General features: G+C 46.8%; 4 protein-coding genes and 1 long non-coding RNA gene across 5 annotated transcripts; 3 read left to right on the forward strand and 2 right to left on the reverse strand.

Moving 5' to 3' along the window:
- Positions 1-4282: 4282 nt before the first annotated feature.
- On the forward strand, positions 4283-5592 carry LOC118476178 (uncharacterized). Its single transcript, XR_004855641.1, has 2 exons — positions 4283-5048; positions 5145-5592. It is a non-coding gene; the product is annotated as an uncharacterized lncRNA (long non-coding RNA).
- Positions 5593-25991: 20399 nt separating this feature from the next.
- Positions 25992-28035, forward strand: LOC100384002 (uncharacterized). Its single transcript, NM_001176613.1, has 3 exons — positions 25992-26205; positions 26614-26786; positions 26982-28035. Exons 1-3 carry the CDS (start codon positions 26017-26019, stop codon positions 27832-27834), a joined length of 1215 nt encoding a protein of 404 aa, NP_001170084.1. The 5' UTR covers positions 25992-26016; the 3' UTR covers positions 27835-28035.
- Positions 28036-40793: 12758 nt separating this feature from the next.
- Positions 40794-42159, reverse strand: LOC100284288 (uncharacterized). The gene has a single exon (NM_001157183.2). It carries the CDS (start codon positions 42035-42037, stop codon positions 41201-41203), a length of 837 nt encoding a protein of 278 aa, NP_001150655.2. The 5' UTR covers positions 42038-42159; the 3' UTR covers positions 40794-41200.
- A 7160-nt stretch (positions 42160-49319) lies between these two features.
- On the forward strand, positions 49320-50311 carry LOC109943802 (uncharacterized). The gene is made up of 2 exons (XM_020547305.1): positions 49320-49547; positions 49638-50311. Exons 1-2 carry the CDS (start codon positions 49357-49359, stop codon positions 50131-50133), a joined length of 687 nt encoding a protein of 228 aa, XP_020402894.1. The 5' UTR covers positions 49320-49356; the 3' UTR covers positions 50134-50311.
- Positions 49692-50937, reverse strand: LOC103645629 (glutathione S-transferase T1). Its single transcript, XM_020547306.1, has 2 exons — positions 50657-50937; positions 49692-50589 (listed from the first exon to the last, which is right to left on the reverse strand). Exons 1-2 carry the CDS (start codon positions 50849-50851, stop codon positions 50383-50385), a joined length of 402 nt encoding a protein of 133 aa, XP_020402895.1. The 5' UTR covers positions 50852-50937; the 3' UTR covers positions 49692-50382.
- Between the last annotated feature and the right edge of the window lie 20597 nt (positions 50938-71534).

Raw genomic sequence — 71534 nt, forward strand, 5'->3', positions numbered from 1 at the left:
AGATATGTAGCGGAAGTAAAGCTATACACATAACCCTTCTAAGCCGAATCTCGAGGACGAGATTCATTTTAAGTGGGGTAGATTTGTAGCATCCCAAAAATTCAAATCCTGAAATTTTCTCAAACTCGCTCTAAATTCAGAATGAATTTCAAATTTCATTTCAAAATGTTGTTTGCGAGTTGATATCAACAAATAAATTATAGTGGTCTATATTCTCTCCAAAATCCTCCTCAAAGTATCCTACAAATATTTCCCCAGTGATCACCCTCAAATTCTTTTCAGAAATACTGCCCAGATATTTCTCCAGTGATGCCCCTCAAATTCTTCCAGAAATACCGCCCAGATATTTCCCCAGTAATCCACTTCAAGTTCTTTCCAGAAATATTGCCCAAATATTCCACCAATATATCTCCAAGTATTTTTCCTCCTGAGAAATACCTTCCGAATCATTTTTGAAGTCCCCACAAATATTTTCTTCATAACTTTCCTCATGCTCATACGTATACGTATGCCTCCAGTGTCATACGGTGAGCTCTACAAGCAAATCTCACTTATACAAGACAAATACATGCTAATCTCCCACTAATCCTCTCATCCTCCCACTAATCCTCTCATCCCTCCCCCTAATCCCCCCACCATGGCTATAAATAGAGGGGCAAGGGCCTCCTCTCATCCCACCCCAAGCCATTTCATGGCAACTCTCTTCTCCCCCCCACACACACACCCACTCCATGTTCCACACAAGCACACACTAGCACAAGGATCGTTCGATCGTTCTTCGATCGTTCGTCCCCTGTTCTTAGTTTGTTCGTTCGTTCGTCCGATCGTTCGATCGTTCGTCCGATCGTTCATGGTTCGTTCGTCCGTTCGTCCGATCATTCGATCGTTCGTCCGTTCGTTCATAGTTCCTATTCATCGTTCATCGTTCGTTCATAGTCCCTATTCATCGTTCTTCCAGATAATCTTTGTCATGCCGTTATGCTGCCGAAATTCCGATCGTTCGTTCGTACGATCATTCGATCGTTCGTCCAAATAATCTTTTCCTGCCGTTATGCTGCCGAAATTCCGATCGTTCGTTCGTCCGATCATTCGATCGTTCGTCCGTTCGTTCATAGTTCCTATTCATCGTTCATCGTTCGTTCATACGAACTATTCACTATCGCTATTCACCATTACTATTCATCGTTACTATTCACATACACTATTCATCATCGTTACTGTTTATCATTACTATTCATCATCGTTACTATTCATCGATGGTATCTATAATTTCTTTTCCATCGCCACTATTCATCGTTACTATTCATCGGTCATCTAGTCATCCCAAATTTCAACTACTCATCCATCATGCTGTCCAGTCCACCTAAGACCAGCCAGACCCATGTTCCAGTCATACGAACTCCGGTGACTGTGGTTTTCCTTCCAGTGGGAACTTCCCATCTGGTCACCCATCCCAGGTTTCCCCAAGTTGAGCACGCTTGACTTTGAGATTCCTTCGAACCAGGCTTCCAAACTCAGATTCCAATAATTCTTGTTTCTAAATTCTTATCAAACTATTCCCTATCCAACCATGTCATCTCTTAAGCATGGTTCATATTCCAGAAGACTCCCAAAATACTCTTGTCCAATATTCTGCCTATAACTCTCTTGTTCATACTATGTCAGACGATTCATTCATCACTATTCTCACCAACAGTGAACTTCACTGTGCTACACCACATACACCCAGCTATAAATACACCCAACTACCCTCTCCCTCTCCACACACACTCAACACCCTCAACCAAGGCAAACACCCCACCCACTCAGTTACTCCGCTCTGCCGGCTACACGCATAGTGTCGCTTCGCCTCCAGTCCACCCTCCTGGTAAGCACCTCCGCTCCACCACTAGTAGTATCTCAACACCACATGACACATATTCTACTCAAGACTCTACCCATCCATATATCGCTATTCTGACCACTATACTAAATATTTGATGGTATACTTGCTTGTTTGTATGTTTGCTTGTTCATGTTGCATAGTTATCGGAGCGTTCGTGCCATCTTGTGGAGGCCAGATCTGCAAGTCTACGCCAAGCGGTGGAGCCAGAAGCCAGTTCCGCGAGCTCCCCTTCCCCCTTCACCGAATAAGCACGGCAAGCTCACTGGATCCCTTTGATGCATAAATTACCTATGATTTTTCAACCACAACCCTCAGCCTGTTATTTTATGCATGATATGATTTTGAGACAAGTTATTATGGCCACCCAGCCGCTTGCCGCAATCAATCCTTAATATATTTGTTACAAATGATTTGAGAAAGGGTGTGAGTTTTCAAAAGAAAATGCTTTTCAAAATGTGTATGATGAAGGGTTTTCACCCTTATCACCTTGTGAGTGGGATAATCAGGGACTCCCTGGTTTAGGGGAGGGCCTAAGGTGATGGCTCAGCTGGTTTAGGCGTGAGCAGAAGGATTGTCCCCTCGTATAAGGACCGGTTTGTCATCTTCACTACCTGTACTCTTTATTAGTACAACCACTCGAGACTGTGTGGGCAGTCACTCAATCTGAACTCGTACGGTCCAACCCCAGGGTTATGAAGGCTGGGGAGCACCGGGAGGATAAGGAGGGGGAAAGTTTTGTCCGGTTTGGACATGGTGGTGGCCTGACTCCTTCCGGATAACCGTTAAGGTTAGGACGTGCGGGGAAAGAAAGAGAGTTGGATTCGGATCTCACTGATCATGAGATCGCAGAGCCGGACTAGTGGGTAAAGTGTACACCTCTGCGCAGAGTTTGAAAACCTATTCGAATAGTCTGTGTCCACAGGAATGGACGAGTCTGGTATGGTATGGCAATTAATGTTTTGTTTTCAAAAAAAAAGATGCATTTGAGAAAAATGGTTTTTAAAAGGTTCGGCAGTTGAGCCGTGAGCTATGGTGGACGGGAAGTCCAGTAGCTATTTTTGAAAAGGAAAACCAGTGGGAAACTGCTGAGACACCTGGATGGTTTAGTCCAGGGGATTTTGTTATAATACTGAAAAACTTCCTGCTCCTTTTGGAGAGGATGCGCTTTGCAAAAGTACAAAATGTTTTTCAAAACAACCCTGCATAAAATATTGTTGTTTCTGCAAAATATTCTGAGCTCCACATATTCCATGCATTATATCTGATTTCCCCATTCCGCGGGTGAAGGTGGGCTGCTGAGTACGTTTGTACTCACCCTTGCTTATTTGTTGTTTTTCAGAAAAAGGAGATCGGGTAAGAGTTACGACTGTTCCCAACCTTGCCTGTGGCTGTTGGACCGCTGATTTGCTTCACTGCGTATATCGGGCTGCTTCAGCCCCACTCTGATGATATGTCCCGAGTTGTGGACCAACTCTTAAAGTTGATCGCCACCTTTATAGGTTTGTCTCGTTTAAGCAGATCTGGAATCATCTGATGTATAAATGTGTTTACTAGCCTCCTGGGACTAGTAATTGTATCACATTTGAGTCCCAGAGGATTGGGGACGCTTCAACGTCTTAACATGGGTAAAGCCGTGTATGCTTGCAGTCACTTGGCTATCTCATATTCTTTATTACGGACAACGTGGTCAGCATGGGCCTGGGCGCCATCATATGGACTATGCTGACCTGGCCTTCGTAGCCTGGGGCTTAGCACGGCTTGTCGTGTTGCGCCCTGCTAGTGGCCTGTGCGGGCCTAGTCTCAATAGGTCATGAATGCACCGCTGGCTCGGGGACGCGTAGGTCATAAATGTGTCGCAGTCCGAGGGCTCGTAGGTCATGAGTGCTCTGTGACCCGAAGGGTCCGTAGGTCATGTGTGGGATACATACCAACACATCAGCTTTGGCTCGACACCAGGCATAATTAATGTGGCCGATCATTTATGACGGTCGGTCTCGGGCCAGGAGTGGGATCCACTCGAGTGGTTTCCCTTCGGTAGGCCCATGCCCCCTTATCCAGTTCTACCACGCCCGACCCGGGCTTGGTGCCGCGGGGTTCATCCGGGGACGGGTTCTTATAGGATGGACGCTACCTATTTCTTCTAACTGACCACTAGGCCCCAATTGCCTAAAGCATCTTCCCCAACATGCTCGCTAATCGCTGGGCCCTAGGGACCAGGGTTTATATCCCCGATAGTAGCCCTCGAGGGGAGAATGTCTCCCCTCGAGTGCTGATGAAGGGTTAGACGGTGTGTTTTTTTTTTGCCTTTTTCGTCGCTTATGACTAACGTGAGGACGCGCATGGGGTGGCACGGTCACCGTTGCCCCTATCCCGAGGGTCCTCCTATGCACCGTGCCTGGCTTCACCGAGTTTGTAAGCTTCTCGCGCCGTCCCCCTCGTCTCTTATCTTATCTCGCTATCCTTAGGCGCTTATTTCGTTGTTTTTGTAGCCTTTTTTTTATCGAAGAGCCACTGCCCCGAGGTAGTCCGCGGGGCATACCCACGCCATTGGTTCAATTCCAGGCCCAAGACAGTCGTCCCTACGTGGTTCGGTTCTTCGCAGCCCTCCCTAGTTTCGCATCGTCCGCGGGCGGAGTCCGAGTGTCGTCGGAGCCCCTGGTCTCACCCATGCCTCCCCCACGGGCGATCTAGGAGTTTCCTGCAACGGACGAGGTCGGCTATGGGCTTCCTTGGCTGATGCTCTTACCCAAAGGGGATGTATATTTGGCGAATCACTCCCTAGGAGCACCGGCCTCCCACGTCGATTGTCATCTGCGTGGGGTTGCGGTTCCTTCATTGTCGAGCAAGCTCGCATCCTGAGGATGGGGATGGTTTTTTCAGGGCATCCGGGGTGCGTGGCCGTCTTGCGGCGATTGTGAGAGCGTTTTATTATCCTTGAGTCTGGACATGAGTTGTTCGGCAGTGGCCCAGCCTTTTGAGGAGGTGTGAAGCTCGTAACGCTGGGGAGCCATGACAGCGGGGTCCGAGCTTAGTAGGACAGCAGGGACCGAGCATCATGCGACCAAGTCAAGGGAGGTCTCTCTAAGGTCCTAGGCGTACCTTTCCAAAGTGCGACCACTAGGTTTTGATGTGGAGGGACCTTCGTCTGGGTTTCCAACATAAGGTGAGGCTCGTGCTCTTTTATCCTTGACTTATAGCCCTTAGGGCCCCAACATTTGTCTCACAGGGTTTCTTGTTTTTGTCACTAATGGTGCTGAAGGAGGTTTCGCGTGAGGAGGAGCGCCTTCGGGCTCTTAACGCTGAGTGCTCCAGTTTGTCTCCGGCCATCAACCTCATATGTTGTCATCTCAGGGTTTCAAAGTCGGGGGAGATGTCCGCACGATCTCCTCGGATGGCGCTAATCTCTGGCTGCGTTCGTGAACTGGATGCCATCGCGCTACAGCTCGGGGTCCTGATTGCTCCGGTCGCTACTCGGACTCTCGGCGAGGACTTGTTCAAGAAGGATTGAGCTCGCCCGAACGCACCGGTGTTTGGTGGTTTGGCGAGCCCCGAGACCTGAGAGCGTTGGTGGGACCCGTCGTGCGGCGCTCGTCCTACAATTGCCCATTTTTTCGTGTTTCCTCAAGAGAAAAGGCAAATGATTTAAATTCTTTCAGGAAATTTGTACTAGCAGAAATCTGTTTAATAAACGTCGTCAGGGTTTTTCACGTCGCGCTTTGTGTTTCATCTTTGCTAGCTGTCATTTCGTTTTCGCAAGTTTTCGGGTCCCTCGGTTCTACTAACGACCATCACCGTAGCCTTTGAGGCGTAGGTGTTCGCAGTCACAACCAACTTCCCTGGTGTGTCCTTCCTTTCGCGTTATATGTCCTGTTGTTCCGCCTCTAGCAAAGACCGAGGCGGGTCTGCCTCGCCCGATGTTTTTCCCTGGGTTCGATCATGGAGGTCCCTGGTTACATTGTCCTGAGACCCCCTGCCCCGTCGAGGGTGTCCCGTGAAAGAAAAGGACAATATGGCGTTGCGTTTCGCCAAAGACCCCTCCAACGAAAGGCAAGATCAACTCGAAGCACTTCATTTCAGAAGAGAAAAAGAGTGACAGCTGGTTTTGCGATGGGGGTTCCCGCTCGTTAGTTCTTCAATTTTAACGACTAATCTTAGACAAAGTGTAAAATAGTTAGTCACGAACCAAACATGCCCTAAATATAAATAAAACACTGTAGTAAAGGACGGTTTTTACTCCGGTATATAGCATCGTCGTAATGATACGAAATTACAAATTGAAAAGGAAATAAAGTAAGGGCGCCATATCGTTGGTATCGAAAGAACGTCAAGGCCACTTTACAGTGCAAAAAAATCAGGACGGCTGAGAGAAAGAAGCTGAAACAGGACTTTTTGATATATCTCGCTACCAGTGACCCCTCTCTCTCCCTCCTCAAAAAATTGGATCCAAATCGAAACCGGAAGCGCCCTATTTGAGAGATCACGAGCGCTTACGTGCTGGAGTGAGCGACAGAGATTGCAGCGATGGCCACGCACCATCAGCCTGTACGTACGCGCATTATTTGACAGGGATGGCAGCGTTGGGGAGTAGCGGAGTGTACCAACAAGACACCATCGACTGCGTATCTCCGGCGAAAGGATGTCTAGAGACGAAATTCGCCATGGGTTCAGGATAACGTCGTCGTATAATCTTCGAGAGGGCCGTTTCTACAGCGGAGGCGGAGACGGCGACGCCGAAGCCGGAGCGGAGCGGTTGTTGCTAGTCCAAATGCGATGCGCCCCGTATAAATAGGGCTGTAGCAATCCGTGGAGCCACGAAGCAGTCAGGTCGGTCTCATGCGGAGGCTGCATCACGCGAATGCCGACGGAAGTCGAATTTATGAGCTATCCAGTACCCGCCGCTCTCGTGTCTCCATCAAGAAAGGAGCAGGCCGAAATCGACTGCTGTGCCTTCGTTCGATATACCAAGTGCGTCTCTGCTCTAACAGCACGGGCTGCAGGTAATAGCTCTAACCTAATAGATAACATAGAAAAGGATCCACTTAACCAACTGCATGCGTAGCAACCTTGACGCAATGCCAACGCTTCTGATTGCATCGCTTCTCTGTAGCTGGACGCTGGCGCTGCGAGAAACTTTATGAGGTCCTGTTTGGGATTAAAGTATTTTTTGTAGTTTCTAGACAATATTATGGTTTTTATTAATATCATAGTATTTTATGCTATAAGTTGTTTGGTTGCATTTCTGGAAACTATGTTTTTAAAAAAACCATGGTATTCTAGATACTATGGTATTTTTGGAGTATTGTAAACTCCACTATAACCCAAAGTTTTCATGGCATGGCTAGATTTTGTCTAATATCATGGTTTACAATGTGTATCCAAACAATGTTTCTTAAAACTATAGCATTTTTAGAGTTAACAAAAACCATGATATTATCATGACAGTTGTAAAATATAGTATTGTAAAATCATGGTCTTGAAGAACATCGTTGACTAACAGGCCTCCTTTGGTAGCATTCTCGCTGTTTCACGATATGCTTTCTTTCTTTCTTTTAGTGGGGAGAGGGTCCCTCACCTGGACATTCCATTAACCGTCCGCAAAAAATGGAGAGGGAAATCACAAACGTGTTACAAAGCTCAATTAGCAGCAAAGCAAAGTGAAGGACACAGGAGAGCATAGAGGGATTATACGCTGAAGATAGTGCACCACGCCTCCATCAAGTGGCGTTTGTGGGGGCGTATACGTTGCGTTGCGTCCATAACCGGCTGCCCATCTTGCACGCGCACAAGACCTGGTGTGCAGGAAGTTAGGCCACGTTTGGATGAAATATATAGATATTTAAATTTTAGATTTTGTATTATCTAGATTATACATCATATCTATCTAGCTTGTTTGGATGGTAGATATTTGAAGCTGCATATTCAACATATATTCCTTTATTGTCTTTATCTTCTTTGCTACATGTATCCTTTTCAAGGTTATTTTTGTCTTTTCAACATCTGTTGGTCGTAGAATGTTTTACCCAACCGTGGATATAAGATTTTGGACCGGATAATGCACCGTACCCTATATTCCTCTATTGTCTTTATCTTCTCTGCTACATGTATCCTTTTCAAGGTTATTTTTGTCTTTTCAATATCTGTTGGCCGTAGAATGTCTTACCCAACCGTGGATATAAGATTTTGGACCGGTTAATGCACCGTAGAATGTCTTACTCAACTGTGGATATAAGATTCTGGACCGGTTAATGCACCGTACCATCTAAAATCTAGCATGTTTGAATCTCTGAGATATTTTGCGTGGGATTTTCAGAATCCTGTCGGATCCAAACGGTCCCTAGGGTGTTTGGTTTGAGAAATAAGCTAGTTCATTATCTTCTCACTCCTCACTAATTTTTTTGGTTTGTGGAATGGAATGAGTTGATCCATCACCACCTCATTCCTCATAGTTAGTTAGTACTAATATAAGGAATGAGGTCATCCCACCAAATTTGAGGAATGAACATATGATACATCACATCAATTTAAATGTAGTGATTCCTTAAACTAAACACCCCATAAGTTCATCCCTGAAAACTTCAGAGTTCCGGCGTTTTCCCGATACGCTTCCATCAGTGGCCTCGTGCGAGAGAGAATAGTTTCACGATATAATGTCCGTGACTTTGAATGCAAAATGTGAACTGAATTTTGCAGGGAAATGGGCACTTGATAATATACATTTCTCCTAGGAGCATGTCCCAGGATGTAGACCGGCTGTACTCCTACACAATATAATGGCAGTTGGCAGGTATATACGGACGTACTAGTACTAGTAGAACACCCCTTTTTTTCTTAAAATAAATAAATAAATTGGCAAACTACAGCGAAAGGGGAGTGCGATAGCTACATGCAGCAAACGCAATAACATTACGGATGATCAGGTGATCCATCAGGGCAGACACTTTGACAGCTAAAAACAGGTGATTTGAAGCGAGTGAAGTGGTGATTGGTGACAACTGTCATCGCATCATGTGGAGCATTTAACAGCTTGATTAGTTGCCCCACCGTCTTGTCTTTTGCCACTGTATGCATTAACTTTGTTTGAGCATTTGTTTGACGCAGAGTCGCAGACTACATGAGCAAACAAGTTATTTTGAGGCTATTTGTCTGCATCTGCTCATACACCTCAGACAGTCATATTCAGGCACCCAGACTCGCACAAGCCTGGTCACGCACGCATAAAGATGACAATGGGGACCCATTACTCGGCGGGTAATTACTCCTTTAGGTTATGGATTTGGTGGTAATTATATACTTGCGGGTCTGTTAATGGGAGAAAAAGAGGACCCAACGGGCACAAACATTACGGGTACATACACAGTAAACTCGTACCCGTGTACCCATGGGTATTTTATACCCGGAATATAGCCAACAATTCTCTAAAATTTTAGTATAACTCAATGATTTATCTTGGGCTCCTAGCTCCTTAGCACAACTATATACTACGTAGGCCTTAGGACAAATGGCAGCACTATGGAGACAACAACCAAAATAGTAAAGCATGTCCAAGGCTCCAAGCTTGTGCGACGCGAGTATGCGACTCTTTGTTATTGTACAATCGAAGCGACCAAGCCGCACTTAGGCAACGGCACGCCCGCACCTGGAAGATGGAAGGCCAAATGTTGCCGCTCGACACTCACCATTCGCCCTAAACTAAGTTGGGCAGACAGGCATAACTCCACCACTCTAGATGGGTATGGGTACCTGTCGGGTATAGAATAACTGATGTGTCCGGGTATGGGTGTGGAATTGTATCCGCCCATGGGTACATGTATTCAAGCAGAGAGTTTTTAGTTTAACGGGCTGAGTCTGGGTAACAAAAAATCGGCGGGTCTTCACCCATTGCCATCTCTACGCACGCACATCGAGCCAATCAGCCGGTAAGTGAACGGCGAACGACGATATGTTCGGTAAGAATGACTGTGTCACATCATACTGCTCTGACCGTTTAACCACCCCACTGTACTCTGCATCTCCTAAAACCAGGCTGCAACGCGCGCATTGCGCCACATGGCCTCACGCCATCTTCTCGCTGCCCTCGCCATCCGTCTATCCCTCCCTCCCTCGTCGAGAATGATAGACTTTTTATGGTGGCTAGTTTTTTTTTGCGCAGGCGCGCATTACCTCGGTTCATGTAGGGTTGGATATCGAGCCAATTTGGCTCGACTCGTCTGAGTTCGAGCTAGCTTGACTGGTTTACGAGCTCGAGCTAACTCGTTTAGCTCGCGAGCCAGAGCAGAAAAAATAATATATATATAATAATCAATTTGTAGTTAATTTCAAACTAGTTTAACAATAGAAAATAGTAATTATACTCATATTTCGTGGACCACATTAATGTAACACCAAATTAACATAACTCATCAATTCACAATTCACACACATGTTCATCAGTTTAACCCACGGTTATATTCGTATAGACCAATTTAACACATAGACATAGTTCATCAATCATTAGTTTAACTCATAGACCAGAGACAACGCACATACATATAACATGTTTATCAACTATTACGTAAATGATATGCATATAGTTTCGTTTTGCTGAAATATGGTAGCTCGTTTAGCTACGAGCTGGCTTGTTAACAAACCGAGTTGGCTCGTTAACGAATCGAGCTAGGATGTTAGATCAGCTCGTGAAAAAAATTTAAATAAGCTGAGCTAACCACGAACCGAACGAACCGACGAGGCACGGGCATTTCGTCCAGCCTTAGGTTTATGGCCTGTTATGCAGGCTCCATCTTGTGTTGTACCGGAGACAACTTCGGATCTACCAGGGAGAGAACTTGGACATGCAGGCTTTGATTTGCCTATAAAAATATACTGCATTGTAGGCTTTGAGCCTTTTTTTACTAGTGTGCATTGCTGTCAGACAACGTTCTCCTCCGCCTAATCATCGAGGACCATTTGTAAACCATAGAAATCAGAGTGGATAGATTGTCTTTGATATGACATCTCTATATTTGTATACGATAATCATGGTGGTCTTAGACCATATTTGTTTCCTTCTAAAATTATATAACCCCACTTATGGATTATATAAGCACATAATGATATGTTTATAGAGTATCATAATTTAAGTATCCAAATTATGTAATCCATCAAATAAACTGTGTTGTTTGTTTATCTCTTAACTTATTAAAGCTAGATTATATAATCTAGAGAGTAAACAAACAGAGCCTTGGTTTATAAGGTTTACACTTTTCTATCATTATTTAAATTAAATTGAATATATTTCTTATATTTGGAAAGTACAACTAATCCCGCCTATATAGAGAAGACCGAGTGTGATTGAAATTTAAACTATATTGTTTTATAGTCCCCCTCAATCACGATTTTGCTAGATTAAGGTCATGTTCTAAATCTGTAAAACTAATAGTTAGCAGCTAATTAAAATTAGCTGAGGTTTAAAACCAGTCAGCTAATAAACTAGCTAATTGTTAGTTATAACTCTCAGATAGCTATTTAAACCTAGCTAAAAACAATTAATAACTTATTAGCTGACTAATAAATGGGTTTGCAACGGGGCTAAGATTATACTTAAATTTTTCTAGCTTTCTTACACCGAAAGCTTTCGTGAACTCATCAGTTACTTCATCGTCCCTAGGAACAAAATTAGCATTAAGTAATTTTATGGTCACTTATTCTCTGATGAAGTGGTAATCAACTTCAATGCACTTTGTTCTAGCATGGAAGACTAGTATAAATACTAAGTACTTTGCACACCTGTTTTCAACCAATAGCTTTGAAACATAGAGAATTTGAAACATGTAATTCATGCAGTAAGGGTTGTATCCACATCATCTTGGCGATACCATTCACTAATACTTTATGTTCTGCTTTACTAGTGGATCTAGACATTATTGTTTGTTTCTTTGCTTTCTAGGAAACAAGATTATTTCCTAGAAAAATAGCAAAACATCATATAGATCTCTTGTCATCTAGACAAACTGTCCAATCTGCATATTGAAAGGGAATTAGGCTTACACCTAGTTCCTAAATAATTTTGGTGGTTGAATTGCCCAACACAAATATTGGACTGACTAGTCTGCTCTAGTGTATAAGTTATACAGGTGCAAAAGGTTCACATCTAGCCAATAAAAAGACCAAGTGTTGGATTCAACAAAGGAGCAATAAGGAAACCGAGGGCACCTCTGGCTGGAGGCACCGGACTGTCCGGTGTGCACCGGACAGTGTCCGGTGCGCCCGTAGACTTCGTTTTCTACCCTTCGCCAGAGGACTTCGACTTCAACCCTTCGCCCTCGGGAATTCGCGGAGGCCGGCGCGCTATAATTCACCGGACTGTCCGGTGTGCACCGGACATGTACGGTGCGCCAACGAACCGCGGCCTCCGGAACTCGCCAGCCTCGGGTTCGCGCGGCAGCCGCTCCGCTAAAATTCACCGGACTGTCCGGTGTGCACCGGACTGTCCGGTGAACCACGGAGCAACGGCTACTTCCGCGCCAACGGTCACCTACAAGCGCATTAAATGCGCGCTCTGCGCGCGCAGTCGGCAGGCGCGCCCATACCGTTGCACCGGACAATGAACAGTTCATGTCCGGTGTACACCGGACATCCAGGCGGGTCCACATGTCAGAGCTCCAACGGTCAGAATCCAACGGCAACGATGACGTGGCAGGGGGCACCGGACTGTCCGGTGTGCACCGGACTGTCCGGTGCGCCATCGAACAGAGAGCTCCCAGCAACGGCCACATTTGGTGGTTGGGGCTATAAAAACCCCAACCACCCCACATTCATTGCCATCCAAGTTTTCCACTTCTCAACTACTACAAGAGCTCTAGGCATTCAATTCTAGACACATTCAAAGAGATCAAATCCTCTCCAATTCCACACAAAACCCTAGTGACTAGTGAGAGTGATTTGCCGTGTTCATTTGAGCTCTTGCGCTTGGATTGCTTCTTTTCTTTCTCACTTGTTCTTGTGATCAAAACTCCATTGTAATCAAGGCAAGAGGCACCAATTGTGTGGTGGCCCTTGCGGGGAAGTTTTGTTCCCGGCTTTGATTAGAGAAGAGAAGCTCACTCGGTCCGAGGGACCGTTTGAGAGAGGGAAGGGTTGAAAGAGACCCGGCCTTTGTGGCCTCCTCAACGGGGAGTAGGTTTGAGAGAACCGAACCTCGGTAAAACAAATCCGTGTGTCACACTTCATTATTTGCTTGCGATTTGTTTTGCGCCCTCTCCCGCGGACTCGTTTATATTTCTAACGCTAACCCCGGCTTGTAGTTGTGTTTATATTTGTAAATTTCAGTTTCGCCCTATTCACCCCCCTCTAGGCGACTATCAATTGGTATCAGAGCCCGGTGCTTCATTAGAGCCTAACCGCTCGAAGTGATGTCGGGAGATCACGCCAAGAAGGAGATGGAGACCGGCGAAAAGCCCACTACAAGCTACGGGAGCACTTCATCGGAAGAGTCCCGCACCAAAAGGAGGGAGAAGAAGAAGAGCTCCTCCAACAAAGGGAAGGAGAAGAAATCTTCTTCTCACCACAAAGAGAAGAAGGAAAAATCTTCTTCCCACAAGCCGCATCGGAAAGGCGACAAGCACAAGAGGATGAGGAAGGTGGTCTACTACGAGACTGACACTTCATCAACATCGACCTCCGACTCCGATGCGCCCTCCGTCACTTCTAAGCGCCAAGAGCGCAAGAAGTATAGTAAGATCCCCCTACGTTACCCTCGCATTTCCAAACATACACCTTTACTTTCCGTCCCACTAGGCAAACCACCAACATTTGATGGTGAAGATTACGCTAGGTGGAGCGATTTAATGCGATTTCATCTAACCTCGCTCCACAAAAGTATATGGGATGTTGTTGAGTTAGGTGCACAGGTACCGTCGGTAGGGGATGAGAACTATGATGAGGATGAGGTGGCCCAAATCGAGCACTTCAACTCTCAAGCAACGACGATACTCCTCGCCTCTTTAAGCAAAGAGGAGTATAACAAAGTACAAGGGTTGAAGAGCGCCAAGGAGATTTGGGATGTACTCAAAACCGCGCACGAGGGAGACGAGCTCACCAAGATCACCAAGCGGGAAACGATCGAGGGGGAGCTCGGTCGGTTCCGGCTTCACAAAGGAGAGGAGCCGCAACACATGTACAACCGGCTCAAGACTTTGGTGAACCAAGTGCGCAACCTCGGGAGCAAGAAGTGGGACGATCACGAAGTGGTAAATGTTATTTTAAGATCTCTTATTTTTCTTAATCCCACTCAAGTTCAATTGATTCGTGGTAATCCTAGATATACTAAAATGACCCCCGAGGAAGTTATCGGGCATTTTGTAAGTTTTGAGTGCATGATAGAAGGCTCGAGGAAAATCAACGAGCTTGGCGACTCATCCGAAGCCCAACCCGTTGCATTCAAGGCAACGGAGGAGAAGAAGGAGGAGGCTACACCAAGTCGACAACCAATCGACGCCTCCAAGCTCGACAATGAGGAAATGGCGCTCGTCATCAAGAGTTTCCGCCAAATCCTCAAACAAAGGAGGGGGAAAGACTACAAGTCCCGCTCCAAGAAGGTTTGCTACAAGTGTGGTAAGCCCGGTCATTTTATTGCTAAATGTCCTATATCTAGTGACAGTGACCGAGGCGACGACAAGAAGGGGAGAAGAAAGGAAAAGAAAAGATACTACAAGAAGAAGGGCGGCGATGCCCATGTTTGTCGGGAATGGGATTCCGACGAAAGCTCAAGCGACTCCTCCGACGACGAGGACGCCGCCAACATCGCCGTCACCAAGGGACTCCTCTTCCCCAACGTCGGCCACAAGTGCCTCATGGCAAAGGACGGCAAAAAGAAGAAGGTTAAATCCAACTCCTCCACTAAATATGAATCTTCTAGTGATGATAATGCTAGTGATGAGGAGGATAATTTGCGTTCCCTTTTTGCCAACCTTAACATAGCTCAAAAAGAAAAGTTAAATGAATTAGTTAGTGCTATTCATGAAAAGGATGACCTTTTGGACTCCCAAGAGGATTGTCTAATTAAAGAAAACAAGAAACATGTTAAGGTTAAAAAGGCTTATGCTCTTGAGATAGAGAAATGTGAAAAATTATCTAGTGAGCTAAGCACTTGCCGTGAGATGATTGACAACCTTAGACATGAAAATGCTAGTTTAAATGCTAAGGTTGATTCACATGTTTGTAATGTTTCAATTCACAATTCTAGAGATAATAATGATGATTTGCTTGCTAGGATTGAAGAATTAAACATTTCTCTTGCTAGCCTTAGATTAGAGAATGAAAACTTGATTGCTAAGGCTAAAGATTTTGATGTTTGCAATGCTACTATTTCCGACCTTAGAACTAAGAATGAAATATTGCATGCTAAGGTTGTAGAACTTAAATCTTGCAAACCCTCTACATCTAATATTGAGCATGTTTCTATTTGCACTAGATGTAGAGATATTGATGTTAATGCTATTCTTGATCATATGGCTTTAATTAAACAACAAAATGATCATATAGCAAAATTAGATGCTAAAATTGCCGAGCACAACCTAGAAAATGAGAAATTTAAATTTGCTCGGAGCATGCTTTATAATGGGAGACGCCCTGGCATTAAGGATGGCATTGGCTTCCAAAGGGGAGACAATGTCAAACTTAATGCTCCTCCAAAGAACTTATCTAACTTTGTTAAGGGTAAGGCTCCCATGCCTCAGGATAACGAGGGTTACATTTTGTACCCTGCCGGCTATCCTGAGAGCAAAATTAGAAAGATTCATTCTAGGAAGTCTCACTCTGGCCCTAACCATGCTTTTATGTATAAGGGTGAGACATCTAGCTCTAGGCAACCAACCCGTGCCAAGTTGCCTAGAAAGAAAACTCCTAGTGCATCAAATGATCATACTATTTCATTTAAAACTTTTGATGCTTCTTATGTTTTGACTAACAAATCCGGCAAGGTCGTTGCCAAGTTTGTTGGGGGCAAGCACAAGGGTTCCAAGACTTGTGTTTGGGTACCCAAAGTTCTTGTGTCTAATGCCAAAGGACCCAAAACCGTTTGGGTACCTAAAATCAAGAACTAAAATTGTTTTGTAGGTTTATGCATCCGGGGGCTCAAGTTGGATACTCGACAGCGGGTGCACAAACCACATGACCGGGGAGAAAAGGATGTTCTCCTCATATGAGAAAAACCAAGATCCCCAACGAGCTATCACATTCGGGGATGGAAATCAAGGTTTGGTCAAAGGTCTTGGTAAAATTGCTATATCTCCTGACCATTCCATTTCCAATGTTTTTCTTGTTGATTCATTAGATTACAACTTGCTTTCTGTTTCCCAATTATGTCAAATGGGCTACAACTGTCTTTTTACTGATATAGGTGTCACTGTCTTTAGAAGAAGTGATGATTCAATAGCATTTAAGGGAGTGTTAGAGGGTCAGCTATACTTGGTAGATTTTGATAGAGCTGAACTCGACACTTGCTTAATTGCTAAGACTAACATGGGTTGGCTCTGGCATCGTCGACTAGCCCATGTTGGGATGAAGAATCTTCATAAGCTTCTAAAGGGAGAGCACATCTTAGGATTAACAAATGTTCATTTTGAGAAAGACAGGATTTGTAGCGCATGCCAGGCAGGGAAGCAAGTTGGAGTCCATCATCCACACAAGAACATCATGACGACCGACGGGCCGCTCGAGCTACTCCACATGGATCTATTCGGCCCGATTGCTTACATAAGCATCGGCGGGAGTAAGTATTGTCTTGTAATAGTGGATGATTATTCTCGCTTCACTTGGGTATTCTTTTTACAGGAAAAATCTCAAACCCAAGAGACCTTAAAGGGATTCTTGAGACGAGCTCAAAATGAGTTCGGCTTAAGGATCAAGAAAATAAGAAGCGACAACGGGACGGAGTTCAAGAACTCTCAAATTGAAGGCTTCCTTGAGGAGGAGGGCATCAAGCATGAGTTCTCCTCTCCCTACACGCCACAACAAAATGGTGTAGTAGAGAGGAAGAATCGAACTCTATTGGACATGGCAAGAACCATGCTTGATGAGTACAAGACACCGGACCGGTTTTGGGCCGAAGCGGTCAACACCGCCTGCTACGCCATCAACCGGTTATATCTTCACCGAATCCTCAAAAAGACATCATATGAACTCCTAACCGGTAAAAAGCCCAACATTTCATATTTTAGAGTTTTTGGTAGCAAATGCTTCATTCTTATTAAAAGAGGTAGAAAATCTAAATTTGCTCCTAAAACTGTAGAAGGTTTTTTACTTGGTTATGACTCAAACACAAGGGCATATAGGGTCTTTAACAAGTCCACTGGACTAGTTGAAGTCTCTTGTGACGTTGTGTTTGATGAAACTAACGGCTCTCAAGTAGAGCAAGTTGATCTTGATGAGATAGGTGAAGAACAGGCTCCATGCATCGCGCTAAGGAACATGTCCATCGGGGATGTGTGTCCTAAGGAATCCGAAGAGCCTCCAAGTACACAAGATCAACCATCCTCCTCCATGCAAGCATCTCCACCAACTCAAAATGAGGATGAGGCTCAAAATGATGAAGAGCAAAATCAAGAAGACGAGCCACCTCAAGATGATAGAAATGATCAAGGGGGAGATACAAATGATCAAGAAAAGGAGGATGAGGAAGAACCAAGACCGCCACACCCAAGAGTCCACCAAGCAATCCAACGAGATCACCCCGTCGACACCATCCTCGGCGACATTCATAAGGGGGTAACTACTCGATCTCGGGTTGCTCATTTTTGTGAACATTACTCTTTTGTTTCCTCTATTGAGCCACACAGGGTAGAGGAAGCTCTCCAAGATTCGGATTGGGTGGTGGCGATGCAAGAGGAGCTCAACAATTTCACGAGGAATGAGGTCTGGCATTTAGTTCCTCGTCCCAACCAAAATGTTGTAGGAACCAAATGGGTCTTCCGCAACAAGCAAGATGAGCATGGTGTGGTGACAAGGAACAAAGCTCGACTCGTAGCCAAAGGGTATTCACAAGTCGAAGGTTTGGATTTCGGTGAAACCTATGCACCCGTAGCTAGGCTTGAGTCAATTCGCATATTATTGGCCTATGCTACTTACCATGGCTTTAAGCTCTATCAAATGGACGTGAAAAGTGCCTTCCTCAATGGACCGATCAAGGAAAAGGTCTATGTTGAGCAACCTCCCGGCTTTGAAGACAGTGAGTATCCTAGTCATGTCTATAGGCTCTCTAAGGCGCTTTATGGGCTCAAGCAAGCCCCAAGAGCATGGTATGAATGCCTTAGAGATTTCCTTATTGCTAATGGCTTCAAAGTCGGCAAGGCCGATCCTACACTCTTTACTAAAACTCTTGAAAATGACTTGTTTGTATGCCAAATTTATGTTGACGATATTATATTTGGGTCTACTAACGAGTCTACATGTGAAGAGTTTAGTAGGATCATGACACAGAAATTCGAGATGTCGATGATGGGGGAGTTGAAGTATTTTCTAGGATTCCAAGTCAAGCAACTCCAAGAGGGCACTTTCATTTGCCAAACGAAGTACACTCAAGACATTCTTGCTAAGTTTGGGATGAAGGATGCCAAACCCATCAAGACACCCATGGGAACTAATGGGCATCTCGACCTCGACACGGGAGGTAAGTCCGTGGATCAAAAGGTATACCGGTCGATGATTGGTTCATTGCTTTATTTATGTGCATCTCGACCGGACATTATGCTTTCCGTTTGCATGTGTGAAAGATTCCAATCCGACCCTAAGGAATCCCACCTTACGGCCGTAAAACGAATCTTGAGATATTTGGCTTATACACCTAAGTTTGGGCTTTGGTACCCTCGGGGATCCACATTTGATTTACTTGGTTATTCGGATGCCGATTGGGCGGGGTGCAAAATCAATAGGAAGAGCACATCGGGGACTTGCCAGTTCTTGGGAAGATCCTTGGTGTCTTGGGCTTCAAAGAAGCAAAATTCGGTCGCTCTTTCCACCGCCGAAGCCGAGTACATTGCCGCAGGACATTGTTGCGCGCAATTGCTTTGGATGAGGCAAACCCTGCGGGACTACGGTTACAAATTAACCAAAGTCCCTTTGCTATGTGATAATGAGAGTGCAATTAAAATGGCCGACAATCCCGTCGAGCATAGCCGCACTAAGCACATAGCCATTCGGTATCATTTTCTTAGGGATCACCAACAAAAGGGGGATATCGAGATTTCTTACATTAATACTAAAGATCAATTAGCCGATATCTTTACCAAGCCACTTGATGAACAATCTTTTACCAGACTTAGGCATGAGCTCAATATTCTTGATTCTAGAAATTTCTTTTGCTAGCTTGCACACATAGCTCATTTAAATACCCTTGATCATATCTCTTTTATATGCTATGACTAATGTGTTTTCAAGTCTATTTCAAACCAAGTCATAGGTATATTGAAAGGGAATTGGAGTCTTCGGCGAAGACAAAGGCTTCCACTCCGTAACTCATGCTTCGCCATCACTCCGAGCAACTCTCTATTCCTTGGGGAGAAATGAGCATCAAAGAAAAGGACTTCATCCTTGGGGGAGAGAGTAAAAGCTCAAAAGCAAAAGGACCGGACCTCGTCTTTGGTATAATCTTAACTCATTTACTTATGACCAAAGGGGAGGAACTTACTTCGAGGGCTCTAATGATTCCGTTTTTGGCGATTCATGCCAAAAAGGGGGAGAAATGAGCCCAAAGCAAAAGGACCGCACCACCACCACCAAATTCAAAAACTTAGCGCTTTCCAAAAGTCTTTATCATTTGGTATCCTATTGTGTTCAAAAGGGGGAGAAAGTAGTATTTCAAAAATGGTATATCAAAACCCTCTTGAACACTAAGAGGTGGATCTCTTTTAGGGGGAGTTTTGTTTAGTCAAAGGAAAAGCATTTGAAATAGGGGGAGACAATTTCAAATCTTGAAAATGCTTTGCAAACTCTTATTCATGTACCTTTGACTATTTGCAAAAGATCTTTGAAATGGATTTACAAAAAGAATTTGCAAAAACAAATCATGTGGTGCAAACGTGGTCCAAAATGTTATATAAGAAAGAAACATTCCTTGCATATCTTGTAAGTAGTTATATTGGCTCAATTCCAAGTAACCTTTGCACTTACATTATGTAAACTAGTTCAATTATGCACTTCTACATTTGCTTTGGTTTGTGTTGGCATCAATCACCAAAAAGGGGGAGATTGAAAGGGAATTAGGCTTACACCTAGTTCCTAAATAATTTTGGTGGTTGAATTGCCCAACACAAATATTGGACTGACTAGTCTGCTCTAGTGTATAAGTTATACAGGTGCAAAAGGTTCACATCTAGCCAATAAAAAGACCAAGTGTTGGATTCAACAAAGGAGCAATAAGGAAACCGAGGGCACCTCTGGCTGGAGGCACCGGACTGTCCGGTGTGCACCGGACAGTGTCCGGTGCGCCCGTAGACTTCGTTTTCTACCCTTCGCCAGAGGACTTCGACTTCAACCCTTCGCCCTCGGGAATTCGCGGAGGCCGGCGCGCTATAATTCACCGGACTGTCCGGTGTGCACCGGACATGTACGGTGCGCCAACGAACCGCGGCCTCCGGAACTCGCCAGCCTCGGGTTCGCGCGGCAGCCGCTCCGCTAAAATTCACCGGACTGTCCGGTGTGCACCGGACTGTCCGGTGAACCACGGAGCAACGGCTACTTCCGCGCCAACGGTCACCTGCAAGCGCATTAAATGCGCGCTCTGCGCGCGCAGTCGGCAGGCGCGCCCATACCGTTGCACCGGACAATGAACAGTTCATGTCCGGTGTACACCGGACATCCAGGCGGGTCCACATGTCAGAGCTCCAACGGTCAGAATCCAACGGCAACGATGACGTGGCAGGGGGCACCGGACTGTCCGGTGTGCACCGGACTGTCCGGTGCGCCATCGAACAGAGAGCTCCCAGCAACGGCCACATTTGGTGGTTGGGGCTATAAAAACCCCAACCACCCCACATTCATTGCCATCCAAGTTTTCCACTTCTCAACTACTACAAGAGCTCTAGGCATTCAATTCTAGACACATTCAAAGAGATCAAATCCTCTCCAATTCCACACAAAACCCTAGTGACTAGTGAGAGTGATTTGCCGTGTTCATTTGAGCTCTTGAGCTTGGATTGCTTCTTTTCTTTCTCACTTGTTCTTGTGATCAAAACTCCATTGTAATCAAGGCAAGAGGCACCAATTGTGTGGTGGCCCTTGCGGAGAAGTTTTGTTCCCGGCTTTGATTAGAGAAGAGAAGCTCACTCGGTCCGAGGGACCGTTTGAGAGAGGGAAGGGTTGAAAGAGACCCGGCCTTTGTGGCCTCCTCAACGGGGAGTAGGTTTGAGAGAACCGAACCTCGGTAAAACAAATCCGTGTGTCACACTTCATTATTTGCTTGCGATTTGTTTTGCGCCCTCTCCCGCGGACTCGTTTATATTTCTAACGCTAACCCCGGCTTGTAGTTGTGTTTATATTTGTAAATTTCAGTTTCGCCCTATTCACCCCCCTCTAGGCGACTATCACATATGAGTAACCATTTATTATCATTGAATTTGCAAATCTTCACAATGAGATTAGTATAAAATGTGATATAGCTTAATATTCGCTTACTGTAGCCCAATGCACTATAGTAGGAGCATGCAACATTGATGTACCTTGTTAACTAGGAATGCAATATCAGGTTTAGTCAAACTCAACCATTATACGCTTATATTGTGTTGCATCTTTTGGTCCTAGCAATGTTCTTGCATGAAGAGATATTTTGTCGCTAGTGCAAATAGTGTGCTTACATGTTTGGATTCTGCCATGCCAACACTTTGAAGAAGATATGTTGCATAGTTATCTCAAGTGAAAACTATGTCGTCATGTCTCTTGTTTACTTCTATTCCTTGATAGAGTAAAGTTTCACTAGATCCTTCAATAAGAAATCATGTTTAAGATCCTACACCAATACTATGACAATATCTTATTTTGAACTTGCTATAATTGTATCATCAACATATAATAGAATAAACATAGATATATCATTTTTATGATAATAAAATAAAGGAGTGTTTATCTTTGTTCCATCAAAACCAAGAGCATAAAGTTTCTTATCCAACTTGGCATACTAAGAATGAGGAGCTTGTTTCAATCCATATGATGGCTTGTCCAATCTACAGATATAATCAAGACATGGATGATCTTTAAACCCAGGAGGTTATCACATGTAAACTTCTTCTAAATTTCCATGGAGGACAACATTTTGCACATCTAGTTGATAAAGAGACCATCCACTAGATACAACAAAAGAAATGGTAATTTTGATAGTAGTTGCTTTAACAACAAGACTAAAGGTATCCTCATAATTAATGTCATATATTTGTTTAAAGTCCTTAGCAACTTTTCATCTTATTTTCTTTTGATTTTGTATACCAATTTGCAATCAATAACATCGCGACCCTTCTGAGGTGGAACTAGGCACCGTTTTTTCCCGTGGTGCACAGAATTCAATATCCATAGTGTTTTTCCAATGTTTATCATGCACAACTTCTAAATTTTGCGGTTCACCAGTGGTCATCAGATTTCCATACTAGACGGTACCATCTATGTTGGTTCCATACTAGACGGTACCATCTATGTAGAGTTTAGGACATATTTGTTCTCCCCTATCCGTAGAATATCCCACTGCGCGGTACACCACATGCACACTGCTTCTATATACAGTCTTGTTATGTGTTCTCGATGGAATTTTTAGATTATTCAGAATCTTTCTATGAAGATGTTGCTGACCCTGGAGAGGGTGTCACACCATTTTGTGGTGCAAATGATTAATCATAAAAAAGTCTATGTCATTGTTTATTGTTGTTTCTTCCTAAAAACTATCAATACTCGCACCAAAAGTATCAACATGATTAACCAAAGAATTAGTCACATGATCATGCGATTGCTTAACCCCAATATTTAGGAGGTGAGGTTGAAGAAGGCATATTTCCTGTTGGAGCCACTACCTAGTTGTGGAATGTAGTTCGGCAAAAGGAAAAATAAACTCATCAAAGGTAATATCCCGTAATATATAAACTAGTCCAAAATAGGTACTTGAAGCCTTTGTAAAACATGTCGAATCCTAAGACTCCAAAATATGGAACAAAATAAAAGTTTGTGAGTGTTGTATGAGCAAACGTTGGGCCAACAAACTAGTCCAAAGATACATAAAGGCTCATAATCAAGTGTTTCATGAAACAAGAGTTCCAACAATTTCATAATTGATGACTTTGCTTGGTGTACGACTGATCAAGTAAATAATAGCAAGAAAACTATCATCCCAAAATTCTAATTGCATATAGGCTTGTGCAAGGAGGGAAAGACCAACTTCAACTGTATGGTGATGCTTTCCTTCAGCTAACCCATTTTGTTGGTGTTTGTAAGGACACAATACATGATGGGCAACGCCACTACCCATCTCGCTCGACCCCAACCTCTTCTAAAAGGGTCCACTCCTGCCTTAGCATGTAAAATGATGGGGAGAGGCTCATGCTCAAGGGACAACAAACCTTGTAATCAAACACTAGAACACCCATTCACACTTGTGCACCAGATACTTGGGAACTCATCCCTCTCTCGCCCTAGTACAGACTCAGACAAGGTAACACGAGCAACACAAACTGGACATAGGGACATTCTACTCAAACTAGTATAAATCCTTGTGTTCTATTGGCATATCATTCGCTTCTAAACACACAAATCATGATAATCACTAGATATTGGTATGAAACATCACATATTGTGTTGAGCGTATGGTGCGACTCATCGTCATACCAGTCCAACATCCACTAAAACCTCTCGTCACTACACAGAATCCATCGGACCCATCCACTTTGGACCGACGAGGCAACTACTCACTGGGTTCGACAATCCTATAAAAGGAACACTGGCACAAATAGTGCCACAATATGATCTAATACATGTTGTCGGACCAATCGAAAACACCTATGAAACTCTCAGGTCTAATCACACAGATTGTCAGACTCAACGCATAGGTCTAATGAGGTACAACGATCGAGTGCTCTCAAGTTGTCTAGGTGGAGGCATCAGATCGATCCACTGTGGTTTGATGATCCTAAAACTTAGAGTTCGACACTTCGCAAACCCCTCCAACTTGTCCAGATTCAAAAATGTGGAATTGGGCTTTGACCCTTATTTCTTTTTTGCCTTTCTAAGCCACCTAAAGCTAAATACAACTAGTGTGCACTATACTAAACTTGTTACACTTATCTAGATCAAGCTAATAGCTCATACCCCTTTAATAGTATAGTTAAAGAAAAAATCAGGTCCTAAACTAATATAAATGTCAAACTAGTGCATCCTGAACCTTTTTCTTTCATCCTTTAAAAAACTGCAATGAAAATCAATAAGCAGGGGCATCAGAACCGTACATTGACCAAACCAATCTCCATCATTGTGACCTAACTCAAATTTATCTATGGCATTAGTCACAATTATCTTATATTGTCAATAATCACCAAAATACTTGAGGGACTACACCCTTTCACTCTTGAATGAGTTATGCTTTCGTAGAATAGGTTGGAGAAACATGGAGATGATGGATCCACAGGATATGTGGGCTTTTACAAAATTGGATAATCTTATGCCCTCCGGAAAAGAAAGAGCAATTGAAGATCACTATGGAGAAAACCAAGAGTGCGACAAGGACTGTTCTGGCCACCCAATTCAACTTGGGGACGTTGTCTAAATATATAACATGGTGTTGAAATGTTTCGTGGCGGAAAGGAAGTTGCGGTGAAATATTTGATGATCCCATGGAAGACTTCCACAGAAGCTTGGTGGTGTGCCTTGGATGCTCCTTTGGGTTCTAGCTGGCTTTGGGGTTTGAGACCTTTCTTCCTTTGCTCTAGGGTATTCGTTGTTGGTCGCTGAGTTCTAACTTTTCTGTTTTGCAAGGAGAGGGTTCCCTGTCTTCGGTAGGAAATAGAGAGTGTTTTGTCTAAACTTGGTGTTGTCATGGATTCTTGTCTTTTGACAATAGTTAAAAGGCTGAGGCATGTGACATTAAACCGTAAAAAAACTACAATAAATAAGTTTATCATAATCGGATAGAAATTAATATAGACTTCTGAATGGTATTTATTATGTTAAAGAAAGAATACAGAAGAAAGATAAACAAGCTTAATTAGCTGCACTAATTAAATTTATGGGTTTTAGAAAACTTCCAATACCTATATATATAGCTCAAGATTTTGGACCGTGTTGAAGCTCAAGTTGATATGCTAAAAGAAGATTAAACCTGAATAGTACTGAACAAAGTGAAAATGGAAAGAGCGGGACCGATTGTTACCTTTTTCACCTGGTGGGGCCAACTCCGAGGTCCAATGGCCGGTATAAATAGCAGGGCAAGCGGCTCCCACGCCATCAACGGAGCTTAGCCTGGGCAGCAGTGAGCAGCCGCCTTCCCCTGTGCTGCGGATCGCTACACTACACCACCACTCACCACTCAGTTACTCACCACACATCCATCCAACTATCCAAGCCCACAGTGAGGCAGTGAGCAGCATCCCCTCTCCTGTAGGGGGAGTCTGTAGTAGCAACCTGTTGTCGATCCTACTCATCAGTCATCTTCCCTGCGCAAAGCCTGCAGCTTTACCACCGCCGCCGCCGCCGCCGCCTCCTCTCCTTCGAAAGCGCGCCTCCTGCTAGCTGGCTGTCCTGAGCTCGGGCCTGTCCCGCGCACGCAATCGCGCCCTGCCTAGCAAGCTAGACAGGCGCCGCCAGTTATTGCACCGGGTGCGATATCGCGCTAGCCGCGGAGTGCGGAGTAGTGGGCGGCGGATAGGCTGCGCCGCTACTCCTTCGTGCGTGTGTGGGGAGGATTAGTAACTGTAGAGGAAGGCAGGCACGCAAAAGGACGCCCTCGCCTCCGCCTCCCGCCCGCGCACTCACGTGATTCATACTTGCGGCCTTCTCGCTCGCTCCCTTCTTCATCACCACCCCTCTCGCGCCGCAGCGGGCGGGCAACTACTATATCAAGCACCAAATTAAACCCACCCAGCTCCTCTCTCGCCCCTTCGTTCCTGGGAGACCGTACCGGCCGGCCGCGGGAGATGGTCGAGGCGCCGGCCGTCGTGGTGGTGGTGCGGGCGTACGACGCCGCGCGCGACCGCGTCGGCGTGGAGGAGGTGGAGCGCGCGTGCGAGGTCGGGTGCAGCGGCGGCGGCAAGATGTGCCTCTTCACGGACCTCCTCGGCGACCCGCTCTGCCGCATTCGCCACTCGCCGGACTCCCTCATGCTGGTACGTGTACACGTGCGTACGTGCTGTGCTCGCGCGCTCTCTGTCTGCTCTATACACCCACGTTGTGGTCGTGGCTGCCTGCGGCTAAGCACAGGCCCAGCGGCCGGCCGGCCAGATGCAGCAGGTGTGAGATGAGCCGCTGGGGCTGGGGCTGGGCTCGCCCGACCTAGCCTACCACCTGTCCTGCGCCCGTCCCCCCATGCCTCCCGCCCTCGTCTCCTTCCGCCTCGTCGTGTTTCGTTTTCGTTTCGTTTCGTTTCGTTTCTTCTCGTTCCGGTTCCGGCGCCCCGTACGTAGTACGACGTGGGTCCCGGCCGGACGGAGGAAACAGGAAGGAACTCAACTGAAATTAATGGACTGCCCGCGAAACGCATGTCTGAACGGCCGGGATATGCATTGGAAAAGCAGGTCGCAGAGACAGCAACCGGCCCCAACAGCACGGAGATCGCCGGAGTCGTCCGCGGCTGCGTCAAGACCGTCGTCTCTGCTGGCACCACCACCACCCAGCAGGCTAATAAGGACGACCCCATCTACACCAAGGTTGGCTACATCCTCGGCCTCCGCGTCTCGCCCAGCCACCGGTACGTACTCGTAGTACTATCGTCCCACTGTGTACTATATATATATACAATATTGCGCGGGTGCATGGTTGCCATCGATCAGTGCTGCGCGCCAATATAATGTTGTTGTTTTGTTCGTCGTCGTCGTGGTCATCATCATGGAGAAGAAGAATATATAATCATGGTTCACTGTTAGCTCACTGTTGCCGTGTGCAGGAGGAAAGGGGTGGGGAAGAAGCTGGTGGATCGTATGGAGGAGTGGTTCCGGCAAAGGGGGGCCGAGTACTCGTACATGGCGACGGAGCAGGACAACGAGGCGTCGGTGCGGCTGTTCACGGGCCGCTGCGGCTACGCCAAGTTCCGCACGCCGTCCGTGCTGGTGCACCCGGTGTTCCGGCACGCCCTGAGGCCGTCCCGGAGCGCGGCCATCGTGGCCCTGGAGCCGCGGGAGGCGGAGCTGCTGTACCGCTGGCACTTCGCCGGCGTGGAGTTCTTCCCCGCCGACATCGGCGCCGTGCTATCCAACGCGCTGTCGCTGGGCACGTTCCTGGCGCTGCCGTCGTCGCCGGCGCGGTGGGAGGGCGCGGAGGCGTTCGTGGCGGCGCCGCCGGCGTCGTGGGCCGTGCTGAGCGTGTGGAACTGCATGGACGCCTTCCGGCTGGAGGTGCGCGGGGCGCCGCGCCTGATGCGCGCCGCGGCGGGCGCCACGCGGCTGGTGGACCGCGCGGCGCCGTGGCTCGGGATCCCCTCCATCCCCAACCTGTTCGCGCCGTTCGGGCTCTACTTCCTCTACGGCCTGGGCGGCGCCGGGCCCGACGCGCCCAGGCTCGCCCGCGCGCTGTGCCGCAGCGCGCACAACATGGCGCGCGACGGCGGGTGCGGCGTGGTGGCCACCGAGGTCGGCGCCTGCGAGCCCGTCCGCGCCGGGGTGCCGCACTGGGCGCGGCTAGGCGCCGAGGACCTCTGGTGCATCAAGCGGCTCGCGGACGGCTACGGCTCCGGCCCGCTCGGCGACTGGACCAAGGCGCCGGCCAGACGCTCCATATTCATCGACCCGAGGGAGTTTTAGGCTGATAAGTAGTAAATACACTTAGGCCTAGCTTTAGGGTTTTTTTTTGGTTCTCCCCGGGTCGTCGTCCGTTGGATCCCGTATCCGACGGCTCCTAGTAGCTAGCTCTAGAGAAGGTCCCACCCTTTTGTGTTTCGTTTCAAAACATGTGGTAACGCGCGCTTGCTTAGGCGTAATTTCTGCTAGCGAACCGAATTAGTTAACCTTTTCGATCTTTTGATTGATGCATGTGAAACACACAGCTGCTACACCCTTTTTAGTTGTTGTAACTCGTTGGTGGACCAGGGTGGAGACCAGGGCCAGTACCTTCTCCTTTTTGGGTCCATCAGAGATTAAGCTGAGACCGCGTTGAGACAACGATCTGGACAGGAGCTGAGAACATGATTTCCCACTTCTGCCTCTTTTTTTTTTTTTGGTTTTCGTAGTATTGTTCTTTACGGGGATTATCTCGGATGTTACGTTTGGCAAAAGTATTATTGCAATCACACGGAAAATAAGCATGATCGTGGTGGTGATGGTGGTCGTGGTTTTGTTTGTTTGCCAAATGATGACACCCATGATTGGTTTGAAGATCATGAAGCTAGATCATGTACAAGGTGCTTATACCCGTGATTACGAACGCTTAAAGTGAGAATGATTGCACATTATTAAGCACTAGTACAACGGAGTTAGTCTCCGCAACGCAAACTGACTGGCGCGACTGCCTCCACTACTAGCTTGTTACTCCCTCCGTTTCGTTTTAGTTGTCGCTGGATAGTGCAAAATTGAACTATCCAGCGACAACTAAAAAGAAACGGAGGGAGTATTAGCTAGCGCCCAACCCATGTCAATTCAAAGCACTGTTGTGAACGTACGCATCTTTTAAGCACTGTTGTGCGCTACTACTCCATGGTACGGTATCGATGGATCGGCTTCAAGTGTCGTGTCGTCTCCAAGCAAGCAACAGATGATCCCTCGGTCACTGCAACGACTAGCGACAACTACTCTCTCTCTCTCTTTCTCTCTGCGTGTCAAAATTGTTGGCATTTCAAGTTTTGACATGACAATTTAAACGAAACAAAAATAAATAAATCATACAAAATTAAAAAAAGGAATAGAGATAATGATGTGTTAGGAAAAAAAATGGCAGCTATTTGAATATAAAATTTGAATCATGTAGGGTCAACATGACGGAGTAGTACCACCTGCTCGGGTACTGGAGTCTGGAGTGTGAGTCAGTCAGCCACACGTACAACTGAATTGACTTGACAAGAAGGAGACCTTGAATGCGGAAACTGTCGAGGACAGCAGCGTGAAAAGCGATGCCGGGCTTGTCAGGTGACCGTCTCTGACCGATCCGCCGTCCGTCGTCGACGAGTGGAGACTGGAGTGGAGCCGTGGATCAGCTGCCGCGCGCGCGCCGCTTGCATACAGGTACACGTACTATGATACAGGCGCGCGCGGTCGCGTCGCCGTCATTCGTGTTTTTTTTCCAAGACGAAAGGACACCGGCGCCGGCGGTGAGAGCCTGAGACTGAAAGGCAGCCCAGGGGCCAGGCCAGGTCCGCCTGTGGGATGCATGGACCGGAGCGGAAACGCTACGGGCAACTGGCAACACACAACACACACAGGCGTAGGCGTGCGTCTCCTCCTCTCAGGATCAGGATCATGGGCGGCCGCGGCCTGATCACATCCTACCGCGCGCCATCACATCGCGACGTGCACGCTGCATGTTAAAGTCCGTCACGGCACTGTGGCCGTCCGACGTGATGTGCCGACAGGGGCCGTCCCTGAATTTACTCATGTCACCGGCGTCACGGCGCCATATCAATATCATGCGGACGCCAGGCCAGGACGCCGTACGCGTTTAATTAAGCCCCGTGTTTTGACCTTAATCTAACCGCGCTCGCGCCCCCTAGCGATAAAACCACTCTCAATTCCTCTGCGGAAGAAGTTTTAAATTCTCGATGGAAGCCGTTTGCGGAAATTTGAAACGTTTGGTTAATCTTTCTGAGACCTACTCCTACGCCTACTCTGGTCGTGGGCTCGTGGCCTTCGTTTGTCGTCGAGTCACATATGGCGAGCTCAGTTCGAGGTCAAGAAGGAAGGACCGGTCTTCTCAACAGCTAGGGCTGCGCAGCGCAGCCCAGTTCACGCGCCATCACGTAACTTGTGATAACCTCACGTGTATACGATACGAGAACCTTGATGGATACGGCACGAGCTCTCCTACTACTAACTTAAAACGATCCATTTCGAATTTTATCAAAGTCGGTTGTGAGTCGTTTGGTATGACTTGCACTCGATCCATGCATAGTGTTGGGTCAAAACGGCTTGATCCGTGTACTTCAGGTCTGAGTTTTTTTTTTGGACTAGGGTCATTTTATTTGGCTTTTGGTTGGTTTTTCGGGTTGGGTCGGATTTTGGATCAAAAATCATGACCCGCATCTAGTCCATGAATTATTGTAAATCAGAAACTTTGGTCTGTGTGTCTGCCCGTTGCATTGGTCGGGTTGAACCAAGTCTGAATTTTTAGTGGCCCATACTTTGGTCTACCTACTACGTCTTCACACAATATGGTGTCATAATTTAGTATTATTAAAATTGATTAAGTATAAATAAAAGATATCAATCTATAATATCAAATAAACACTAACAAATTAATTCTGAAATGTATTTTTTCGTAAATTGATTTGGATCGTAAAATATAAATATTATCACTACAAATTTGAGTCAACGTGATTCACTTTAGTTTACACGTAACATACATAGTTGTGTTATTTTTTAGACGGAAAATGTATATGTGAGATTGGTCTCACATGTTCGCAACCTCGTAGGTCAGGCTTATGTTGATAATGTAAAATAGAGAACTTAGAATTGTAGATAATAATGTTTGCAGAATAAAGTTTAGAATAAAGTTTAAAATATGAGATAAGTTAGGGGATGAGATATAAGGTTAGTTGGATATGGCTTTAGGTCTATTTAAAACTGCTCTAACTCTAAAATATTTAGTGTAGTTGATGATGTAGGTCATTAGAAGCCCCACGAAATTATGGACCTAAAGTTATATATCTTTAGAAATTATCTAGAAAAGTCATCGTGTTTCTTATTTATACTGAAATTATTTTTAAAATTTATGAACCTCAAACACCATTGGTGAGGCCTCTGTTTCTCCTTGTTTGATGGCAGCGGTGCGCCTGTTAAGGTGCTGCTTGAGATTAATGGCGAGTCGCTTGAGGTGTCGCTTTTCCGCCTTGCGCCCGACGTCGACAACCTCGCCCTGGCCGAGCTTGCTAGAAGGCAGCAGGATGTCATCTCAATCGAGGGGCCTAGGCTTTAGAGCTTGCGCTCCCTACCTGGTGCGCCAAATGTTGGAGAGGAGAATCCTCTGGTCAGGTGGCGGATTGCACCCGCCCTGATCCTCGGATGAGGAGTAGGCTTAGGTGTTGACTGGTCTTCTAGATAAACACAAGAACACAAGAGTTTAGAGTAGTTCAGGCCGCCAGATTGTAATACCATACATCCACTGTGAGTTGTATGGTTTAGATGTTGTAGCAGTTCCTGTTGGATCCATCTTGAAGTCCTCTGCCTTGTCTCATCCAACATCCCGAGCATTGTTCTCCATAGCTCCAAGGTTCTCCTCCTGACCTAGCTCATCGTCGTCGATGCCATTGTTCCTGAATGTTCGGGTCTTAGGTGGACTCCTCTTCAAATTTCATGATTTTATCTCTCTTGTTTTTTTAAAACCTTCATTGTAACAGTTCTGACCAATCTTGAATGGATGAATGATTAAGTTTTGAGAATGCCTCATAGTAATGACAGATACTTATAATACCGTATATTTGTAATATGACATTTGGGATAATTTGCTCTAGCAGTAACTCTACATAAAAATTGTAAGTTGAAAAACAACACCAGCATATTATAAACAAGCCGTCCTGGAAATTATCAAGTTCACATTGGCAGCTGATGTCCAATTTACACATTGTAGGGTGTTGCAGCGCTATTTTTTTCCCTTGTATTTTAGGTGTGTTAGTGTTAACGATTTGTAGCCAAACTTGTGTTTCTAAAGACTGCAGAGTTAAAACATCTCTAAGAAGAATGATCTAATTGGAGATGGGTGTGGACATGGTTTATACATGAGATCTCCGTCATTAAGGAGTGTTCTTACAATCTGGTTTCAACAAATTAATTGTAACTGTTGTGATACCCGCTCGACGTGCTCAAGGTCAACCTGCAGTGCAGGTGAGCGGATTTTTATTGTTTGGTGAGTGCTCAAGTTGCAGTCTTGCGGCGCTATCGTGCGGGTGCAGCACCTTGGCCTCGGGAGGCTGATCGCCTGATCCGAGACAGTTAGCTCATGGGATTAAACTGCGGCGTATTTGGGGTTTCCTAGCATTTTTGTTTTAGCAGTGAGCGTAATGTAAATAATGCGCTGAAACTTATACCGCTGAAATGCTTCCCTGTATCAGAAAATAATTCAAAAGAAAGACGGCTCAACAATCCATCAGCTTGGTGCTACTTGTGTAGTTGGTTATATCTCTGGTGTCGTTGGTACTGTTGTAAGTCCTGCAAATAATATTGTCTCATCCATGTACAACAAAAATGCTAAAAAATAGCATACATGTAAATATAAATATAATTTTCCAGCATAAGGTATCATTGTTGTCAAAATCTACTCTACAATTTTTCTAATGTTCTCATCTTATGCTTCTAGGCTATCAAAACTGAAAAGTACTTGTCCATTCCGATCACCCTTGTTGCATTGGACCCATCATAACCATGCAGTGGTTCTTGTACGATAGTTAGGCCCTGTTTGTTTGAGATTATAATCTATATAAATTATATAATCCAATGTAAATAAACTAGTGAGGAAACAAACAAGCAACTTATCTGATAAGATTACATAATCTAGCACTTGAGATTATGATAATCCTATAAGCTCATCAAAGGGTGCTTATTTCAGCTTATTTTTTATGAAAGACCCACTACCCATGGCAAGTTGATTAAAATTACTTCCAATTGTCATCCACCTATCCATAAGCGTTCTCACCCACCAGACAATTAAAACAATCAAGGGTATTATTGTATTATTGCCGTCCGACGTGATGTGCCGACAAAGGCCGTCCCTGAATTTATTCATGTCACCGGTGTCACGGCGCCATATATATCATGCATGATGCGGACGCCAGGCCAGGACGCCGTACGCCTTTAATTAAGCCCCGTGTTTTGACCTAATCTAACCGCGCTCGCGCCCCCTAGCGATCACCACTCTCAATTCCTCTGTGGAAGAAGTTTTAAATTCTCGATGGAAGCTGTTTGCGGAAATTTCAAATGTTTGGTCAATCTTTCTGAGACCTACTCCTACGCGCGCCTACTCTGGTCGTGGGCTCGTGGCCGATGGCGAGCTCAGTTCGAGGTCAAGAAGGACCGGTCCAGTCCATGTGCCGTCACGTAACTTGTGATGACCTCACATGTATACGATACGAGAACCATGGATACGATACGATCTCTCCTACTACTAACTTAAAACGATCCATTTCGAATTTTATCAATGTCGGTGGTGAGTCGTTTGGTATGACCTGCACTTGCACTCGAACCATGTATAGTGTTGGGTCAAAACGGCTTGATCCGTGCCTATCTCACGGATATGTCAAGTCTGAGTTTTTTGGAGTTGGGTCATTTTATTTGGCTTTGCATTGGTTTTTTGGGTTGTTCGGATTTTGGATCAAAAATCATGACATGTATCTAGTACATCCATGGATTATTGGATGATCAAAAACTTTAGTCCGTGTCTGCCCATTGCATTGGTCGGGTTGGACCAGTTCTGATTTTTTTGGTGGCCCATACTTTGGTCTACCTACTAAGTCTTGACACAATATGGCGTCATAATTTAGTATTATTAAATTTGATTAAGTATAAAAAATGTATCAATTTATAATATCAAATAAATACTAACAGATTAATTTTGAAATGTATTTTTTCATAAATTGATTTGGATCGTAAAATATAAATATTATCACTATAAATTTGAGTCAACGTGATTCACTTTAATTTACACGCGCGTAACCTACATAGTTGTGTTATTTTTTAGACGAAAAATGTATATGTGACATTGCTCTCACAAGTTCGCAACCTCGTTGGTCAGGCTTATGTAAAATAGAGAACAACGAATTGTAGATAATAATATTTGCAGAATAAAGTTTAAAATATGGGATAAGATAGGGGATGAGATATAAGATTTTCTGGACATGGCTTTAGGCCTATTTAAAACTGCTCTAACTCTAAAATATTTAGTGCAGTTGATGATGTAGGTCATTATAAGTTCCACGAAATTATGTACCTAAAGTTATAGATCTTTAGAAGATATCAAGAAAAGTCATTTTGTTTTTTTATTTATACTAAAATTATTTTTAAAATTTATGAACCTCAAACGGCATTGGCGAGGCTTCTGTTTCCCCTTGTTTGATGGCAGCAGCGCGCCTCTTAAGGTGTTGCTTGAGATCAATGGCGAGTCATTTGAGGTGTCGCTTTTTCGTCTTGCGCCCGACATCGGCAAGCTCGCCCTGGCCGAACTTGCAAGAAGGCAGGCATGATGTCATCTCAATCGAGGGGCCAGGCTTTAGAGCTTGCGCTCCCTACCTGGCACACCAAATATTGGAGAGGGGAATCATCTGGTCAGGTGGTGGATTGCACCCACCCGGATTCTCAGATGAGGAGTAGGCTTAGCCGTTTAGGTGATTGCCTGGTCTTCTAGATGAACACAAGAGTTTAGAGTGGTTCAACACCTTGGCCTGAGGAGGCTGATCGCCTGATCCGAGACAGTTAGCTCATGGGATTAAACTGCCACGTATTTGGGTTTTTCTAGCATTTTTGTTTTAGCAGTGAGCGTAATGTAAGCAATGCGCTGAAACTTATACCGCTGAAATGCTTCCTGTATCAGAAAGTTATTCAAAAGAAAGACGGCTCAACAATACATCCATCAGCTTGGTGCTACTTGTGTAGTTGGTTATATCTCTGGGGTCGTTGGTACTGTTGTAAGTCCTGCAAATAATATTGTCTCATCCATGTACAACAAAAATGCTAAAAAATAGCATACGTGTAAATATATAAATATAATTTTCCAGTCTAAGATATTATTGTTGTCAAAATCTACTTTACAGTTTTTCTAATGATCTCATCTTATGCTTCTAGGCTATCAAAACTGAAAAGTATTGAATTTCACAATTTGTTCACAAGAATCCTGTCCATTCCGATCAGCCTTGTTGGACCCATCATAACCATGCAATGGTTCTTGTACGATAGTAAGTCTACGGTTTCCTGTTAGCTCAAGTGTATTTCTGATTTTATAAAATAAATAAGTATGGTTTGAAAATCATAAAAGTGGATTATAGTTTTACAATGTCGAAATATTATATGGATCAATCTTAGTGTCACACTATATCATTATAAAATGACCAGCTTGTCTCGTTAAGGAATAAACGGTGTATATACCAGTGCAGGTATCTAAAGCCTAATGAATCCTAGCAAACTATGTTTTATGCGTGCGCATTCAGAGTTTGCTTAGCTTTAATCATCACTTTTTAGAATTTATTTTTATGATATTTACATCGTAGTATAATTTCATTTATAACAGTTTAATTCTGATTGCTGACAAAGAATTTGTGAGTTAAGGTCAGTGATAAATATGTGTTGTTTGTTTTATGTAATCTTTGTGCTCTAACATTTTATTAAATAATGCGTGTGTCGTTTTACAACGCACGCATGGATACTTAGACTAGTATTTCTCTAACGTTAGTCTTTGACGCATAGAAGACGAGATATAGAAAACGTTGTTAGAGAGAAATAAAATATAGAGAATTTTAAAGGGCTCTAAAAGACAGATATAAAAGTCGAGGATACCGCGAGTCAGCATAAACAAGAAGATGACTTGCACATCCTCGTACAACTTCCAGAACGTCCCTCGCAGCCGCAACAAGGACGACGTGAGCGCTTTCTTCGTCCTCGTTCCTCTGCCAGACGAGACGAGCGGTGGGACACTGTTCTTCGTTCCAATAATCACTAGGCCCTGGTCCTGTTCCTGTCTCACTCCTGCGCTCCCCTGCATCTGCCTGCCCTACCCTCCCCAGACCCCAGTCCGCCTCACTCCGGGTGCGCCGCTGTTATCAAGTGGAATGTACGTGGCGACCTCTTCCACTAACCGATCGATACTTGTGGGTCCTAAGTTTGGACCACCGAGAGAGCACAAGCACTCTACTGGCCACACGATCTTCCTGCAACAGAAATAGGAACATGTGGCATCAACAACGTCCGAGAAGACCCCGCAAAGATCACATGCTGCCTCAGATCCTGTACGGCATTGTTCCACTCGCACAAGAATCCGTTTCTGACAACAGTAACGCCTTTTTATGTCCATTCACAGTGAGGTCCATCTGGATGGTTACGTTCACATGCATGCTTTTTTAATGACGAATATTTATGGATGAGTAAATCGTCTCAGTTGCTAGAGAATTGTTCCCTCCATTATTAAGTGTAAATTGTTTTAGTTTTTTAGATATGTAGCTTTTACTATGCATCTACTCCGACATATTATGTTTAAATACAGATGCCTATTAATAAGATTTATTTTTAATAAGCTATCAACTACGTAAGAGCGAATTAGAGAGCTACTTACAACTAGTTATAACTACTTTCTACTCTACTGCTACACTAAATAAGAGAGCTACTACTACTCAAATACCACAAGGGAACAAGCACAGCACAAGAGATGAATGAATTGCTAGAAAATAAGCATTACACAAGTAAGGAATGAATAAACTACACATGTGGAGCTTACATCGAACCGGGAAAGAGATATGCCATCGTGATTTTTCTCTCCTAAGATTTGGAACTTTGGATGCTTGTAGGAAACTTAATCCCTATTGTAGCGAGTCCTATCGTAGGTGATTTGCACATTGACCAACATCACACGCTGGATCCACAACCCCGTCACAAGAACCACTACCACAAACATTGCCAAGAGCAATTTACTAGAGGCTCCGCGATGCGGGATCAAGTTCCTCTTCACAAAACACTTGATTTTTTGGGGGGGGGGGGGGGTGGAAACAATCACCAATCACTCAAGCTTCAACGGTGTAGGTGTTGGCAACCGCCAAGAGTAATAAGAACGTACAATATTCATAATCACTAGTGACGCTAAGATGCAACTAACAGATGTAATGCTCTAATGATGAATCTCTCTCATAGTGTTTGTAAGAACACAACCGTTAGATAGCGGAGAGGCTTTGATCAGCTTTCAATGGCTATAAGAGATGACTTAGAGTGCCAAGAGAGCACCCAAAATTGTCCATCCAACTATATATAGTAGGGAGCAAACGAAGTGGCCATTAGGCCTTGCAACCAAACCACATGACCACTAGCGGTCCCATCGCAAGCTCAATGGTCATCTAGCAGCCTTCCAATGGTTGTGTGTGAACTCCATTGACTCGTTCTACAAAGGTCCTGAGAGGTTCAAATTGGCACCGCAATAGTGTGATGGTTCTCGTCAAATCATCAAACAGTCTGACACCCTCACTACATTACTAACCCCACATCTAGCGGTAGTGGCGGAGCGCAACCCAGAAACAAGGTATGACTAGGGGAGGGAGATGGACTTTGCCACACTGATGTTGCATGTTGGAGAGGGGGGGGGGGTGGGCGGAGAGGGATGTTGCATGAGCACATGGGCGCGACGCTGCCGAGAAGGGCCACGACTCGAAGCTGGCGACTGCACAACGCAGTGGCGCACGCCATACAGGGGCATGAGACTACAGAAGGTAGAGCTCAGTGTTAGAGCATGTGAGCTAGAGAGGAGAGTTAGAACGGCGATGGGGGCTGAGAAACAAGCTGTGAGAGGGCGGGGTGTCAAAGAGAATATAAGCGAGTCGCAGGAAGGTATGGCGTGAGCCATACCCGGCCAATATAATATCAAAATTTAGTGCTAAATTTCCATTGATAATATCAAAAACAATATAATTTGAACAAAAAGATTTAAACTTATAAGTGATTTATATAAAGTTTAATTTGCTATTTTATAATAGACTATGTATTGATTTTTAGTATATTTTTAATATAACAATAGAAAAATTTAGATCAAAAGAAATTTGCGGGCGATTAACGGGAAACGGAGATTAGGGATGGTTTCTCATCCCTGTCCTCCTAGCAAACGTGACGGGAACTATATTTTTATTTATTTTAATGCTCGTAGAAAGTAACTTATGTCATGTCCACCCTAAGGTTTTGTTCGGTTGAATAAGGATCAAAGAGGATTAGGAGGATTAAATCCTCTCCTATTTAATTTTGATTAACAAGAAATTTAATCTTCTCTGATTCAGTTCAATCAACGTCAAACCAAATACGGAGTAAATCCTAATAGAGAAAGTCCCAACGGAAAATCAAGGATCGAGTCCTGTTGCCATTTCTAGGCCTAACACACCGGAGAAACCGCCATCAGCCTAGTCGTTCGCACGGAGCCAGCCACCAGGCCGCTAGGGCACTGGCGGACAGTCCCGCCGTAGAGCTCGAGCGCGCGAGATCCACAGGCATGCGGGCTCAGCCTCTGATCGAGGCATCGAGCACTGCCGCCGCGAGTGCTGTTACATTCTTAAGGGCTCGTTTGGTTAAAAGAGGATTGAAATAGCCTTCAACTCTCTTGTAAGTTCTAACAAACAAGCTCTAAAGGGATATGAGAACATCTCAAATTGGGGGGGAGAACACATCATTACACACCCTTCTAGGATTGAGACTTGCAATCCTTTCGTGTTCTTTTCCAATTGGCACTCTCATTCAGCAAAGTCCGATAAACTATTTGCATCCTTCATTTTCGATGTTGCCGGACGAACGCAGTAGAGCAATCTATCATGGAAGCCTGCATTATTACTTCTGTTGATGTGGACGACGACCACTGTGTTGCAGATGTTGAAGGCCACCGTCCATGGGAGTGAAGGACGAGGACTTTGATCTCCGATTGGAGTGTTAGCTAGTCGCGGTCCTGAACATCATTGCTGTCAACATCCTCTGAAGACGTTCTTGTTCATCTTCGTCATCCACAGCCTTATGTTCTCATCGAAATACATAGGAGAGCAGATTGCGTGATAACGTTAGAGAGCAACAGACAAGCGATTGATGCAAAATGATTCTCCCTCTATGTTTACATTAAACACTGCTGTAATATATACAGTAGCCTAAATAGACAGCTACAATTACAAGTCTGAGAAAGAGTATGGGGAAAGACATCCTTTTAATTAATATTAAATCAATTATTAGTAATAACTGTTAACATTACACACACTCTTCACGATCACAAGGCTGTCTCTTACGGCGCTCTAGCACTAGACAATTGACAGTACAAGCCGGAAAAATCATGAAGCCAGGGACAAAACCTGCTTCGGAGAAGTTCTGCGGCCAATGGAGTTCGCGGGGTGGCCCAACTCTAGCTACTGGAGTACTGGACTGGCGGTCTCCGCGGAAGCAGCGGGCCGGCGTTTGTATGGACCTGAGGAGCCGAGAAATTCACTGGAAAAGGGTAAAAGGCCCATACAGAAGAAAGAGGCTCGGGAGCAGTGAGAAGAGACAACGGATCCCAGGTCGTCAGCGCGCGGGAAAGGCCTTGGGGAAAGGCCTTGGGGTAAGACGGGCCGCTGAAGCGACAATTCTGCAATCGGAATGAGGATGGCACTTCAACTATTCCTGGCCTATTTAACCTGATCGAGAGCTAATGTAGGGCCTTGCTTAGCCCAGCACATGTAGCCGAACCATTTCACGACTCGTCAACCTCGTGAGATCATCAGTTGGAAGGGTGGATCGGAATTCTCCTGCTTTTGGACTTGCCATGTTGGGCAGCAGCACTGGTGCTCCAAATGGCAGCTCCGGGAATCCATCCCATCGTAGAGCGAACTGACCTAATCAGCGATGAAAACATGGCGTGCGTCACCATGGCGTGGACCCAAAGACAAAAAAGAACGGAAGATGGCAAGGCAAGCCCGGGACGAAACTGCCGGCCGGTGCGAACATATCCTCCTGCAGCATCCAGAACGCACCGAGCTGCCCAACTTGCCAACTCTCCCAGAGACGTGCGCACCACCGTCGCGGGACCGGTGGCGGGTCGCCCACGCCATGTCCAGTGAAACCGCTCCGCAGGACGCGAGGACGCCACGTGAAGCATGCGGAACTCCCGCCCCGTCGTCGACGCCAACTCGCCAGGCACGCTTCTTCAACGCCCGCCCATACACTACATACGCGACCGAGCCGCGGCCACGCGCACGCACCCGGCGCACGTCGGCACCACCACCACCACCACCACCACGTCGTGCGCGTCACTCGCGACGCAGCCAGCGCCGCGGACGGTTCGGCGTGGAAGTGGGCGGGAAGCATCATGGCACGTACGTACGCACGGCACGGCACGGGGCGAGGCGAGACGCACCTAGATTTTCCGCATGGCTTCCAAGTTCCATTCCACCACCAAATGCGGCTGGCCGCTGCGAACTGTTGCGTCGAAAGCGATCCGGCCGCCAGTCGGCACGGCACGCACTTATCAACACCGGCCGGCGGGCGGGCGGGGCGACGTCGCTGTCGGCGGGCGTTCCACCCGCTAGTGGGCGCCGTCCGTCGGCGTTCCCGAAGCCGCAACGGCCCCAGGTTTGCTGTTCCCACTTGTGGCGGCGGGCGCAGGGCGTCGCTGCTCCGCAACCGCAGCAAGTGGTGGACGCTCGTGGAACCGGATTAATGTTATCGCCAGCCGGGATTGATGGACGTCACTGGCTGAGTACGCGAGGACGACGAAAGAAAAAAAAAGGTAGGATATGAGGGAGGACGTTGCTTCTGAGAGGCGAAGCAGACTGCTCCGTTTCTTACCATGGAAGCAAGCCAGCCAAAGGGATGGTTCGAGCTGGCAACGGAAAGAGCATCTGCAACTGCATCTACAGAGACTTGAACCAGGCATGGAACAAATGGGTATCTGATTCCATACTAATCTCCAATCCATCATTTACAATAAGCTTATGATACAAAACCACTAATTCACCAATGATCTCTGATAATGAGAACCAAGTGTGTATGAACTGTAGTGTACTGACAGCTAATAAGGATACAAGTTCTACTCTTCCACAGGAATAGGAAGACCTATAGGTACGGTATTGTATTGGTATGTATACGATGACTATGCATCTTTTCTCGCACTCGGTACTGTACAAGAGGAGCAGCCACAAAAATCAAACAATAGCGCTACTGGCACCATACGAAATGAATGAACGAATAGTGTGTTCCACTTCCACCGCTGAACTCGGCAGCTGCGGACCAAAATCTTGGACGGGTGATGAGATGAGATCCGCCGCCCGCGCGCGCAGCGGTTTCACGCGGTCATGAGGAGGCGGGGCTTCTTGAAGGCGAGGGGGCTCTGCACCTCCTCGTCCTCCTCCCACATCTTGCCGGGCTTGCCGCACCGGAACACGAACTCCGGCACGGCCGGGAGGTTGAGGTCGAACGCACGCGCGGCGGAGCTCCCGACCTCGGCGGACGTCTCGGCGGGCGCCGCCGGGACGTCGGTGGACGCGGCGGCGCTGCCGACGCCCCCGTCGTAGTGCTTCCTCTTGTGCCCGCCGAGCGCCTGGCCGGTCGGGAACTCCTTGTGGCAGACGGAGCACCTGTGGACTCTGCTCGAGGCCGCCCCGTCGGAGGACGCGGCGGTGGATGACGTGGCCGGCTCGCGGCCGACCTCGACTGGCGGCAGCGGCGGGACGACGACGGTGATCGGGGCGGGGGCCTCCGGGACGGGCACTGCTGCCGAGACAGTTACAGCGGCGGCAGTAGGAGGAGGAGGAGGCGTCGGCAGCTTGACCCGGTGGCTGGTCTTGTGGCCCCCCAGCGCCTGGTAGGAGCTGAAGGACTTGCCGCAGACGGAGCACCTGAACTCCGCGGCGGCCGGCGCCGCGGACGGGACCGGCGTTGGCGGCGCCTGGACGCGGTGGTGGCCACCGCGGGAGAGCATGAGGAGGCAGAGCGCGAGGTTCTCCTCCTCCGATCGCTGGCGGCGCGAGCGCTTCCTCTTGGCCCACCCCTGGGGCACGTGGGCGCCCTCGTCCCCGCCCGTGGCGGTGGCGCTGCTGCTCGTGGTCGTCGCTGCGGGCGCGACCTCCTCCTCGCTCTGCTTCTCCGGGACGACGGCGTGGAGCAGCTCCATGGAAGACATGGTAGAATAATGCAAGCTCAAGCTTCGCTGGGAGACGGGGCTGTTTGGCTGCGACTTGTTCTCGCGGTGGTTGCTTGGGCGCCTTGCTCTCGCTCGCTGTGGTGAGACTGTGCGAGTGTGATGAGTGAGGGGAGTGAGGGTTTTAAAGCGGTGGCGGGTGTGTGATGGGGCGTGGGAAGTTGCGTCGTAGGTGGGGGTAGTGAGGTGGTCGCGGCGTGGGCACGCACGCGGCACAGTCACAGGTGGGGGCGCGGCGGCAGTGGGTGGGAAGCCGGTGGAGTGGCGGCTAGAGACGGGTTGGGTTGAGACGTTGAGTTGAGTAGTCTCGTTCGGGTGGGTGCATGGGTGGTGGACGGAGGCGGCGAGAGGGCTGCAGGGAAGAGGTCGTGGTCAACGTGGAGGCGAAGACACGGAGAGGATGCAAAGGGGAAGCCGGGCAGCACAACTTGCCTGCCGCTGAGCTGAGCGGTGCGGTGCGGTGGAACGAGAACGACGACTGGTCGTGCGAGTGTGGTAGGGTAGGAGAGTGTGTACAGGTACAGGCCAGCTAGTATGTGCGAGAAAAGAGAGGTGTGGGGAGGGAGGACTGACCGGGGCGCGCGGCTCCTGCGTCGCTGTGGATGTGAGATGCGGTCGTCGTCGGTTGCGGATCCATACATATCTCGAACCGATCCACGCATACCCGGCTTGATCCGGCAACGCTGGACGCGCGGGCGGGCAGACGGACCCGGATCGAGTAATAAGCAAGCAAAAAAAACAACGAATTACAGCAGGTTTTATTTTTCTTTTTGCGAACCAACAAATTAAGCTTCCATATTTTAACTAGTGTGTGCACACTGAAAACTGAAGTACGTAGTATGTCACAAACTTTGTTGGCGCTTATATATTACTACGGTGCTGCGCGGTAGTAGTAGGAAGAGGAGGATGAGCAGTTTGTCTGGTGTCTGCGCTAGTAGCCTAGTACTCTGCGAGGCATTTTAAGCACATGCGCAAACATGCAAACGCTTGAGCGGTGGTCCTCGGCTCCCCGTCGCCCCCTGTTCTGGCCAGGCAGACGGTTCCAAGTCCAAAACAAACCAGAACCGAACCGGTAGCAACTAGCAAGTCGGGCGCAGACCACGCGGTGGGTGGGCCCGCAACAGCGCGCATGGAAGATTCCAACAGCCTGGGCACCTCGAGGGGGTCAGTTAAAATAACCCATCGCGTATGAGCTTCCGTCGGCTGAAGTGGCACCGGGTTGCATGGATCTTCTGCATCTACCAGATAGGCACGCGGTTGCGGAGAATTTTTCTTTTCTTTTCTAGATGGGTTAATGGCAGTGGGAGCAGCCGTTGACACTTGCGCTGTCACAGTCTCGCGTTAGTACGTTCACGCACATGATATATAAGCTGTAGTAAAGAAATTGGAATCGGTAGTTAAGTTCTGTCATTTTTTTTAAAGTCTGTCGTTAAAACAGGATTTTTCTTTGTTGTCCAGACCTCGATCAGTTACCCTCTCCCAACAATGCCTTTTATTTGTTTAAAAATAAAAAAGCACTCCCAGAGCGATGCTTTGTGGATGAGCATATGACTTCTAAGACGTGCTAACAATGGCAAGAAGACTCTATCCTTGCAAAAACCTCATGTAGCTAGACAATTAGAAGACTACCACCGTACCACCACTACTGGTACTAATAGATAAGCACAACACAGCCTCTATGTTCCGTAAATACTAGTACTACTAGTATACTGCACACATGGCGTGCGTGCCTATAGCAGCCTCTCTGCTGTCACTCGCTATGTCACGCTGTGCACCACCTAACACGTCGTTGCCTTGGCTCGTATAAAAGTCGGATTTGGATCAGCAAGCTTGATCTACACCAAGTTGGCACATGCGTTAGACAAAACAAGTCCTCACTCCACACTCCACAGACTATCACTTACGTCCTGGCAGACGCAACGCCCACGTACAAGCCCCGAATGCACCTGTTCGGCTTCGGCGGCCGTGCTGCGCTGCCACTCTCAACCCTTCGTTGCCTCGTTGGCTGCGCCGAGCAGAGTCCTCCGTTGCTCCGTCCATACGAAAACGGATACGGGATAAGCTACGCATAATATTGACTATGTGCGATCAAGACAATGTTATAAATATAAGCTACGACCCAACTATTATTATTAGGTATATAACACAGTACCAGAGAAGGGTTCTATCACAAGCAACAACATGTTTATCCCATGATTCTTCTCACACTCATTGCTAATCAACACCGGCCGTATCCATAGCAGCACATCTTCGTAGCATCCACACATACGGAGACAAAATGCTACAGCACCGGCGTGCCAGCTAAAAGATCAAAATACCCAAGATATAGATGAATTGGGCGTCTCCAAATTTTCTTGCACAAATTAAAACAAGTAATCAAGCTCAACTTCGTTCCTTATGCCTTATAGTTCGATCAAAAGTTCTGCACACCAAGTTCCAATCATAGACTAGTATGAAAATTCTAGTGATATAAATACTTAAAAGAAATTGTTTAAATATAAATGATTAATATAAAGAAAGGATTATAATCTCGATGCTTTACCGAGATATCTGATAGTGCCACTAATTCTAGTTAGAGCACCCGATCAATACTATCGCTCTCCTTAATCTATGCAAGGACTAAGTGCTATCTAGCAACTAGTTTTTCACCTCTCTGGTATGGTAAACCACTCAACCACTACCACCGTGCCCCCACCGTGGCTATGTGAGTGGCAAGTTGCCTCTAACGATTGCTATCACCATATGGACTAAAAGTGTTGTACCTTTTAGGTTTTAAAAGACAACAAATCTGAGTTGGGTGCACTGTTATCATTTCACCTCACACGATTGTCAACATGATTAATGGTGAAATATAACGATTTATAATGTCTAAAAAACAACCTGTAGGGACAAAAAAAGTTGTGCGACTATACCGACAACTACCTCATATGTCCTAATTCATGCAACAACAAAAGCGAAAATAAATCTAATCTATTAGGCATATCTTCTCTATGCAAACCATCAAGATAAAAAAACTACGCACAAACGACTCATGTATCACTATACACACTAGCATATCTACCATATTCAACCATGATAATATCTGTACTACTTATTAAGACAGCAAAAGTAGTCTGCCTCTGACGGTTCTGCCGTTCTGCCTGTTCTGCCTCCAGTAAATCTGCACCGTCCATCCATCTTGCGCCATCGTCCATCGCAACCACCGCCGCTCGATCGTCGCTCTCCCGAGGACCACCCGCCCGCTCAATCGTGTGCTGGAACCTCGCCCTCCCGAGGCGCATCCGCCTGCTCGATCATCGCCCTCCCGAGGCCGCCATCGTCCATCGCAACCCCTCCCCTCCGTCGAGGTCGCCAAATCTCGTCTAACCGTCGAGGGCTGCACCCCTCCGCCCGGTGCCACGGCGCCCAAATCCCACGCCCCATCCCACACCCTTGATGACGACGACGAGCGTGTCGCTGCTTCTCCTCTCCCCTCTCCCCAGTCTCCACTCTCTCCACGCCGTCCTCCGCGCGATGTCTCCAGACTGCAGCAACCGCTCCCTCTTCTTTCACTCTCTCATGCGCACCTGATTCGCATTCCCCGTCTCAGAAAGGTCTCCAAGGAAACCCTCGCTCCAGTCCTTCCTCGCCACCGGCCGCCAGATCTCCAGCCGTTGACGCCGACGGTAGGGCCTCTCGGTCGCCCTCGTCGTTCTCCAACGGGGCCTTCCAAGAACACCAACCAGACCATGTGGCTGCTGCTCCTCAAGGCGCGCACCGACTGCTGGGTGCCTAGCCTCGCTAGCCTCCGCCACCGTCGCACTGGCCGGTGCGGCCAGGCATAAGGTGGCCGTGGGGAGGACCGATGTGCGAAGCCGGTGTGGTGGTCTCCACTGGCAAGATCCCAGTGGTGTGCTCCATGTTCTACACCTTCATCAAGGCCCTCGTCGTCATCTCCTTGCTCCTCCTGGCCGTCGAGGTCGCCACATACTTCAATGGCTGAGATCTCGCCGCTTCCACGCTCGCCGTCTCCTCCTTGTGCTCCGCCTCCTCGCCCTCCTCCACGTTCTTGAGATCCGCACGCGTCATAGCCTCCACGTTGCCGAGATCCGCACGCGTCTTCGACCCGGAGAAGCCGAGCCTGTCGTCGCCTCGCTCGTCCCCAGATCTGCGCCCAGCTATGTCTCCTACCTCGTCACCAGCGTATGTCGCCCCGACCAACGCCGCCATTCCGTGCACTGCTGCTTCCACGACTTCGTCACACTCGCAGACCACCTCGCCGAGGCCTTCTGTGGCCATTTCGTGCCGTCGCTCCCAGACAAGAATGTCGGGCGGGGAGCAGAGGACGAGGGAGATCACGCGGGGCAGCCACGGCGACGGCATGAGCAGGCCAGCCATGACAACAGCATGGGCGGGGCTGCCTGATTCCGGCCAGGAGTGGTTTGTGCTCGTGGACGCAGGTCTGATTCCGGCCCCTGTTCTAATCCCTTCTATCCCCAATCCTCTTCCCAGTGTTGTTCGCCACATGCTCTTAGGCGGTGAAGATTGGCTGGTTCTTAGGTCCGTATGCGAGCATTCATTTTACATTTTGAGTGGACTGTCCACACGCCCCTAGATGTGAATTTATGTTGCTGAATCGTGTTGATATCTCCAACTTTTATAAGTTGCTAAATGGGTCAATTGGTTTAATACATTGTTGAATTGCCTTAGCACACATGGTAAATAATCCATTTCTTCGTTACCTATAGTATGTTGTTGGTAAGTGCAATAATAGGGCCGCATCCTGGAACTCCTCTCCGGTCTTTTGTTGTTCTTAGCATAGCTGTGAAACTTGATCGATAGTATTGTGCAAAAACAGTACCGATGGTTGTGGTTATTGGATTATGAGTGATGATAACTCTCTAAACATAAGTCATTTCTTGCTTATGTTTGCTCTGTCAGTAAATTCTATGTGTATATTTTAGCTCGATCAGTATATTGTGTACCATATTTTAACTTCACCCATTTGTTGCTTGGTGGTGTCGGTGCCTAAATAGGTCTGTCGAACTGTCTGAATGTAGGATCATTAGAATCTGGGCTTAGGAGGAGCTGGTTCTCCAATTCACAAGTTTTAGGGGCACAAAGCTTCAGTTCTTTGTGTTCAGGCACTAGGCATGTAGAGATATTTTTTGCTGTTATTTTCTCTTTATGTGGATGTGGTTGCTTCATATGATGCTTTTGGATACCTTTTTTCTATAATTCTCTCTTTTGGCTTTCAGTGGTCACCTGCAAAGCATATGTTTTGGTCATTTCTATATGAGATGGTTTCTTAAACGTGTGGGGTCGTGAAAAGGTAATCACTCATATACACCGAACTATTGTGTCTTTTCTTAAATGTGTTGGATTTCTTTTTTGTCTACACAGAATGAACTAATAGAGATTATTACCTTGGCTAGCTGCAGTGCAATATCATTTGTATATTGCATTGTATTGTCGGGAACACTACAAGGGGACACCATGACAGATAAAGAAAGTGTTTTTTAATAATTACCAGGTAGCCAGTGTTGTCTTTCATAACAAGGCACAGAATGGGAAGGTACATAAAAGAAAATGATTTAAAAAACCAAGCAGAAACAAACTATAATTTTAATATTGCATCAGGATACCAGGATATGGTATAAAGAAAATAATTTGTGAGAGGCTGAAAATAAGTGAGGAGGGCCTCTTACATTAGGACTGAGAATTCTAGGAATTTCTGCAAAAAAATCACTTTAAAGATTATGAGTATTTAATGGGACTTCTAGCTGACCCTTCTAATTGTGGAGGAAAAGAAGGCTTACAGATGAAAACTGAAATGCAGATGGGTACAGACGTAACAACTGTGAGATACAATCAAGCCACTGAAAATAATACACCGTATTATAAACCATATTAAAATACTCTAATTATGAAAACATGGATATATCCAAAACAGCTAATAATGCATGAACATAATGACCGTTGGAAAGGAGTACATTTATTCATAAGCACAGCACTTTGACCCTATCTTATATATGAGACTTTCTGCATGCATTCTTCAAAATTTCAATCTATTCATGTATGCGTTTCTGAACTTTCGATGCTTCAATTCATTTGCGGGAATAAGTTTGGCTTAATCTAGAAGACTGTTTGGTCTTGCTTATATGCTTACTTGTGATCTTTCTTTTGTACAGATGCTAGACCTCACCTGCTGGTGTCACTTTTCAGTTGGTTGTGAACTATAAGCTTTGCGTCCCGCGGCGTGTCTACCTGTACTTCCGATTTGGATTTATCAGTGAAGGTTCATCTTCGCTTTTGTTTTTTCCTGGTCCCCACCCATGTGAAACTCTATCTGTTTTCTGGAATTATTGCCTCTCATTATACACTCTGGTAAACCTTAATTATGCAGATTGATCGCAACTCTTAATCTTTCCTGGTCTATGCAGGGGTTCTCGACACTGAGGAATTAGCCATTGTAAACAGCACCTTTCGTAAGGCCCAAGGTTCCAGGCTACCTGGAATCATTGAGGAAACGAGGAGATCAGGGGAGTCAACAACCTCAACACTGGAAAGTGAAACCTGGGCGATGGAAAGCCTTGAGACTGAACTATTTGATAATGCCTGTGCTTCGATCCAGAGATCTCTTGGCAAACCTGATAAACTTTCAGGTCGGCCCGTTGCTGCCTCAACCCCCCCAAAGGCCACAGCAAATGCACCTCGTGTTGCAGGTAACAAGCCTCAAATAGTGACCACTTCTTCAACAATTTCCTTGTTTCAGTAGACCTCCCAAGTGTTTGTTGCAAATATGCAGTATGGTCCCATTTCTCTTTTGTCCTATTTCATATTCTTCATACGTTTAAGGTCATTGCCTCTTGCTGTTAAATTTTCAGTTTTGCTCTCTTAGGTGATTATTCTATTAACCAACTTATTCTCGTGGTTTCCATACAGGAACACTTTCTCAAAAGTGTATCCAGCAATGTATATTTATAATGTCACTGAACTTGCATTTGACGATGTCACACCTGAAGATCCTGATTTTCCATTCATACAAGGTGAGGCATGTCTCGAAGCTAAGTTTATGTATGGATTAGTGAATCATCATTGTGTAATGTTATGTCATTCATGTTCATTCCAATATACCCATAGGCCTAGCAGAAGCTGGTTTGATTTCTAGCAAGCTTTCAAGATCTGATATGAATATCCCAGAAGATGTTCATGACAATCATATCTCGGCTGTTGAGTCTGAAATGGAAGTTCTGTTGTTGAGTCTGAAATGAATATCCCAGAACATTCTGGTCAGGGGCAGAGCTGCTGTTGAGTCTGAAATGGAAGTTCTGTTGAAGTTGAGGAGTGAGGTAGAGGAACAGCTGCAGAACGTACTGAGCAAGAAGGTGGAGGTGTCGTTCGAGAAGAGTAGGATTGAGAATCTCCAAAAGGAATTTGAGAGTGATAACTCGGCTGTTGTGCAACTTCAGTATGAGCTTGAAGTGGAGAGGAAGGCGTTATCTATGGCAAGGCAAGAAGAATTCTTGACATCTGAGATTTGATCATTTTGTGCATATTATTTCATTGTGCATGATGTTATTGTGCTCTTTAATTTAACCAGGGCTTGGGCAGAGGAGGAAGCCAAAAAGGCCCGGGAGCATGCACGCGCCCTTGAGGAGGCCCGGAACCAATGGGAGCGTCAAGGAATCAGAGTTGTTGTCGAAGGAGAACTGAAGGATGACGCCTCAGCTGGGGTGACATGGGCTAACGCTGGCAAAGAACACGCAGTCGACGAGTCTATCAACCGGGCGGAAGCTCTGCTGGAGAAGCTCCAGACAATGTCTGGTGAGATGGAGGTGCGGTCTCAGGGTGCGGTGGAGAGAGTGATGCAGCATGTGAGGTCCTTCATCGCAATCCTAAAGCAGCAAGCTGCAGATGCAAGGCAGTGGTGTACCGAGTTTGGGGCTTGTGCTGCTTCCAGGGCAAACGAGGTATCAGCACAAGTGAAGGGAAGCATATCTGCGTTTGGTGCAACCCTTGGAGACAAGTCGAAGAGGGCAATGGAAGAGTGTAAGGACGGCCTGGAGAGGATTTCACACAGATTCAAGACAGACTAGATACCAATTTTGTTGTTTGCTTGTTTTTTTGGGGATGTTGTTGTTGCAGAGTTGTTTACTATAGCATGCTGGAACGAACAGTAAGTAGTTCCCGACCGTGGCCTTCTGGAATAAGTGCAACGAAGCACTTGTGGCCTTCTGGAATAAGTGTAATTAATACCAACAGTAATTAATAATAGTTCTCGTTTATTTTATTATATCACAAGATCGATCTGTCTGTCTGTCTGTCGCTTATTCTGCCTTTGGTCGTCAGAGCTTTGATGCTGTTTTGAGCTTTGTGCTCGGCTCAAAAGCCTTGCTGCTGCTGCCTTGCACCATGCGTGCCTTCTTCACTTGGAAAAGGAGCTCGTGGGCTTCCTCAAAATGAGGGCTCGTGGCTTTCTTCACCTTGTCCATCCAGACAAGGATCCTCTCATGAGCTCCCAGGAATCGGTCACGGACCTCATCGCCAAAGATCTGCAAACATACAAGGGCTCATCATCGCTGGATCTGGATAGCAGCAGCAAGCAGTAAGCATGCATACCTCCAACTGCATTATCTCACAGACAAGGCTCAGATCTGCAATCGATGGCTGGGGGCTACCTAGCAAGAACTTGGCATCGCCTTTCAGCCATACTGATTCGATCACCCCCAGTGACTGCATCACAAGCTTCTCTGCTTGTTTCACAGCCTCATGACTTGTCGTAAGACCAAGGAAGGGAGCCAATGCAGTGTGCATTACAAGGGTTGCTGCACCACGCCGCAAATTTGAGTGATGCCAATCCAAGATTGACTCAATTTTGGCTCTGGTGAACAAGTCAACAGGATACCTATATCATAAATTAAATCAGAAAATAGCATTCTCTACCATTGCAGGGTGTTAGTCCCTTCCTAAAGAGTTAAGCTGCTGGCAAGATGTTGCAGAGCTGAGCTGTTGGGTCCCTAGGCAACTTAGGAACAGCACAAAAACCATGGTGGTATCTAATCCAAAATATTACTAATTAATTACCATACTCGGATTTAACTTGAACGATCAACAAAGATGAAGTGCTTGTTACACATAAAATTGCCACATCTACATTAAATGCCATTAATATTGTATACACAACGACGATCAATAAATCATAATATTCCTAAAAGATAAAGCGACACTTGTGGAAATAAAATAAGTTTAGTGCTAATATGTAACGCACCAGTGGTCAGCAACTCCAGGGAAAACCGATGCAAGATACCTCAAAATCACATGACTGCCACAAAAGCAATTTTTTCACCACGAAACATCAAGTATTACAACTATAAATTGGACAGTTTAAGCATGTACAAAAATAATTGCGTATAACAAAAATAATATTGTAACTAGATGATCCCAATCATATCAATAAAAACAACAATAACAACAAAGCCTTTTTAGTCCCAACTCCCAAGCAAGTTAGATAGACTAGAGTTCAAACCCAACAGAAACCATGAATCAAGTAGTTGCATTGTTACTTGTGTCCTTTTGAGTGATCCGGACGTTTTCCTGCTTGGTTAATGATGACAATATGTCTTGCATGGTTTCTTATGGCAAGAAATTTCCGATTTTGACCATTATTTACAGCAGCAACATAGCTGATGAAAGGAACTAATAGATGATGGATGCTTCTGGCATGTAGTCTGTGAGGTGCTGTCATTTGCATGCAGAGTAGCGTTTACTGTGTCTCTTGCAGTGTACTATTGTCGAGAACATGGATAACTTGGAGGCGAAAAGGGATGAAGTCTGAATAACAGGAAGATAATGGATTTCAGTTGGGAAGTTTTGTCCCTATGCCTTCACTAATTGAGTAGGTTCCAACGCGAGTAGAACTCGACTAGGTGAGTGCCCATGCGTTGCAACGAGGACATATAATATCACGGTAACTTATGTATTATATGTCTCCGTTGCAACGCACGGGCACTCACCTAGTATTAGTATATGATCATTAATCGTTGCCACTAGACGATAACACAGCAAAAAAACAATGCAACGATATAGTAGTGTACCAACAATAGCAACACGCCACTTGTGCTCCTCATGTTCGTTATTGATCAATATCGTAGAAACAACAATGTCTCCACGATATCTATATATATAAGGATAAATCGTCGCAACACCAGTATACTAGCACTATATATATGTGCAACGGGAAAAAGGGTCATGATGTTTGAGCACCCTCACCGTAAAAGAAAAGGCGGTAGCGGCGAATAGTAGGTGTCTGTGTCCTAACATGCTAGCTATTTTGTAATATAAACCTATTAACATTTTTATAAAATATAGTTAACTCTTAGGTGTTGTTAAGTTCGGCACCTAGAACGGTAACAGAATTGGAGTCACATACCGCCACGATCAATCAATGCTAAAGCCTTGAGAATGGATAGCGTCAATAGCTCTATGAATCAATACAAGTTGTTCTAACTTCTAACCAAGCGCGAAACACCGCAATCGATCTACTCCGTGATGGATAACAGACAAAAAGGACTAAACCAAATAACATGTTAGAGCATCTCTAACAGCTTCTAAAAAATAATATGACCCAATAAGTAGGTACTAGGACATCCTTAAAAAAACGTTACTCCTAATAAAAAAAAGTCTATACTCCAACAACTCTATTTAATTTCCTAAAGCGCTCCTCCCAGTAGCTTGAGCTCCTAATCAAACAGCAAGTGAATCCTAGCAGCACTGCAGCACCAGCAGTTCAAGAACGATAGCTTGAAATCCCATGTCCCCAAGGACCCCACCTAGTTTGTAGCAGCAGTGCATCACGACGCCATCACCGCTCTGCTGCACTGCACGCCGAGGCGCCGAGCGCCCGCCTGTAGCCAACTGCGACGCCGCCCAGCGTCCGCCGTCCGCCACCCTGGTCCCTGACGTTGCTCGCTCATGCGCAACCTCGCGCTCGCGTCTCGCGCCCTCGGCTACTCCGCTGTAGATGGACTAGGTCCTCGGCCCCATCGCCCTCATCGGCTGCGCCTACACCATCTGGCCAGCGCCGCGACGGAGACGACGAGGCAACTAGCGTTCGAGCAGAAAATACACAGGATTGGGAGGAAGCCTGGCGCAAATTTCCGTCTCAACCGCTCAGTTTTGCACCTGCCGAAGAACAGAGAGATGCTATGGAGAAATGTTGGATACTCTTTTTTTTCCTTTAAAATATAAATTGGGAGTCTTTTTGGTCACCTATAATTAACACGTTAAATTGGGATGGCTGGTCACCCGGGCCGCGCTGCCGACCGCGAGCTTCCTTCGCCCTTCGGTTCGGTCACGCCGTCGCGGACCAAACGGAGGACTCAACAGACGCGGAGGGCAAGGCGCGGGGTGACTGGTGAGTGGTGAGCGAGCGGGCACGCTGCAGCCGCGGCGCGTAGGACAACTGGGCAAGCGACACGTCTCGGCGTCCCTGTCCGCTGTCCCGGCCCCAGGCCCCAGCGGCCGGGCTGGGCCTGCGTGCCCGCCCGGCTGTTCCACTCCATTGCCCCACGTGTTCCTAGCGCGCTTCTCGCGCTCTCGAGGACGTACGCACGCAAGTACACGCGCCTAACCGAGTGATTAGACGGACCAGTGCGAGAGAGCGGCCGGCGGCCTAATCGCCATCGACCTGCCTGCCTGGCGTGCCTGGTTCTTTGTCTTTGGGAGCTGGCTGGTCACTACTCACTACTACTCAGTAGTCAGTACGTACTCACCATGCTCGCTCGCTAGTGGCTGCAGCCAGCAGCGCCCAGTGGCAACAGCAACAGCAACAGCAGCCGTGAGTTCCGCCGGCTAGTTGCGGTGATTGCGCGCGGAGCGACGTGTCGTCACGCTGGTTCTCACAGGTAGCGGCACCGGGGTGACTGGCGCTCGGTGCCCGTGCCCCCACGAGGTCCCGATGGCAAATCAGAACGGGAATCTCGTGGTGGTTGCACGGTTGGCTCGTGGCTGGTGATACAGTTTTTGGTGGAGAAAGCGCCTGGCTGCCTAGCTATAGCCTATAGGCGGCATCAGTAGCAGAAAGAACTGAAAAAAAAAGGTGGGGTTGGTTCAAGAGTACCAGCTATTGCTGCTCGTAAAGCAGTGTGTCTGTCCTTGCTCTTTTTCTTTGTTGTTTGGAGTTTTTTTTTTTTGCTTTTTTTGAACTAAAATAGTCTCCAGCAGTTCCAGAACAGTTAGGGGTAGTAATGGATCACGATCCAAATACTTATTCACAAAATAATAATGATCTAAATAAATTTTAGTTCAAAAATGAATAAGAATATAGTTCGATCCTAACCGATCCGATCCTTAAATCTCATATTGTAAAATCTAGAGTCCATTGTCACCCATAGGAATAGACCTGAAAGTTTGGGCCGGGCTGTTTTGAGCCGCCCGAGCACTGTGGGGGACAGATATCCCCGGGTCCACTGGAAGGGTAAATGACCTCACTAAGGGCCCAAGGACCCAATAAATCGTAAGGTCATTCCTTCATGGGCCTGTGGAGGGACAATCAGTAAAGCAGATCGATATAAGGCCAGATCGACGAGAGTCCAGATGGCCCCACAACGTTGAGCAAGAAACCACAACAGAAGATCCGACTTTCCCGCGCTGGAGCCCCATGCAGCAGAGCCAAGCGAGGATAGGTCGGCTGAATTATAGGAAGATAGACTCAAACAGTTCACTATCCTTTAGGCGCACGTTGTTATCATATCCGTATGTATTGTCCCACGGTCGAATATATAAGGCCCAGGGGGCACCCCTTCAGAACGATCGATTCCAACTCTACACTACCCTGCCATCTACCTCAGCCCTCCACGTCATCGCTCTAGAAAACTACCTTGTAACCCATTACACAAAGCATCTTCGCCAGGACGTAGGGTGTTATGCATCTCTAAGCGGCCCGAACCTGTAAACATTGTCTATTATCTCTCGTGCGTCTGGCACGAACCATTTTGCTACAGTCGGCGACGCCGTCCTACTCCTAAAAACACCTCGAGGGGCAACCCCGGGTGTGCGGTCGGACCCAAAACACCGACAGCTGGCGCGCCAGGTAGGGGGTGTGTCGACGATCTAAGCTAGCTCAATGGCCGTCACCTTCCACAACAAGACCACCTTCCATCCCGGATCCACGTTCTGCTTCGGAACGATCTCGTTCGTAGCAGACGAAGAGGGAACTCTACACCGAATTGCAGATCCGCCAAGAAAGAAGTCTCCTCCAACAAACTCCGAGGATATCGGAAAAGCGCAACCTCCAGCTCTCCGAAGGAAGATCGCCACGACAGCCACTCCGTTCTACCCCGACGTTCTTTTCATCGGGAGAGCGGAGTCGCCTCCTGTCTCCGACGACGAGTCGACTGCGCCCGGGGAAGAACCACCTCAACGGGAGTCCCGTCGACGAAGAAACCGGCGCCGAAACATCCGGCGACATCACCAAGCCGGAGAACGAGATCCGGAGCAGCCTGTCTCGCGAGACGAGGTCTCGGAGATGGGAGAAACTCCGGAAGAACGCGTCTTCAGAGAACGAAGGAACTCCCGACGGCGTGATCGTCGACGAGCTCAGGAACAAGCCGAGCAAGACGCAAGGCAGCGCCGAGAAAATCCACTCTTCGGTCGCAACCTGAACCCCGATTTCGCCCGAGCCATGAACACGCCGAGTGAAGTCGGAGGAGTACTAGCTCGGATAGCTGACGGACTCCCTCGGACTCCCGATGCAGAGGGCTATCGACGCCTATGAAAGGGAATTAGGCTTACACCTAGTTCCTATATAATTTTGGTGGTTGAATTGCCCAACACAAATCTTTGGACTAACTAGTTTGCTCTAGTGAATAAGTTATACAGGTGTCAAAGGTTCACATCAAGCCAATTAAAAGGACCAAAGTTGGGTTCAAATAGAGAGCTAAAGGCATCCCGGAAGACTCCCCGGTCTGGCGCACCGGACTGTCCGGTGGCGCACCGGACAGTGTCCGGTGCACCAGGAGGACTCGCGCTGAACTCCTCAGCCTCGGGATTTTCCTGGAGCCGGCACGCTATAATTCACCGGACTGTCCGGTGTACACCGGACAGTGTCCAGTGCTCCAAAGAAGGCACGGCTCCGGAACTCGCCAGTCTCGGGAATTCGTGAAGGCTACTCCGCTATAATTCACCGGACATGTCCGGTGTGCACCGGACTGTCCGGTGCGTTCTCGGAGCAACGGCTACTTCGCGCCAACGGCTACCTGCGACGGCATTTAATGCGCGCGCAACGCGCGCAGAAGTCAGAGTCGCCCATGCCGGCGCACCGGACAGTGAACAGTGCACATCCGGTGCGCCACCGGACATCGAGGCGGGCCCAAAAGTCAGAACTCCAACGATCAATTTCCAACGGCACTGATGACGTGGCGGGGGCACCGGACATGTCCGGTGTGCACCGGACTGTCCGGTGCGCCATCGAACAGACGGCCTCCACCAACGGTCAAGTTGGTGGTTGGGGCTATAAATACCCCAACCACCCCACCATTCATTGCATCCAAGTTTTCCACTTCTCAACCACTTACAAGAGCTAGGCATTCAATTCTAGACACACCAAAGAGATCAAATCCTCTCCAACTCCACACAAGTCTTCAGTGATTAGCGAGAGAGATTTGCCGTGTTCTTTTGAGCTCTTGCGCTTGGATTGCTTCTTTTCTTTCTCACTTGTTCTTGTGATCAAAACTCCATTGTAATCAAGGCAAGAGGCACCAATTGTGTGGTGGCCCTTGCGAGGAAGTTTTGTTCCCGGCTTTGATTTGAAAAGAGAAGCTCACTCGGTCCAAGGGACCGTTTGAGAGAGGGAAGGGTTGAAAGAGACCCGGCCCTTGTGGCCTCCTCAACGGGGAGTAGGTTTGAGAGAACCGAACCTCGGTAAAACAAATCCGCGTGTCACACTCTTCATTTGCTTGCGATTTGTTTTCCACCCTCTCTCGCGGACTCGGTCTTTATTTCTAACGCTAACCCGGCTTGTAGTTGTGTTTATATTTGTAATTTCAGTTTCGCCCTATTCACCCCCCCTCTAGGCTACTATCAATTGGTATCAAAGCCCGGTGCTTCATTAGAGCCTAACCGCTCGAAGTGATGTCGGGAGATCACGCCAAGAAGGAGATGGAGACCGGCGAAAAGCCCACTACAAGCCACGGGAGCACTTGATCGGAAGAGTCCCGCACCAAGAGGAAGGAGAAGAAAAAGAGCTCCTCCAACAAAGGGAAGGAGAAGAAATCTTCTTCTCATCACAAAGAGAAGAAGGAAAAATCTTCTTCCCACAAGCCGCATCGGAGTGGGGACAAGAAGAAAAGGATGAGGAAGGTGGTCTACTACGAGACCGATTCTTCATCGGCATCCACCTCCGGCTCCGACGCGGCATCCGTCACTTCTAAGCGCCAAGAGCGCAAGAAGTATAGTAAGATTCCCCTACGTTACCCTCGCATTTCTAAACATACACCTTTACTTTCCGTCCCATTAGGCAAACCACCAACTTTTGATGGTGAGGATTATGCTAGGTGGAGTGACTTAATGCGATTTCATCTAACCTCGCTCCACAAAAGTATATGGGATGTTGTTGAGTTTGGTACACAGGTACCGTCCGTAGGGGATGAAGACTATGATGAGGATGAGGTGGCCCAAATCGAGCACTTCAACTCTCAAGCAACAACATTACTCCTCGCCTCTTTAAGTAGAGAGGAGTATAACAAAGTTCAAGGGTTGAAGAGCGCCAAGGAGGTTTGGGATGTGCTCAAAACCGCGCACGAGGGAGATGAGCTCACAAAGATCACCAAGCGGGAAACGATCGAGGGGGAGCTCGGTCGGTTCCGGCTTCGCAAAGGGGAAGAGCCACAACACATGTACAACCGGCTCAAGACCTTGGTGAACCAAGTGCGCAACCTCGGGAGCAAGAAGTGGGACGACCACGAAATGGTTAAGGTCATTCTAAGATCTCTCATTTTCCTTAACCCCACTCAAGTTCAATTAATTCGTGGTAATCCTAGATATACTAAAATGACCCCCGAGGAAGTTATCGGGAATTTTGTAAGTTTTGAGTGCATGATCGAAGGCTCGAGGAAGATCAACGAGCTTGATGATCCCTCCACATCCGAAGCTCAACCCGTCGCATTCAAGGCGACAGAGGAAAAGAAGGAGGAATCTACACCAAGTCGACAACCAATAGACGCCTCCAAGCTCGACAATGAGGAAATGGCGCTCGTCATCAAGAGCTTCCGCCAAATCCTCAAGCAAAGGAGAGGGAAAGACTACAAGTCCCGCTCCAAGAAGGTTTGCTACAAGTGTGGTAAGCTCGGTCACTTTATTGCTAAATGTCCATTATCAAGTGACAGTGACAACGACAAGAAGGGCAAGAGGAGAGAAAAGAAGAAGTACTACAAGAAAAGGGGCGGCGATGCCCATGTTTGTCGGGAGTGGGACTCCGACGAAAGCTCTAGCGACTCCTCCTCCGACGAGGACGCCGCCAACATCGCCGTCACCAAGGGACTCCTCTTCCCCAACGTCGGCCACAAATGCCTCATGGCAAAGGACGGCAAAAAGAAGGTAAAATCAAGATCCTCCACTAAATATGAAACCTCTAGTGATGAGGATAATGCTAGTGATGAGGAAGATAATTTGCGTACCCTTTTTGCCAACCTTAACATGGAACAAAAGAAAAAATTAAATGAACTAATTAGTGCCATCCATGAGAAGGATGATCTCTTGGACTCCCAAGAGGACTTCCTAATCAAGGAAAATAAAAAACATGTTAAGGTTAAAAATGCTTATGCTCTAGAAGTAGAAAAATGTCAAAAACTATCTAGTGAGCTAAGCACTTGCCGTGAGATGATTGACAACCTTAGGAATGAAAATGCTAGTTTAAATGCTAAGGTTGATTCACATGTTTGTAATGTTTCAATTCCCAATCCTAGAGATAATAATGATGATTTGCTTGCTAGGATTGAAGAATTGAACATTTCTCTTGCTAGCCTTAGAGTAGAAAATGAAAATTTAATTGCTAAGGCTAAAGAACTAGATGTCTGCAATGTTACAATTTCCGATCTTAGAGATAATAATGATATCTTGCGTGCTAAGATTGTTGAACTTAATTCTTGCAAACCATCTACATCTACTATTGAGCATGTCACTATTTGTACTAGATGTAGAGATATTGATGTTGATGGTATTCATGATCACATGATTTTAATTAAACAACAAAATGATCATATAGCAAAACTAGATGCTAAAATTGCCGAGCATAACTTAGAAAATGAAAAGTTTAAATTTGCTAGAAGTATGCTCTATAATGGGAGACGCCCGGGCATCAAGGATGGCATTGGCTTCCAAAGGGGAGACAATGTCAAACTTAGTGCCCCTCCTAAAAGATTGTCCAACTTTGTTAAGGGCAAAGCTCCCATGCCTCAGGATAACGAGGGTTACATTTTATACCCTGCCGGTTATCCCGAGGACAAAATTAGGAGAATTCATTCTAGGAAGTCTCACTCTGGCCCTAACCATGCTTTTATGTATAAGGGTGAGACATCTAGCTCTAGGCAACCAACCCGTGCTAAGTTGCCTAACAAGAAAATTCCTAGTGCATCAAATGAACATAATCTTTCATTTAAAACTTTTGATGCATCTTATGTGTTGACTAACAAATCCAGCAAGGTAGTTGCCAAATATGTTGGGGCCAAGCACAAGGGATCAAAGACTTGTGTTTGGGTACCCAAAGTTCTTGTGTCTAATGCCAAAGGACCCAAAACCATTTGGGTACCTAAAGTCAAGAACTAAACTTGTTTTGTAGGTTTATGCATCCGGGGGCTCAAGTTGGATACTCGACAGCGGGTGCACAAACCACATGACAGGGGAGAAGAAGATGTTCTCCTCCTACGAGAAAAACTAAGATCCCCAACGAGCTATCACATTCAGGGATGGAAATCAAGGTTTGGTCAAAGGTCTTGGTAAAATTGCTATATCTCCTGACCATTCTATTTCCAATGTTTTTCTTGTAGATTCTTTAGATTACAATTTGCTTTCCGTCTCACAATTATGTCAAATGGGCTACAACTGTCTATTTACTGATGTAGGTGTCACTGTCTTTAGAAGAAGTGATGATTCAATAGCATTTAAGGGTGTGTTAGAGGGTCAGCTATACTTAGTAGATTTTGATAGAACTGAACTCGACACATGCTTAATTGCTAAGATTAACATGGGTTGGCTCTGGCACCGCCGACTAGCCCATGTTGGGATGAAGAATCTTCATAAGCTTCTAAAGGGAGAGCACGTTTTAGGACTAACAAATGTTCATTTTGAGAAAAACAGGATTTGTAGCGCATGCCAAGCAGGAAAGCAAGTTGGTGCTCATCATCCACACAAGAACATCATGACGACCGACAGGCCGCTTGAGCTACTCCACATGGATCTATTCGGTCCGATTGCTTACATAAGCATCGGCGGGAGTAAGTACTGTCTAGTTATTGTGGATGATTATTCTCGCTTCACTTGGGTATTCTTTTTACAGGAAAAATCTCAAACCCAAGAGACCTTAAAGGGATTCTTGAGACGGGCTCAAAATGAGTTCGCCTTAAGGATCAAGAAAATTAGAAGCGACAACGGAACGGAGTTCAAGAACTCTCAAATTGAAGGCTTCCTTGAGGAGGAGGGCATCAAGCATGAGTTCTCTTCTCCTTACACCCCTCAACAAAATGGTGTAGTGGAGAGGAAGAATCGAACTCTATTGGACATGGCAAGGACCATGCTTGATGAGTACAAGACATCGGATCGGTTTTGGGCCGAGGCGGTCAACACCGCTTGCTACGCCATCAACCGGTTGTATCTACACCGAATCCTCAAGAAGACATCATATGAGCTCCTAACCGGTAAAAAGCCCAACATTTCATATTTCAGAGTCTTTGGTAGCAAATGCTTCATTCTTGTTAAAAGAGGTAGAAAATCTAAATTTGCTCCAAAAACTGTAGAAGGCTTTTTACTTGGTTATGACTCAAACACAAGGGCATATAGGGTCTTTAACAAGTCCACTGGACTAGTTGAAGTCTCATGTGACGTTGTGTTTGATGAGACTAACGGCTCTCAAGTAGAGCAAGTTGATCTTGATGAGATAGGTGATGAAGAGGCTCCGTGCATAGCGCTAAGGAACATGTCCATTGGGGATGTGTGTCCTAAGGAAACCGAAGAGCCTCCAAATGCACAAGATCAACCATCCTCCTCCACGCAAGCATCTCCACCGACTCAAAATGAAGATGAAGCTCAAGATGATAACGTAGAAGATCAAGCACATGAGCCACCTCAAGACGACGACAATGATCAAGGGGGAGATGCAAATGAACAAGAAAAGGAGGATGAGCAAGAACCAAGGCCGCCACACCCAAGAGTCCACCAAGCAATCCAACGAGATCACCCCGTCGACACCATCCTCGGCGACATTCATAAGGGGGTAACTACTCGATCTCGGGTTGCACATTTTTGTGAGCATTACTCTTTTGTTTCCTCTATTGAGCCACACAGGGTAGAGGAAGCACTCCAAGATGCGGATTGGGTGATGGCGATGCAAGAGGAGCTCAACAACTTCACGAGGAATGAGGTATGGCACTTAGTTCCACGTCCTAACCAAAATGTTGTAGGAACCAAGTGGGTCTTCCGCAACAAACAAGACGAGCATGGTGTGGTAACAAGGTACAAAGTTCGACTCGTGGCCAAGGGGTATTCACAAGTCGAAGGTTTGGATTTTGGTGAAACCTATGCACCCGTAGCTAGGCTTGAATCAATTCGCATATTATTAGCCTATGCTACTTACCATGGCTTCAAGCTTTATCAAATGGACGTGAAGAGTGCCTTCCTCAATGGACCAATCAAGGAGGAGGTCTATGTTGAGCAACCTCCCGGCTTTGAAGACAGTGAGTATCCTAACCATGTCTATAAGCTCTCTAAGGCGCTTTATGGGCTCAAGCAAGCCCCAAGAGCATGGTATGAATGCCTTAGAGATTTCCTTATTGCAAATGGCTTCAAAGTCGGCAAAGCCGATCCTACTTTATTCACCAAAACACTTGATAATGATTTGTTTGTATGCCAAATTTATGTTGATGATATTATATTTGGGTCTACTAACAAATCTACATGTGAAGAATTTAGTAGGATCATGACACAGAAATTCGAGATGTCTATGATGGGGGAGTTGAAGTATTTTCTAGGATTTCAAGTCAAGCAACTCCAAGAGGGCACTTTCATTAGCCAAACGAAGTATACTCAAGACATTCTAAGCAAGTTTGGAATGAAGGATGCCAAGCCCATCAAGACACCCATGGGAACCAATGGGCATCTCGACCTCGACACGGGAGGTAAGTCCGTGGATCAAAAGGTATACCGGTCGATGATTGGTTCATTGCTCTATTTATGTGCTTCTCGACCGGACATTATGCTTTCCGTTTGCATGTGTGCAAGATTCCAATCCGACCCTAAGGAATCCCACCTTACGGCCGTAAAACGAATCTTGAAATATTTAGCTTATACTCCTAAGTTTGGGCTTTGGTACCCTCGGGGATCCACTTTTGATTTGATTGGTTATTCGGATGCCGATTGGGCGGGGTGTAAGATTAATAGGAAGAGCACATCGGGGACTTGCCAGTTCTTGGGAAGATCCTTGGTGTCATGGACTTCAAAGAAGCAAAATTCGGTCGCTCTTTCTACCGCCGAAGCCGAGTATATTGCCGCAAGCCATTGTTGTGCGCAATTACTTTGGATGAGGCAAACTCTACGGGACTACGGTTACAAACTAACCAAAGTTCCTCTTCTATGTGATAATGAGAGTGCAATCCGCATGGCGGATAATCCCGTTGAGCATAGCCGCACTAAACACATAGCCATTCGGTATCATTTTCTTAGGGATCACCAACAAAAGGGGGATATCGAGATTTCAAACATTAACACTAAAGATCAATTAGCCGATATCTTTACCAAACCACTTGATGAACAATCTTTTACCAGACTTAGGCATGAGCTTAATATTCTTGATTCTAGGAATTTCTTTTGCTAAACTTGCACACATAGCTCATAAGTATACCTTTGATCATGTCTCTTTTATATGCTATGACTAATGTGTTTTCAAGTATATTTCAAAAACAAGTCATAGGTATATTGAAAGGGAATTGGAGACTTCGGCGAAGACAAAGGCTTCCACTCCACTCTACTACTCATCCTTCGCCGTCACTCCAAGCATCTCTCTAACTTTGGTATAATCTTCACTCATTTATTTTATGACCAAAGGAGGAGAAAGCACTTCGAAGGGCTCTAATGACTCCGTTTTTGGCGATTCATGCCAAAGGGGGAGAAAGTATTAGCCCAAAGCAAAAGGACCGCACCACCACCTAATTTTCAAAAGAGGGCGAAAGTAGTATTTCAAAAATCAATATCTTAAAACCCTCTTGAACACTAAGAGGAGGATTTCATTTAGGGGGAGTTTTGTGTAGTCAAAGGAAAAGCATTTGAAACAGGGGGAGAAAATTTCAAAACTTGAAAATGCTTTGCAAACTCTTATTCATTTATCTTTGACTATTTGCAAAAGAACTTTGAAAAGATTTACAAAAGATTTTGCAAAAACAAAACATGTGGTGCAAGCGTGGTCCAAAATGTTAAAAGTGAAGAAACAATCCATGCATATCTTGTAAGTTTTTTTTTGGCTCAATTCCAAGCAACCTTTGCACTTACATCATACAAACTAGTTCGATTATGCACTTCTATATTTGCTTTGGTTTGTGTTGGCATCAATCACCAAAAAGGGGGAGATTGAAAGGGAATTAGGCTTACACCTAGTTCCTATATAATTTTGGTGGTTGAATTGCCCAACACAAATCTTTGGACTAACTAGTTTGCTCTAGTGAATAAGTTATACAGGTGTCAAAGGTTCACATCAAGCCAATTAAAAGGACCAAAGTTGGGTTCAAATAGAGAGCTAAAGGCATCCCGGAAGACTCCCTGGTCTGGCGCACCGGACTGTCCGGTGGCGCACCGGACAGTGTCCGGTGCACCAGGAGGACTCGCGTTGAACTCCTCAGCCTCGGGATTTTCCTGGAGCCGGCACGCTATAATTCACCGGACTGTCCGGTGTACACCGGACAGTGTCCGGTGCTCCAAAGAAGGCATGGCTCCGGAACTCGCCAGTCTCGGGAATTCGCGAAGGCTGCTCCGCTATAATTCACCGGACATGTCCGGTGTGCACCGGACTGTCCGGTGCGTTCTCGGAGTAACGGCTACTTCGTGCCAACGGCTACCTGCGACGGCATTTAATGCGCGCGCAGCGCGCGCAGAAGTCAGAGTCGCCCATGCCGGCGCACCGGACAGTGAACAGTGCACGTCCGGTGCGCCACCGGACATCGAGGCGGGCCCAGAAGTCAGAACTCCAACGGTCAATTTCCAACGGCACTGATGACGTGGCGGGGGCACCGGACATGTCCGGTGTGCACCGGACTGTCCGGTGCGCCATCGAACAGACGGCCTCCACCAACGGTCAAGTTGGTGGTTGGGGCTATAAATACCCCAACCACCCCACCATTCATTGCATCCAAGTTTTCCACTTCTCAACCACTTACAAGAGCTAGGCATTCAATTCTAGACACACCAAAGAGATCAAATCCTCTCCAACTCCACACAAGTCTTCAGTGATTAGCGAGAGAGATTTGCCGTGTTCTTTTGAGCTCTTGCGCTTGGATTGCTTCTTTTCTTTCTCACTTGTTCTTGTGATCAAAACTCCATTGTAATCAAGGCAAGAGGCACCAATTGTGTGGTGGCCCTTGCGGGGAAGTTTTGTTCCCGGCTTTGATTTGAAAAGAGAAGCTCACTCGGTCCAAGGGACCGTTTGAGAGAGGGAAGGGTTGAAAGAGACCCGGCCCTTGTGGCCTCCTCAACGGGGAGTAGGTTTGAGAGAACCGAACCTCGGTAAAACAAATCCGCGTGTCGCACTCTTCATTTGCTTGCGATTTGTTTTCCACCCTCTCTCGCGGACTCGGTCTTTATTTCTAACGCTAACCCGGCTTGTAGTTGTGTTTATATTTGTAATTTCAGTTTTGCCCTATTCACCCCCCTCTAGGCGACTATCAACCTGTTCACCCAAGCAGCCAACCATCTTCTACCTCTCGCTCACCCGCCGAACGACTTGAGACACGCCATCAACAGTCGCCGAGACGCGCGGAGCTCCATCAACGCTTCGCGTGAACGACGACATGAGAACGAGATCCGCCGCCGAGAAGAGTACGACAGGGATCATGGCATCCCAACTCGGAGCCAAGCCACCGGAGCCGAATCAACGACGGCCTCGACTGGTGGAACTACCTGGGGACGGTCGAGGAACCACAACAACTAGTCCCCTCCTCGGGACAGGCATCATCCCCGACGACAAGAGGACACATGCGGGGTGTCCGCCCTTACTCCACGCCTTAGGGCCATTCAATGGCCCCCTAACTTCAAGGTATCCAATGTCGATAAGTATGAACCTAAGCAGGACCCAGGAGGCTGGCTGGCCGTCTACACCACCGCCGCTCGAGCCGCCGGAGCATCTGAAGACGTGATGACCGCGTATTTACCCATTGTCCTCGGGCAAGACGCACTGCAATGGCTACGACATCTACCTCGACACTGCATCGACGACTGGAGCGACTTCAGTCGGCGCTTCACTGCCAATTTTCAGTCCCTCTCCGACAAACCGGCGCAACCATGAGACCTCAAATCCATCAAGCGCCGGGGGGACGAAACTCTCCGATCGTACCTCAAAAGGTTCCAGACCATGAGAAATCGTATCCCCGAGGTCACGGAGGCGGCCGTGATCGAGGACTTCTATAGAGGATCCAATGACTCGGCCTTCGTGCGAGCCATACTACAGAAGGCGCCAATTACCTCCGAGGAGCTGTTCCGGGAAGCTGCAGGGAGCCGGCGCAGGAATTCTCTTCATCGCACCCGGAGGCGAACACCTCAAATACGCCCTCCAGTTGTTATTTCCAGCCTCTAACAACGCAGCCGAGTATGAAGCTCTGATCCATGGACTAAACATCGCCATATCTTTGGGCATCAAGAGATTAATGGTATACGGAGATTCTCTGGTGGTCATAAGCCAGATAAACAAAGAATGAGACTGTTCGAATGATTCGATGGGAAAATACTGCACTGCCGTCCGGAAACTAGAAGATAAGTTTGAAGGTCTAGAATTTCATCATGTAGAGAGAGATTGAAACACGGCAGCTGATGTATTGTCCAAGTTAGGATCCAGCCGAACTCAGGTCCCACTCGGAGTCTTCGTGCAAGAAATACCACGACCGAGCATCTCAACAGATCAAGCAGAAGAATGTAATATCGTGGATCAACCCGAGTCAGACTCTGACGACTGGAGAAGGCCGATCATCAGATACATAAAGAATGAAGAGGAACCAGATGACAAAAATATAGCCGAGCGCATCGCCAGACAGTCAGCCCACTACACACTCATTGGAGAAACATTATACAGAAGGGGTGCATCAGGCGTCCTCATGAAGTGCATTCTCTCATCTACTGGGAAGCAACTTCTAGATGAGGTCCATGCTGGGCAATGCGAAATACACGCAACATCCAAGACACTAGTCGGGAAGGTCTTCAGGTCAGGATTCTATTGGCCAACAGCGAAAGGCGATGTAGCCGAGTTAGTTCAGAGATGCGAAGCTTGCCAGTACTTGTCAAAGCAACAACATCTACCAGCATAGCAATTGCAGACCATACCAGTAACTTGGCCCTTCGCATGCTGGGGACTGGATATGATTGGACCCTTTAAGAAAGCTCAAGGAGGATACACTCATGTACTGGTAGCAATCGACAAATTCACTAAATGGATAGAATTCAAACCCATTGCTTCTTTAACCTCGGCTAAGGCCGTGGAATTCATACAAGACATAATATTCAGATTTGGAATACCAAACAATATCATAACTGACTTGGGATCCAACTTCACGAGTTCAGAATTCTTCGATTTCTGCGAGCAAAAGAGCATCCAGATCAAGTATGCTTCGGTAGCACACCCGAGGGCCAACGGGCAGGTTGAGCGAGCTAACGGGATGATACTGGAGGCACTCAGGAAAAGGGTCTTCGAAAAGAATGAAAAGTTCGCAGGAAAGTGGATAAGGGAATTGCCCTACGTCGTCTGGAGCCTAAGAACCCAACCTAGCCAAGCTCTACATGGAAATACTCCTTTCTTCATGGTCTATGGGTCAGAGGCAGTATTACCCGCCGATCTCAAATTCGGGGCGCCGAGGTTGGTCTTCGAAAACATAGCAAAAGCCGAAGCTACTAGGCTGGAGGACATTGATGTACTTGAAGAAGAACGGCTGAATGCAGTAATTCAATCAGCACGATACCAGCAGACTCTGAGACGCTATCACGACAAGGCCGTGCGACAACGATCCTTCTCAGTGGGAGATCTCGTCCTCCGCCGAATTCTAACGGGGGAGGGACGACACAAGTTGTCACCCTTATGGGAGGGACCATTCATAGTAGCAGAAGTCACTCGACCGGGATCATATCGTCTAACTCAGATGGACGACACAGAAATTGGGAACTCCTGGAATATAGAACACCTCAGGAAGTTTTACCCCTAGCTGAATTTCAAAAGCTACCGGGACGACAATGTACTCTGTAAAACGGGAGATACGTCATCAATAAAGAAGGCTTCAAAGATACTCAATTTGTTCATGATTGACTAGCACTCTTACTTAACTCACGGTGACCACTATGCCCTGCTAACGGAGCAATCGGCTTAAGTCGGCAAATACTTAAGACGGTGCAACATGCTCACGCTTACTTAACTCAGGGTGACCACTATGCCCTGCTAACAGAGCAATCGACTTAAGTCGCCAAAGACTTAAGACGGTGCAACATGCTCACGCTTACTTAACTCAGGGTGACCACTATGCCCTGCTAACGGAGCAATCGGCTTAAGTCGGCGAAGACTTAAGACGGTGCAACATGCTCACGCTTACTTAACTCAGGGTGACCACTATGCCCTGCTAACGGAGCAATCGACTTAAGTCGGCAAAGACTTAAGACGATGCAACATGCTCACGCTTGCTTAACTCGGGGTGACCACTATGCCCTATAAACAGAAGCAATTGACTTAAGTCAGCAGCGATTTAAGGCGATCTGACGCGCTTACGACTACTCATATAGGGATGACTTCTATATCCCATAAACAAGTTTCAAAACCATCACACAGCCTTTTACTACTGCAAATTTATGTACTGTTGAATTCTAAAACATTATGAGAATAGCAATATCATTCAAATGCTAAACTAGTGTCCTCTAACAAATATATGACCGTGCTAACCGCGCGCTCAAAGCACGCAAAATATTTCTCTATTTCGCGATGTCTTTCTCAGGAGCAACCGACGAGGAAGGGCGACTTGAGGAATCAGGAGCAACATTCACGTCGGCCCTTATATCTTCAGGAACAACTATGCCGGGTCTCCTCATCAAGATTTGTCCCGCCTGAATGGCCTTGTCCATGGCTCTGTCGCGTTGGGCTCTCAGAGTAATGGAAGTTTCTTCAGCAACCTTGGCAGCCAATTGAGCAGTTTCTAGCTCCTGGGCGATGGATTTCTTGGAAGCACGGAGTTCTTTGATAGTAGCATCCTTAGCCGATATCAACTGCCTGAGACGGATCACGTCATCCGTGGATTCCTGCAGCCTACAACGAAGATTATCTAACTCCTCCATGAAGAAGCGATGACTCCTCTCCAGGATGGTCAACGAATTGCTAGAGTCGCGATACAGTCTGTCAAGATTGTCGCGAGACGCAGCAAGGACACGTTTTTCTTCCTGCAAACAAGAATCAACTCCTTTCAAACATCAAACAAGCAATAGGAACACAGCAATGCAAGGCACAGTTTCATAAGTCACCTTTTCAGAATCAAGCTGAGTGCGAAGGGAAGAGCTCAGTGCATTGGCGTCATCTAAGGCAACAGAGACCTGGGCTAGTTCAGTTTGGCTTTGAGAATACTTTTCTTCAAAATCAAAGCACCGCTGGACCAGCTCAGCCTGATCTCGAGAATGTTTTTCTTCAAAAGTGGAAATTTGCTGAGTCATATCTAGCAGGAGACAATCAAACAAAAAAGGATCAGAATGTAAGGCAGTTCAATAATGAAGACAAAAAAGAAGCAGAAAAGCACCAACCAGCATTGGTCGCCTCCAAATCAGAGACACGTTGTTGAAGTAACATCGGATTCCAACGTGCAAGAGACAAAGCTCCTTCTGGAACAGAAGCACCCTACAACCTCAGCTGGCTAGCCATCCCGTCCACCAAAGCCTGATAAGAAGAACATATGAGTGTAATGGCAACAGTTTACACAGCGCGAAAGTCAAGACAAGATATATTACAGTACCTGGAGATTGGAAAAGAACGAAGGGACTCCCAAATCATGAGAGATCAATTGATGGCCTGGCATAAGGTTACCACCCGAAGCAGTTTGCAACAAACCAGCAGAAACCAACTCAGTGCCATCAACAGAGCTCAAAACTTGGCCAGCATGGACACTGCCCTCTAAAGCGACTCCCTGGTTCAAAGCTTGGGCAATCACCATGCAGTCGGAGTGCGAGGGTGATCCCGCATGAACGTCCATAGAAGTACAAGAAGGGGACTCCGCTCGGACACTCTCGGGGGCTGGGCCATAGTTTGCGCTACCCACGCGAGCCGGATCATCTCCGGCAGTACCCTCGGGGGCTGGACAGTGGCTTGCACTTCCCACCCGGGCCGAGTCACCCTCGGCAACACCCTCGGGGGCTGGGTAAGCGTCAACACCATCCTTGAGAGCTGAGTTCTCTGCAGTGGCCACCTCTAAGGCTGAAGGCCCCTCAGTTGCTTCCATGGGACCGAGACGATCCAAATCAGTCTCCTGGCCTTCAAGACCGCGCTCTAAGGTCGATGAGGCGCGGGATGACCTCAACCCAGCATCAAGCACATCAGCACAAACCTCCATCACACCATCATCCGCTGGCTCTAACAAAAGGTCCTCTGGAACCATATCGTCCAGGGTCTGATCAAAGTTTGCCAGAGATAACTCCTGTAGGCCAACGAGGGCTGACAAAGTAGGAGAAGGAACTCCGCTACTCTCCCCACTGGCAATATACTGCCGACTGTTCTTCCGGGTCAGAGGGACCTCATCTTCTTCCTCCCTGTCGTTTTCATCAACAACATAAGCAGCACACCCATTGGGATCAGCATCGGATGGGGCACACCCATTGGGATCAGCATCGGATGGGGCACACCCATTGGGATCAGCAGCAGATGGAGCACACCCATTGGGGTCGGCGTCAGTGAAATCAGGCACGGGAACCTCCTCAGCAGCAGGAGCCGAAGGACCAGCACCGCGATCCAAATTAGATACTTGCCGGAGATGTCTCTTTTTCTTTTTCTGCTCATTCGCAGAAGGATCAAGTTGACTGGCTCGGCAAGGGCGTCTCGGGCGAGCACTGGCAGGCTTCTGAACATCCAAGGTTATACTAGCTTCTGGAAGAGGCGCCACCACCAATGTCCCGGCAGGAGCAGCATCAGGAGAGTCCTCAGCCAGCAAATCAAGCATAGCACTTATTTCTGCGTCACTAGGATCCAAAGGCACCTCAAAGTGGACTTGCCGTTCATCGTCAGGAATTTCCCCGAGCGAAGCAACCAAAGTGTTAACCTCGTCGACAGAGGGTCGCACTCCAAGGCCCAAACCGCCATCAGTGACGGGTGGATTCGACACAAAAAGAGTGAAGGTCTTGGGAGAAGGCAGGTTCCATGCTGAATATGCCATTGGGGCGCCAATATTTGATACCTTGCCTCTAAGGATCATCTCAAGTCGGTTCACCAAGTCTACAGAGGGAATTCTCCTGTTGGTAACCTGAGTCAGGTCAGCTAGGCCTCTATACAGATAAGCCGGATATGCTCTGTCCTTCAACGGCTGAACATTCTTGAAAACAAAATCAGCAACCACAGCTTCAGCAGTCAGACCCCTTTCTTTCAGCAGACCAACTTCAGCTAGCAAAGCCCTCGCTTCAACTACCTCCTGATCCGTGGGAGACTCAGTCTAACTCGGAGTGCGAACATCCGGTTGTCTTCCCGACCGTGGGGGAGGGAATTCCAATGGTTCTCAACAATAAACCATTCCAAGCGCCATCCCTTGATACTGTCTTTGAGAGGAATTTCAAGATACTCAGTCTTCCTCCCACGGCGCATTTCCAAACTAGCACCCCAACCAGCTGATGCTGACCCCCGGCCATTCCAGGGCGGCAGTGATACAAGTACTTCCACAACCCAAAATGTGGCAGCACGCCCAGGAAAGCTTCGCACAAATGAACGTAAATAGAAATTTGAAGAATAGAATTGGGATTCAGGTGGGTCAAGTTAAGGTGATAAAAATCAAGGAGGCCACGGAAGAAAGGTGAAATGGGGAGAGCGAGACCGCGG

This window comes from Zea mays, chromosome 1 (genome assembly GCF_902167145.1).
Source record: "Zea mays cultivar B73 chromosome 1, Zm-B73-REFERENCE-NAM-5.0, whole genome shotgun sequence".
NCBI lineage: Eukaryota > Viridiplantae > Streptophyta > Magnoliopsida > Poales > Poaceae > Zea > Zea mays.

Coding starts and splice junctions, on each gene's coding strand:
- LOC100384002 (NM_001176613.1), top strand. CDS start 26,017: ATGGTCGAGGCGCCGGCCGTCGTGGTGGTGGTGCGGGCGTACGACGCC. Junction 26,206..26,613: donor CGCCGGACTCCCTCATGCTG/GTACGTGTACAC, acceptor TTGGAAAAGCAG/GTCGCAGAGACAGCAACCGG. Junction 26,787..26,981: donor CGCGTCTCGCCCAGCCACCG/GTACGTACTCGT, acceptor TGCCGTGTGCAG/GAGGAAAGGGGTGGGGAAGA.
- LOC100284288 (NM_001157183.2), bottom strand. CDS start 42,037: ATGTCTTCCATGGAGCTGCTCCACGCCGTCGTCCCGGAGAAGCAGAGC.
- LOC103645629 (XM_020547306.1), bottom strand. CDS start 50,851: ATGCACACTGCATTGGCTCCCTTCCTTGGTCTTACGACAAGTCATGAG. Junction 50,590..50,656: donor GTGAGATAATGCAGTTGGAG/GTATGCATGCTT, acceptor GTATGTTTGCAG/ATCTTTGGCGATGAGGTCCG.
- LOC109943802 (XM_020547305.1), top strand. CDS start 49,357: ATGGAAGTTCTGTTGAAGTTGAGGAGTGAGGTAGAGGAACAGCTGCAG. Junction 49,548..49,637: donor AAGGCGTTATCTATGGCAAG/GCAAGAAGAATT, acceptor TAATTTAACCAG/GGCTTGGGCAGAGGAGGAAG.